The sequence below is a fragment of the Helianthus annuus genome, chromosome 12 (assembly GCF_002127325.2).
Source record: "Helianthus annuus cultivar XRQ/B chromosome 12, HanXRQr2.0-SUNRISE, whole genome shotgun sequence".
Lineage (NCBI taxonomy): Eukaryota > Viridiplantae > Streptophyta > Magnoliopsida > Asterales > Asteraceae > Helianthus > Helianthus annuus.
The window spans coordinates 80,226,033-80,298,121 of NC_035444.2; the positions used below are offsets into that span (position 1 = coordinate 80,226,033).

General features: G+C 36.1%; 5 protein-coding genes and 2 long non-coding RNA genes across 20 annotated transcripts in view; 5 read left to right on the plus strand and 2 right to left on the minus strand.

Moving 5' to 3' along the window:
- Nucleotides 1-18,613: 18,613 nt before the first annotated feature.
- LOC110909879 lies at nucleotides 18,614-19,008 on the plus strand. The gene is made up of 2 exons (XR_002575694.2): nucleotides 18,614-18,692; nucleotides 18,774-19,008. It is a non-coding gene; the product is annotated as an uncharacterized LOC110909879 (long non-coding RNA).
- A 3,881-nt stretch (nucleotides 19,009-22,889) lies between these two features.
- Nucleotides 22,890-23,669, plus strand: LOC110913938. Its single transcript, XM_022158753.1, has one exon. The coding sequence runs from the start codon at nucleotides 22,890-22,892 to the stop codon at nucleotides 23,667-23,669; it is 780 nt and encodes a 259-aa protein (XP_022014445.1).
- A 2,528-nt stretch (nucleotides 23,670-26,197) lies between these two features.
- Nucleotides 26,198-28,731, minus strand: LOC110912013 (integrator complex subunit 3 homolog). 14 transcript variants are annotated; one of them, XR_002577586.2, is made up of 8 exons: nucleotides 28,325-28,731; nucleotides 27,413-27,523; nucleotides 27,273-27,334; nucleotides 27,078-27,162; nucleotides 26,894-26,988; nucleotides 26,764-26,823; nucleotides 26,564-26,638; nucleotides 26,198-26,464 (listed from the first exon to the last, which is right to left on the minus strand). XR_002577586.2 is itself a non-coding variant. In XM_035981108.1 (4 exons), exons 1-4 carry the CDS (start codon nucleotides 28,655-28,657, stop codon nucleotides 26,429-26,431), a joined length of 483 nt encoding a protein of 160 aa, XP_035837001.1. In that variant the 5' UTR covers nucleotides 28,658-28,696; the 3' UTR covers nucleotides 26,198-26,428. The 14 variants fall into 14 exon arrangements, 2 of the variants coding, with proteins under 2 accessions (XP_035837001.1, XP_022012366.1); XR_002577585.2 differs by adding an exon at nucleotides 27,634-27,773 and having other exon boundaries at nucleotides 27,078-27,334; nucleotides 28,325-28,696; XR_004875309.1 differs by having other exon boundaries at nucleotides 27,078-27,334; nucleotides 27,413-27,451; nucleotides 28,325-28,697.
- Nucleotides 28,732-38,527: 9,796 nt separating this feature from the next.
- On the plus strand, nucleotides 38,528-40,905 carry LOC110912015. The gene is made up of 4 exons (XR_002577588.2): nucleotides 38,528-38,870; nucleotides 39,228-39,276; nucleotides 39,371-39,474; nucleotides 40,632-40,905. It is a non-coding gene; the product is annotated as an uncharacterized LOC110912015 (long non-coding RNA).
- A 13,870-nt stretch (nucleotides 40,906-54,775) lies between these two features.
- Nucleotides 54,776-55,546, plus strand: LOC110912016 (leucine-rich repeat extensin-like protein 5). Its single transcript, XM_022156675.2, has one exon. It carries the CDS (start codon nucleotides 54,881-54,883, stop codon nucleotides 55,283-55,285), a length of 405 nt encoding a protein of 134 aa, XP_022012367.1. The 5' UTR covers nucleotides 54,776-54,880; the 3' UTR covers nucleotides 55,286-55,546.
- Nucleotides 55,547-65,868: 10,322 nt separating this feature from the next.
- Nucleotides 65,869-66,273, plus strand: LOC110913939 (leucine-rich repeat extensin-like protein 5). The gene has a single exon (XM_022158754.1). It carries the CDS (start codon nucleotides 65,869-65,871, stop codon nucleotides 66,271-66,273), a length of 405 nt encoding a protein of 134 aa, XP_022014446.1.
- Nucleotides 66,274-69,615: 3,342 nt separating this feature from the next.
- LOC110912017 (protein WVD2-like 7) overlaps nucleotides 69,616-72,089 on the minus strand; it is a 3,405-nt gene continuing 931 nt past the window's right edge. The window contains exons 3-9 of the mRNA XM_022156676.2: nucleotides 71,530-72,089; nucleotides 71,009-71,362; nucleotides 70,804-70,892; nucleotides 70,616-70,712; nucleotides 70,456-70,527; nucleotides 70,265-70,372; nucleotides 69,616-70,167 (exon numbers count right to left, since the gene is read on the minus strand). The exon at nucleotides 71,530-72,089 is cut by the window's right edge and continues 85 nt beyond it. Coding sequence (XP_022012368.1) covers nucleotides 69,856-70,167; nucleotides 70,265-70,372; nucleotides 70,456-70,527; nucleotides 70,616-70,712; nucleotides 70,804-70,892; nucleotides 71,009-71,362; nucleotides 71,530-72,089 — 1,592 coding nt within the window. The 3' untranslated portion in view covers nucleotides 69,616-69,855. The remainder of the gene's footprint in view (nucleotides 70,168-70,264; nucleotides 70,373-70,455; nucleotides 70,528-70,615; nucleotides 70,713-70,803; nucleotides 70,893-71,008; nucleotides 71,363-71,529) is intronic.

Below are 72,089 nucleotides of genomic sequence, written 5' to 3' on the forward strand. Positions count from 1 at the left end.
TGATTAAATGTGTATGTGCTTCTGTGTTTATGTGTCTCTGTGCTCTACGTGCCTACGTGCTTATGTGCTTCTGTGACTACGAGAATCCGTGGTTATGTGCTTATGTGTTTATGTGTTTATGCAATACGTGTTTCGACGTGTTCTTGAGCTTTAGTAAGTAGTAGATGTGTGAGGTGAGGTGAGATTCGATTTTGATGTGTCTGTGACCTATGACGATGTCTGTTGCAGACCATGTCGTCATCCGGACACCGAACCCCACTTACCCGCCAAGAAAAGAGAGACAGACGTCATGCTGCTATCATCGCCAAACAAGTAGCTAAGGCTGTGAGCGATGTCTATGAAAACAACAGCAAATCTTCCGAGGAGTCGAGAACTGAAGCTCCCAAAGATGCTACCAAGACTGTTTTCAGCTTCAAAGAGTTCAAGGCATGCGGACCAATGGAATTCACCGGAGAAGATGGCCCAACAGCTATGTTTCAATGGTTTGATTCCATCAAAGTAACTCTGCGCCAAAGCGGCTGTCCAGAAAATCTCCGTACCCTAAACGCAACCGGCGTCTTCCAGTCCCGAGCTCTAGACTGGTGGACGGCCGAGCGAAACAAACGCGGGAATGATGCAGCTTATGAGCTGACATGGAAAGAGCTGAAAGCCATTATGATGGACGAATTATGCCCTCCCCTTGAATGCCAAAAGCTGGAGGACGAGCTTTGGAACATTAAGCAGAAGGATGGAGATAACGCGGCCCTAACTGCTCGCTTTAAACAGCTCAGCATTATTTGTCCCGATCAAGTCAAGACGTCAGACATGGCCATCAAGAAGTACATTCGATCTCTACCCGACTGTGTTGCCGATTTTGTTCACGCCGCGAAGACCTCATCAATTGAAGAGAGTTACTTGCTCGCCGCCGAGATCAACGACAAGCGAGTAAAAACTGGTTTCTGGGATAAGCCCTCCAAGTCTCTGCATCAAGCCACCACTGCACCAACCGCCGAAACCGCCACTGTCCAACCATCAAAGTCATCACACCGCAAGAAGAAGCACAACAACAACAGCAGCTCCAGCAACAATAACTGCGCTGTCACTACCACTGCTGCTCCTCTGCAAGCTGTACCAGCTCAGCAGCAGTCTCATCATCGACCAGCACCAGTTACTCAAGCGCCGCCAGCAAAGCGTGCTTACAGAGGTCCCCACCCACTCTGCCCGACATGTTCATATCATCATCTGGTGGGTCTCACCTGTCGTTTCTGCGCTCATTGCAATTTGTACGGCCATTTTACTGCCAATTGTCACTATGGTCCTCGTCAAGCCCCAGTTCAAGCCACTGTTCATCAAGCTCTACTCCCAGCCCCGCAAGGCCAACAAGCGGCTCAGGCACCCGCGATCAATGCTCGAGTCTGCTTTGCATGTGGTGACCCTAACCATTTTGCAAACATGTGCCCGAACAGGGTTGTGAAGCAAGAGCCCCAGCAGCAGCAGCAGCCCCAGCAGCAGCAACAAGCAGCACGCGCCTGAACCTTCAACATCAATGCTCGCCAAGCCCAGGCTGACAACAACGTGGTTAATGGTACGTTTCTTGTGAATGGTATTTATGCATCATGTTTGTTTAATACTGGAGCCGATAACTGCTTTGTGTCATTTGAATTCGAGAAGCTCCTTAGTCGTAAACGTTCTTATCTCCCCTCGTCATTCAAAGTTGAAGTCGCCACTAGAAGAACTGTCGCCGTTAATTTTGTTCTTCGTGATTGTACTCTCGAGCTCAACAATCACATTTTTCCAATCGACCTTATTCCGATGCAACTCGGAAGTTTTGACATCATAGTAGGCATGGACTTTCTTCGCGAAAACCATGCTGAAGTTGTGTGCTTCGACACGATGATTCGATTCTCGCTCGCGAATGGCCACTTATTGTGTGTCTATGGCGAAACTACTTCAAAAGGTCTCAAGCTCATGTCATGTATCCAAGCTAGCAAGTATCTCCGCAAGGGATACGGAGCTTTCTTGGCCAACATTGTAGTAGCGGAGAAGGAAAAGAAAAGGAAGACAGAAGTCAAAGACGTTCCCGTGGTCCGTGAATTTCCTCATGTGTTCCCTGACGATCTCCCTGGACTACCGCCAAGTCGTGATATCGACTTCCGTATCGATTTCATACCTGGAGCTAACCCCGTAGCCAAAGCCCCTTATCGACTCGCGCCATCCGAAATGCGGGAACTCTCGAACCAACTCCAGGAACTACTTGAAAAAGGTTTTATTCGCCCGAGCACCTCTCCTTGGGGCACACCAGTCTTTTTCGTCAAAAAGAAGGATGGGACGTTCAGGATGTGTATCGACTACCGGGAATTGAATAAGTTAACCATCAAGAACCGTTACCCCCTACCTCGCATCGACGATTTGTTTGATCAACTGCAAGGTGCTACGTGTTTCTCGAAGATCGATCTACGCTCAGGCTATCATCAGCTACGCATTCAGGAAGAAGATATACCTAAAACCGCTTTTCGCACTTATTACGGCCACTATGAGTTCGTTGTTATGCCTTTTGGTTTAACCAACGCACCCGCGGTTTTCATGGATTTGATGAATCGCGTGTGTAAACCTTATCTCGACCGTTTCGTCATCGTGTTCATCGACGATGTCTTGATCTATTCCAAATCGAAGGCCGAACACGCGCAACGTCTACGTTTGGTTCTCGAGTTACTTCAGGGGAACCAACTCTATGCCAAGTTCTCCAAGTGCGAATTCTGTTAGAAGAGGTTCAGTTTCTGGGTCACATCGTGAATAGTCAAGGTATCCATGTCGATCCCGCGAAGATTGAAGCCGTCAAGAGTTGGATTAAGCCTAAGAACCCGTCTGAAGTCTGTTCTTTTCTCAGATTAGCGGGCTATTATCAACGATTTATCGAAGGATTCTCTAAGATCGTTGTGCCGCTTACCGCTCTTACCCATAAAGACAAGACTTTTGTTTTGGGAACTGAACAAGAGTCTGCTTTCCAAACCCTCAAGTGCAAGCTTTGCAATGCTCCTGTTCTCGCACTGCCCGATGGGAACGACGATTTCATTGTCTACTGTGATGCTTCCAACCTTGGTCTTGGTTGTGTCCTCATGCAACGAGACAAGGTTATAGCTTACGCTTCTCGACAGCTCAAAATCCATGAGAAGCTATACAACCCATGATGTCGAGCGAGGCGCGGTTGTTTTTGCATTAAAGATTTGGCGACACTACCTGTATGGTACCAAGTGTACGATCTTCACCGATCACAGGAGTTTACAACACATCTTTAATCAGAGAGAACTTAATATGCGTCAACGCCGATGGGTAGAACTTCTTAACGACTACGACTGTGAGATTCGTTATCACCCAGGTAAAGCAAATGTCATTGCCGACGCACTCAGCAGACGGAGTTATTTGCTCAGTATTCGTAATACCCAAGCCCAACGCGATCTCGAAACCCTCATCCGCGAAGCTCAACATGCTTGCTTTAATGAACGCACCTTGAAGAAGGAGAGAATCTACCACGATGGAGCTCAGCTTGTAAGCAAATCGAATGGGATCTTCTATTTTCTGGACCGAATTTGGATCCCTAAGCGGACCGAATTGCGAAAGATTCTAATGGACGAAGCCCACAAATCTCGGTATTCTATTCATCCCGGTGCCGATAAAATGTACCAGGATCTTCGCTACAAGTACTGGTGGCCGGGTATGAAAAGGGATATCGCTCTCTATGTCGGAAGATGCCTGACTTGTGCAAGGGTCAAGGCTGAACATCAAAGACCCTCTGGCTTACTCGAACAACCACCAATCCTGATATGGAAATAGGAGAGTATAGCTATGGATTTCATAACGAAGCTTCCGCCCACTCCATCAGGTCACGACAGCATTTGGGTTGTCGTCGATCGTTTGACCAAATCAGCCACTTTTTGCCAATACGGGAAGACTACACGGTAGAACGATTAGCCCGAATCTACACCGACGAGATCATTTGTAATCATGGTACGCCTCGTGACATCATTTCTGACCGTGGTGCTCGGTTTACCTCGCGATTGTGGGAAACGTTTCAAGCAGCTCTTGGTACGTCGCTTAACTTAAGTACCGCATTCCATCCTCAAACCGACGGACAGACTGAAAGAACGATCCGTACTCTTGAAGACATGCTCCGTGCGTGTGTCATAGACTTCGGTGGTAATTGGAACAAATACCTGCCGTTAGTCAAATTCTCGTACAATAACAGTTATCATACCAGCATCCAGATGGCACCATTCGAGGCCTTATATGGAAGAAGATGTCGATCGCCTATTATATGGCACGAGATCGGTCACTCGCAATTAACCGGTCCTGAGCTATTGCAAGAAACGACTGACAAAGTCCTCCAAATCCGAGACAATTTGTTGAAAGCCCGAAGTAGACAGAAAAGTTACGCCAATAGAAGACGCAAGCCCCTGGAATTTGACGTTGGAGACCACGTACTCCTAAAGGTATCACCTTGGAAGGGTGTGGTCAGATTCGGCAAGAAAGGGAAACTAGCGCCTCGATATGTTGGACCTTTTAAGATTCTGGAAAGGATCGGAAAAGTCGCCTACAGACTCGAACTACCGGAGGAACTTAGTAATGTCCACCCAACTTTCCATGTGTCAAACCTCCGGAAGTGCCTGGCTGAGCATGATCTAATTGTACCTCTCGATGACCTTCAAATAAACGAAACGCTACACTTCGTGGAGAAGCCTGTCGAAATCATGGATCGCCAAACCAAGCAACTCAGACGCTCGTGCATTCCTATTGTGAAAGTCCGATGGGAAGGCAAACGAGGCGCAGAGTTCACTTGGGAACTCGAAAGCGACATGAAGGCGAAGTACCCGCAGTTGTTTAAGTGAAAGTCTAGAGAGAGAAAGTTCTCAAACGTGATTCACGGTGATGTACAACATTCAGCCTAATTTCGGGACGAAATTCCCTAAACAAGGGGAGGCTGTAACACCCCGTGTTACCGAAGGTCAAAGTCAAAGTCAAGATTGACTCCTTTGACCATAGTTAATCTATTTTGTGTTTATGTTACGTTAGTTGTATTATGTGGAGTAATTAATTACAATTGAATTAATCGAAGTTTATTTATCGACGCGAACCGCTTTACGACTGTGAATAGTAGGAAGTAACAATGCGATAAAGTCAATTAATCAATAATCGAGCTAATCCAATCATCATCGAACTCGAGACTCGAATTACGTGAATTTTGGTGTTAATATACGTGTGTGTGTGCCTTATGTGTTACTTGTGCGTGTTTACTTTATGTTATGTGTGGTAATCAATCGAAACTCGAATCAAAACTCGAAACTCAATCGAACTCAATCGAAATCGAATCATGATAGTTGGTGGATGAGAGATAGTGCGAGATATAGATGATTGTATGTTAGATATAGCGGTTGGGATTAAAAGTAATTTGAATAGGAAATTCTATTGTATTCTCATCAATCACAATCGAGATCGAAATATCAAAAATCGTCGCACCAAACACTCGAATCAGGCAGCTGAACGATCAGGCTCTCGGCCGATCGAACAGCCCAGCCGATCGGACTGCTGTCCGATCGGGAAGCCTGGCCGATCGGCCAGCCCTTTCCTCTTTTGGCAGCCTATAAATACCCCTGTCATTGTCATCTTTACCACTTTTGGAAAGCTCTGACCGACCAGCTCGTGCTCTCATCCTTTTCCTCAGATTTATCTAAATTCTGGTAAGATTTCATCCTAAATCTTGTACTTTCTTGATCTATACACACTCCTACACCTTTCTATCTTTCAAATCTTAACTTTTAACCATGAAATCATCAAGATTCAAGTGTTCTAGGATGATATCATCATGGTGTTCTTGAAGAACTTCATGTTTTACTTGGATCTAGCCGATTTCCACATAAACAAACGAAGATCTATGATAGATCTAAACATTTACACGGTGAAAAGGATTAAAAGATGGTTTTCCCAACTTTCTTTCAACTCTTTTACACTCAATGCCTTCAAACCGATAGGAACGGAGCTTGTGCCAATTTGCTAATCATTCCGGTGGTTGCATAACTCAAGATCCGGATTCTATCCACGAGGTTCACCGATTTCAGGTTAAACGTTAAACTCTGTTCCGAACAGTTCACCGGCCGGATTTGGGTGATTCCTGTCCGAGCAGGAGAAACAAGTAAGAACGAGGATTCTATGGTTCAACCTGTTGTCAAATCACCTAGATATAACGACAAATAATCAGAACAGCCAAGTGTTAGACGAACAGGCTGATCAGGTCAGGATGCTGACCGATCGGACTGCTGTCCGAACGGACAGCCAGCCGATCGGACAGACAGCCGATCGACTAGTCCAGCTAATCGGCTAGCAAATGGTCCTCACTTGAACAATTCATTTAAGTTTAGTATTGAATGAACTGCTGTTCGATCGGACTATCGTCCGATTTGAATTACTCCTCGGATCATGAGATACTATGCTTCAACACTTAGTCGGTTTCCAACATGTTCAACGCGTTGGAGTGCACCCGATCGAACAACCATCCGATTAGGTGACACCCTAATTAGAACTTGTTTGCTGAAGTACCTAACCGATCGGTTAGCCGGCCGATCGAACGGACCGTTCGATCGATGGACCTGAAAGGTAAGGATACTTCAATGTTTTCAAATGCTACAGCGAAAACTTCAAAAGTCAAACCATCATACGCAAACACATCCTTCTCAAAGGAAGGAACAACCCACTCGAACAGCCATCCGATCGGCCTACCGACCGACCGGACAGACTGTCCGAACGGAATGCCAATCCGAACGGTCAAGTCGTTCGATCAGACAACCGTCCGATCGACCAGCTGTCCGACCCTCCAACACTTGTTTTCCGTTTTACGCGTTGCTTATCGTTAAACTATCGAACTATTTAGGCTAACCCTACTCTCAAGTGCTCCCTTCAATCCATCAATCACTGTGAGTATACTCAATCCCTTTTTGCTTTCAGCACTTTTGGGTGTTACATACGTTACTTATTCTAAATCACAATCGACACACTACTCAATTACTTTAAACGCTAACCGTTACCGCATGTATTACGTGACTAAATGAATGCTTGTTGTTATGTTTACACGTGTCTACCTGCCTTAACGACGATAGTACTATATTTTGGACTCAGCACCCATTCACACGGGGGTTGTTAAGGACAATTACTTGCATGGATTACGGTGGTAATCATGTATTGCGAACTGCCTCGGGCAGTCAACCCGCAGTCATTGGTATCGGTAGATCCATGTCGATAATTAACATGCTTCGTTTTCCTATGTGTACGTGCTGGTTATGCGTAAACTATTTCGAACTCTATTATGGTATTATCAAACTTGTATGCTCACCTTTACATTTTATGTATTGACTTATTTTAACGCCTGAAAAAGCCGTTTACGCGCCATTTTTACGCCCCATTTTTTAACGTGCCGTTTTACCGTCATGTTTTTACGCGCCGTTTTCTACGCCCCGTTTTTTCACGCTTTTTACGTCCCGTTTTAACGCGCCGTTTTTTCTCAATCGACGTTTTTTAATGCACCGTTTTTTACACGTTTTTTAACGCGCCGTTTTTTTGACGTTTTTTAACGCGCCGTTTTTTACAAGTTTTTTACGCGCCGTTTTTCCACTTTTTTAACGCGCCGTGTTTTACAAGTTTTTTACGCGCCGTTTTTTGAACGTTTTTTAACACGTTTTTTACGCGCCGTTTTTTCAAACGTCGTTTTTTTAACGCTTTACGTTTTACATTTTATGTTTTACGTTTTATGTTAAACTTATTACGCTTTACGTTTTACGTTAAACTTTTTACGTTTTATGTTAAAAGTTTACGTTTTTCGAAGTTTTTAACGCACCGTTTTTTTACGTGTTTTTTACGTGCCGTTTTTTCGAGCGTCGTTTTTTTTAAACGCGCCGTTTTTCCCGCGTTGTTTACGTGCCGTCACGTTGTTTACACGCCGTTTTACCGCGCCGTTTTTTCACTTTTTTTAACGGCCCATTTTGTACACTTTTTTCGTTTTACGTTAAAAATTTTAAACTTTTTACGTTTTAAGTTTTACGTTAAATTTTTACGTTTTACGTTTTACGTAAAAGTTTTTACGTTTTACGTTAAAATTTTTTCGTTTTACGTAAAACTTTTTACGTTTTACGTTTTACGTAAAACTTTTTACCGTTTTACGTAAAACTTTTTACGTTTTACGTAAAACTTTTTACGTTTTACGTAAAACTTTTTACGTTTTACGTTTTTACGTTAAAAAGTTTATGTTTTACGTTAAAAAGTTTACGGTTTAACTTTTTTTTTTACAAAACTTTTTTACGCAAAAACGAACGCACGCAGAAATCGCAAACTCGGGAGGTGTCTCAGATATATTGTTATCATCATCGACTAGGGGGAATAATAAAAAACTAACAACATCAAAACAAAAGTTTATATCGAAAAAAAAAACGGGGTTTGGCTCAGATTATCCGATAATCAAAAGGCTGCAAAAGTGGGGTTGCAGGTTAAAAAACCTACCCTCCGTCGTCCTTGCCGCGCCATCGTTATCTAAATTTACGTTTTTTTTTTTCATCATTGCCGCCCAAAAAATTGACCATATCAAAACCCACATAATCAAAAGGTAACCATGCCTTGCTTTCGATATCTGTTCAAACAAAACCCAGCAAAAGGTAATCTGATCAAAACAAAATCACATTTGCGAAACCCCCAAAATCACATTTGCACCCCCCAGAATGTTTCAACCGATTCAAACAGATCAAAACCCACAAATCAAACATTCAAAACCCACATATCAAACATTCAAAACCCACAGATCAAACATTCAAAACCCACAGATCAAGAACCCATATCAAGAACACAGGCCAAGATTCAACCGATTCAAACATTCAAAACCCAGAAAAATCAAGAACACATACCAAAGATACCCCCATCGCCGGACCTGTTTCGGTCGGACAGGAGATCGAGAGAAGATGATAAGATGAAGAAGGATGATGTTTGTTGGACACCGGTAAAAATACCCAAAGCAGCTGGGTTTCCCCGGTAAAAAAGGGATCACCGATCAACCACCTCCACAACCACCTTCCCCCACCACCGACTACCGAACACACAACCTGCCCCACCACCGTCTCCCGGCACCGTCTCCCCACCAACCACCGGTCCTTTCTTTCCTCCAACGCACTCTTTCTCTCTCCTCTCTCCCTGTTTTTTTCTGGTCCCGCCGCCGCCATGGCGATGGCTCTCTTTCTTCTTTCCTGCACCGGAGAAGAAGGGGGTGTGTGGCCATGTGGGTGTGTCTTGGTTGCACCGAAAACAACAAATCAGATTAGCATAAAAGAAGAGAGAGGTTCGGGGGGGGTGATGAATATGGTGGTGGGATTAGCAGAGAGAATATGGTGATGAATATGGTGGTGGGATTAGCAAAGAGAAGATGGTCTGTTCTTTAAAGAAATGAGGAGAAGAAAGGAGGAGAGAGAAGATGAAAGAAACAAAAATGAGGAGAGAGACAAAGTGTGATGGCTTTAAATGCAGAGAGAGAAATGGGAGATTTGACATTTGGGGTAAAAGATCAAAATACCCTTTTAGTTGGCATAATCTGATTGGTTGATAGTGGTTCTCGCGGTTCTTACAACTCGAGGTGGTTTTCATTTTAGCGGTCCCCTATATATATATATATATATATATATATATATATATATATATATATATATATATATATATATATATATAGGGGACCGCTAAAATGAGAACCACCTCGAGTTGTAAGAACGGTGAGAACTACACCGTACGGGGCGAGGTGGACCAAAATTTTTTTTCATAAACGTTGATGCGTGTATTGTAAATACATTTGTAAATAAAAATTCAAAAAAAAATGTCGTGTGTGTAGTTTTGAGTACCACAAGTTTGTGTTTACGGGTACCGTAAATCTTACCGGAAAATTTACAGTACCCGTAAACACAAACTTGTGGTGCTCAAAACTACACACACGACATTTTTTTTTAATTTTTTTACAAATGTGTTTATAATACACGCATCTACATTTATGAAAAAAAATTGGTCCACCTCGCCCCGGATCAAAAAGTTCTCACGGTTCTTACAACTCGGGGTGGTTCTTATTTTAGCGCAATTATATATATATATATATATATATATATATATATATATATATATATATATATATATATATATATAAATAGGGTAGGGATAGTGTACATTAATTTAGAAGTGTGAGAAGTGTATTATAACACTATATGTAACACTATATAATACCATATAAACACCGTATAACACAATGTAACACCATATAACACTATGTAATATTATGTAATACTATATAACAATATATAACACTATACATCTATCATAGAGATGCTATCAGACAAAATATAGTGTTATATTTGTTATATAGTGTTATATAGTGTTATATGGTGTTACATAGTGTTATACGGTGTTTATATGGTGTTATATAGTGTTATATATAATGTTATGGTACACTTTTCACACTTCTGGATTAATGTACAGGATCCTCTCTCTCTCTCTCTATATATATATATATATATACACATGGTTGCAAAAGTCGTTAAGCGCTTTCTAGTCGGTCGGCTAAAGAGTTGAGAGTACTCGACCTAGGCGCCGGGGGGGGGGGTACTCGGACATGTTAATTTATAAAGAAATTAGTTTTCGAAAAATTATATATATGTCAAATATCATATACTGAAATTCATTTCTTTAAAAATTAAATTCATTCTTTAACATGATAATTATGTTTATTTTTTTAAGTCAAACCCGACACGAGTTGACCTATTAGATCTGATTTTGGCCAAGGTTAACCACGTTTGATCAATTCCAAGTAAGTAGGCGTAGTTGAAAAAAGTCGCATCAAGAGACTAACTTGTAGCAATTACTTGAGGAGTACTCGGCCTCAGAGACCTTGTTTTAGAACATTGTGTGTGTGTGTATATATATATATTAGAAAGCAACTTGGTTGCTCTTATTATTCATCGTAGCCATTCAGGGTCTGCCAGGTGGCAGCTTCCATTTGTATTTTACTTTTAAACCTTAACTTTGTTAATATGCATGTTTATTTTCTCTACTTGAATAAAGTTTTCTTCTTATTACTTTAACTTTGTTTAAATATATATTTAGTCTCTCTACTTTAACATTGGTAATATACATGTTTAGTTATTCTGTTTTTATTTAATTCAATATTTCGCCTTTCAGTGTTTTTTTCTTGCTAACGTGATAAATAATCTAATTCCCAAATCAACACACGATAAAAATTACTAGTATGTGAATAAATTATCATCAAGTAAGTGTATGTGAAGGTTGACCTTATAGTCTTCTAAAGAAACAAGAACTTTAGGTCTAATATATTTAAAAGCCTCCTTAGCTTTAAAATACTTTAAAAATTAGTTGAAAAGTTTAGGTTGGGACTTGAGAGTCTCTTTCAATATAATTTATTTGACAATACCCCTCTTTCATTTCAAAGGTGTGCTAAGGAGCATGTTTTATTGACATTTTATTTTATATTTTTTTGAAGAACAAAACGGAGCACACTTTATTCCAACACAAACAAACGCCATAGCAACAAGGTGTTACTTTGGACCGATTACAACTTAAGTTACCAAGCATTACATAATAAAATTAACATTGCAAACTAAACTTTCTCCAATCGATCTATATTATGCCCGTAATTTTGGATCTCATCGAAATCAATTCATATGATCTTTCTTATATTTCTTCTACCATATTGAATCGACACAAACAAACGCCATAGCAACAAGGTGTTACTTTGGACCGATTACAACTTAAGTTACCAAACATTACATAATAAAATTAACATTGTAAACTAAACTTTCTCCAATCCATCTATATTATGCCCGTAATTTTGGATCTCATCGAAATCAATTCATATGATCTTTCTTATATTTCTTCTACCATCTTGAATGCATTTATTTCGACACCTTTGAAAATCTTTTCGTTCCTTGCATTCCATATACTCCATAGTATTTGTGAGGAAATAACATGTATTACTTTCTTCCACGTACCCGATACCTTTAGCTCGCCGATCTCATCACACCGAAGGTTAACATGTTTCTTTGGAGGGCGAGTGATGGGAAATTCCATCGGCAACGGCACTTGCGAGCAGAGTACAGTCGGTGAGTTGTGCATCTTGTGGTTTGTACGATGAGACCACGGATCATATCTTGTTAAAGTGATTGACATTTTATTTAACGGTACTTTTGTCCCTCATCAATGTAATGTACGATGGATCATGGAATATTGGTTTTCTTTAAGTTTATACTAGGTTATAACCCCGTGTATTACACGGGTTAAATAAATGAATTTTATATATCAAATAATACAACATTATCTTTTTAAAAGCCTCCTTTATTGCACGGGTTGAAGAAATGTAATTTTATATATTAAATAATAAAATAAGTTATATCTATAAGAACCATATGTATCGGGTTGAATAAATGTAATATTATATACCACATAATAAAAAAAACATATCTTTAAAACGATTGTATTACACGGGTTGAATAAATGTAATATTGTTTACCAAATAATAAAAAAAAGTTATATTTTTAAAAACCCCCGTGTATTACATGGGTTAAATAAATATGATTTTATATATCAAATAAAAAAAATATTTAAAAAAACTAACGGATTTTTTTATATTTAAAATAGGATAAGATTGAATATTAATCTGAACTAACGGATTTTCTTTATATTTAAAGTATGATAAGATTGAATATTAATCTTTATTTATTTAGTTAATATAAGATTGAAAATCATATAATTGAATAGGTGGGAGGTTGTATGATGATAAATCGGTTAACCGTACTGTACTGAATGACAAAGATACTCACTCCGTCCCATTAAAAGTGTCATATTTTGAATTTTCAAAGTCTTTATTTATAAACTTTGACCTTAAGTAATTTTGTTTGTGTTAGATAATACTTGATGAAAGTTATATGATTTGAGTGTGTTTTACAAGTGTTTTTATCGGGTTAATTTTCATCAAGTTTTATATAACACAAAAAATATATAATTAAAGTCAAAGTTTATAAATAAAGACTTTGAAAATTCAAAATAAGACACATTTAATGGGACGGGGGGAGTAATAGTGATTGTTGAACAAATTAATTAATCGAACTTAACAGAAACATTTGTGATGTTAGGTAGATTTTTTTTTAATTATTTGAAAGTTAATATCAACTTTGGAATTCGTATGAATTCATTATTTAATATATAAAATTAAATTTACTCAACCCGTACAATACAGGGGTTCTCAAAGATATAACTTTTTTATTATTTAATATATAAAATTATATTTGTTCAACCCGTGTAATACACGGGGTTTCTAACACAGTTAAATGCTAAAGTGAAGGGGCGATCATGGGTTTTTTTTAACAAAAAACGTTATTCTTATTCTGTTTTTGTTTTAGATATCAGTTCTAAATTACTTTAGGTTTAAAGCTAGGACCTCTCTACATGCTTAGACTTGGCCTCACAGTAGCAATCATGGCTTACTAAATTCTACTTCTAATGCTAAAAAAAGAGGTTGTTTTAGACTTTACATAACGTCAATTTTTTAAGGTTTTGACCTTGGTTTTGATTTGTAGTGTCATAACATGTAATTTTATTGAATAAATAAAGATTACAATCTGAGGCTCTATATCTTATATAGTGCTTTGAAAACCAAATTATTCATACGATGTCATAATCTAGTAATAAAATAAATTTTAAAATAGTTACATCTTTTAAAAAAATGAATTAAATATTATTATTATTAGTATTATTAATAATTTTAATCAATTAAATGAGAGAATGACAAGTGTCCCAAAACAGGTTTCTTTTATTATATAATTTTTTTTGAACGGCCGACAAAATTTTATTCATTGTAGCAAGACGCTACCCACCAAATTTACAAACAATTTATAGTATAGATTTGTTTTAGTCAACAAGATACAATAACAATTTATAAACTTATTAAAAGAAACTGATTAGAAAAATAATAAAGATACGATAAGAATTTATAAACTTACTAAAAGAAACTGATTAGAAAAATAATAAGCAACTCAATGATATAAAACTAGAAAGTTATTTCAACCTATTTTTATGAAAAGGTCGAGAATAAAAATTTCACTTAAGAACCAAAATGTGTATTTACATTAAATTGTGGGTTAAGATTGGCTAAAGGTTTTCAAAGAAATTTATTCATGCTTAAATATTATTGTTTGAAAGTATATGTCTGGACTTGAATAACGAGGCAATTCAAATATTAAAACAACATGATTACGAGTTTAAATAGCATTGAATTTGAGAGTTAGTTTCCCGTAAAAAAGGCCCAAAGTGTGAGAAAGGTAAGAAAGAATATCAGCCATTAGATCTTTTGATCTAATGGTTGAGATCAATAGGGACCAAAATGTAAAATATTTATATTAATGTGGATTGAATTGAAATATCTAGGGGCAATTGTGTCTTTTTATCTTCATTTTGTAAATTAATTCAATCCAAAATCCCTGCAATTTCGTTCTCTCTCTATCATACATTCCTAATTTCTCTCTTTCTCTCTCTTTCTTCTTCCATATTCAGAACATAATCCCTGCAAACATCACGAATCTGAAGGTACACTGGTACAGATCGTTACCAGATCAAAATCGACAAGCCGATCTACGACACCGTAGACGACGATGAGTACGAGAGCCTCGTGGCCAAACGGCAAGAAGATTACCGAAGCTTTATCATTGACGATGACGTTTAGGTTACGCAGACGAAGGAGAAGAGGAGGATTGGACTAAATCCGGCGTCGTTCCGTCGTCTGAAGAGGAATCGAAAGGTGAATTGGAGAAGAAGAAACCGAAGAAGACGAAATCTGAAAAGAGAGAGGTGAATTGGAGAAGAAGAAATCTGTAAGGATTATTGAATGGTGTTTTTTTTTACTGAATGTTGTTATTTTTTACTGAATGGTGTTATCTTTTATGAATGGTGTTATTTTTTACTGAATGGTGTTATCTTTTTCTGAATGGTGTTTTTTTCTTTTTCTGAATGGTGTTATATTTATTTACTAAGTGATGTTATATTCTTGTACTGAATGGTGTTATCTTACTGAATGGTGTTATCTTTTTTGAATGGTGTTTTTTTGTTTCTGAATGGTGTTTTTTTTTTTCTGAATGGTGTTATATTTATTTACTGAATGGTGTTATATTCTTTTACTGAATGGTGTTATATTATTTACTGAATGATGTTATTTTGTTTACTGAATGATGTTATTTTTTGTTTACTAGATGGTGTTTTTTGTTTCTGAATGGTGTTATTTTATTTCTGAATGGTGTTTTTTGTTTACTGAATGGTGTTATATTATTTTTGTAAAGACACCATGAATTGAACATTTACTGAATGGTGTTAAAATGAATGATATTATGGACGGTTATAATTCCTTAAATCAAGGATTTTCTCTCTCCAAATCCTTAAATCAAGGATTACCATATTTGAATTTGTTAGTGCATTTACAATCATACCCTTTTCAATTAATTTAGATCTAATGGTTGAGATTCTTTCTTATCTTTCTCACACTTTTGGTCTTTTTTACAATAACTCCACCCTTGAATTTGAATTGTGCAAGTTTTTTTTTTTTTTTTTTTTTGAAAATTGAACTTCATTAAAACCAACCAACAACGACAACTATCCTCAAGGCGGAGAAAGAAGCCGAAAAACCAAAACTTAAATTGTGCAAGTGAAGATAGTCATTTAGTTTGAATAAAATCAATACACAAATAAGAATACTCAAACAAATTTGGGTGAATTTAGAACTTAATATTGGAAAAATATTAGTGAAAATGTTTTTTCATCAATTTTGAACGATAAATTATTGTATTTATATACGAGTCATATAGATAATTATATATGAGTTTGTGTTATATGATGTGAGAATTTCATAAAAGAACCAAACCATATTCAAATCTGAGCTAAGATGAATGAAATATCGATTCCCGAAGTTGAGTGGTTGAAGTGAATATTTCTAAACTTTGGTGACTAGTAGAAACTTTTATCTGTAATAAAAGGGGCCGGCGGTGGTCGAGTAGTCGACCTTGACCACGACGCCCGATGTCACGGTAGTTGACACATCGTTCCTTTTCGTCTTGACAAAACATGTCTTGAAACAAATATTTTTTTGACTCATGAACTATTTATTATGTTTAAATAAATTAATTAATTATAGACTTTTGAGACGAATAAACGAAACTTCATGATTCAATTTTCTATACAAGTGAGAAAAGTGAAATAGAGAAGAGAAAAGATAAATAATAGAAAAATGAAACCATCGCTAACTTCATCTTTTATTTCATCCACATAAGTCGAAAACACCATTTTACCCGATGTAATCTCGGGCTTGAGAGCCATATCAGATAGTAAATTATTGCTTCGGCTGTTGTATATTGAAAACAAACACGCAGGCCTTGAGAAGAGGCGCGAAATCAATTTTAGTGGACCGGTGTCTAACACGATCCTCAATCAAATATCCAACATGATTGAAAAACAATCAACGACACATGTTTTTTATACCGTTCGTCCTGTAAGGAGACAGTAAAACATTATTGACGGTCATTCAACCGTGCTCCTTTTGTTCAATTTTTTTAAGAAAAAAGTTTATTTTTAAAGTTTAGTGTATTATCAATATATATTCTAAAGTTTAGTTATATGTTCTATTTTAAAACCAAAATTTATGGTTGTTTTAAATGCATCATCCTATAAAAATCTTATTAATTGCATTTAATTTATATTAATTAAATAAGAGGTAAGATAAAAAATAAAATAAAATAATTATATATCAATAATCATTAAAATTATTATCATCAATAACACATTATACTAAATAATATATTATAGATAAAGGTAGATTAGTTTAAAGTTAACTTTGATCTTAATTTGTTTTAATAATTGGTTTAAAGATAATTATTCCAAACTTATGATTATTCTATAAAATGATCTTTGACAAGGTAACCATAAATTTAAATTTCAAAGTAACTAATATATTAAAAGTAGCTCAAATATAATTCGTAATAAAAACACAACAATATATTTTCAAAGAAAACATATAATAAAAAAAATAGGTAAAGGGATCCAAATGATATCAAATATTAAGAAATTATCCATGATATTAGTATCAGAATTTAATAGATTAAGATAAAATTTAAACCGAAAGATCATAAGTATCATAAAAATATCATTAAATTAAAGTTAAAAAGTAAAGAAAAGAATTATTATTATAATATTAAAATAATAAAAATATATAAAAAACTATATATATTATTAAAATATTAAAATTACTATTTGTACCGATACCAAACAAGACCGTACCGGTATTTTCGATACCAGTACCGGTTGACACCAAGCTTATCCCACCCCGTGATACTAAAAAATCATTAAATTAAAGTTAAACAGTAAAAAAAGGAATTATTATTATAATATTAAAATAATAAAAGTACTAAAATAATTATATATATATATATATATATATATATTCTAATATATTATTAACAAGATTTTGGCTAAATTAATTAGATTATTATAAATAATAATAATAATTTACAAATAAAACAACACAATTTGCAACAAAGCAATGCATGAAACACCATATTAACATATAGTACAGTACATTAATGCTAGAACCTAATCTATATCTATACTATATTATAAAGCATTTCATAAGGATACCAACCAAATTTAAGTAATTACAATCTTTTATACTTATGGTACAACAACTTAATGATGTTAGTAAGGGGTGAAATGGTCTTTCTACATTAATATTAAAAAATAAAAAAAATAATTATCTATATCTATCTATCTATACTATATTATAAAGCATTTCATAAGAATACCAACCAAATTTAAGTAATTACAATCTTTTATACTTATGGTACAACAACTTAATGATGTTAGTAAGGGGTGAAATGGTCTTTCTACATTAATATTAAAAAATAAAAAAATAATTAAATGAGAATATAATCACAATTAATTATAATAATACAATAATAAGTTCGGTTCTTAAATGCAATTAATAAACGAAACCTATTGGGATAAACCGCAAAAGCACTCCAAAGGTCCAATTTCAATCAATATGTAATAAATTTGACCGATTAAGGAATCTCCTATCATTGCTATAAATTCACCATTTCACTCAACATCAACTCCTTTGTCTACTATTGTGCGAGTTAGAGTCGAAAAGAAAGAGATAAGAAAGAGATAAGTTGATATGAAATTTATTTATCTTGGTGGAAAGGTGTGTTCTTTTATACCCATTTCAACATTTATTCGAAAAAACTTTGGTTTGTTTCTTAAAATATTCAAATGGGATAACAGTTTTCTTTTACATAATCTATGAGTTTATATTGATGTTTTATTATGTTTTTGGTGATTTAGTGGTTTTTTTTTTTCAAATTATGATTTTATATTACATATAAAGTATACACACAGGTTATTGGATACAAAAAGACAGACACTTCATACTTCATCAAGGTACCCTTGCATGACTATAGTATCTGGAACCATTTACCAATGTATTGTTTAATTGTTCATAAATTTATAGTCTTTTTCCTTTTTGCAGCTTCATGTATATGGAGGTGTAAAAGGGTGGGTACGAGAAAAGTTATTCATTTGGAGATAGACATTTATTTGGCCTATTGGTATTTCCTTTTTTAATTTCTACTTTACTATTTTTTTAAACATATGATGCTTTTTTGTGATTTAATTGATACTATATATAGGCAATATAGATGCAGAGGAAATATTTGAGGAGGTATTGTTTGACAGGATTGGGCAGCAAACTTTAAGGGCTCGGATGTTTTCAACCCGCGCAAAAGATTTAAATTGATTGCGTTTATCTATACTATCGTATAAAGCATTTCACAAGGGTTCCAACCAAATTTAAATAATTGCAACATATTATGCTTATAGTACAACAACTCAATGAAGTTAGTAAAGGGAATTAGTCTTTCTACATGAGTATAAATTGATAAATACAATTAAATTGATAACTTTATAAATTAAGTATTGTTAAATACTTGATAAAGAATTAAATCATTTAACTTAGTTGAACATCATCACCTTCCTCATATTTACATTGCTTTTCCATTTCAAGTTCTCCGTAACCGATTACTTGATTGAATTTTATAATTAAGTCATTATTATTTGGTTTAGTAATTGCTAAACATCATACAAATAAGGTTACAACCTTTTTTGCAATTTTATCAGATAGTTGATGAACATCATATGAAATAAAAATAATAATAATAATAATTAAATATAAAAAAACTTAATCAACGTTATTATGAATTTAATTATAACTATAAATGGTTTTAAAACTTAAAAGATGCTAACCAATTAGAAACGAAAATTACTAAAAGGTAATTTCATGGGGTATTATGATCTATAATACCTAATAATTGCAACAATAATGATTAAATAATTAACTTAGTTACAGATGGTTTAAAACTCAAAAGAATGCTCTTTGCATCTTACCTAAAGTCTCATGGAATAAGGTTCAAATGATAACCATTGCATAATTAGGAACCACTTTTTAGCCCTTGGATCGTATTTTGATGGTTGAGACCTTTAAGTGCAATATCTATATCTCTAAGATGAAGATAATGTATGGTAATGAAGATTTGGAGCAGCAAGAGGTAAAAACAGCCCGAATTTTTCCTTTTATAAATTCGATTCGATTCGTGAGTGTTAGTGTGTGTGTTTATATTGATTAGGGTTTCATCAAATGCAATGTGAGGGTTTCCAATCGGTGTTTATACAAATAATATAGAACCCAATTTTTATGTATGTGTATGTAGTGTGTAGTATGGGGTCTTGCTTACCTCATTCAAGGAATAACAATGAAAGACAGGGGTCATTGATTTCGAAAAACTCCGCCCCTTTGTTCGCCTTCTTCCTGATTTTAAGTTACGGTGAGTCAATTTCCTTTTTTCTGATTCTAATCGATTAAGAACTATACGTGATTAACCAACGAATTGTGGTAGATTTTATGTTTCTATTGCAGTATTTGGATTGAATTGACTGTTGCAATTTAATAATCGTCAGTTATAGTTCGTTTTTTGAATATAGAGAAACACTGACTTATTTAAGGTGCTTGATTTGGGTGAATAGTAGCAATATAAACTGCTATTGTAATTTGGTGTGATATTCAATTCAATATCAGCAACCTAATCAAATTGTTCCCTAAACATAGAGTAAATGTGTTCACCAGCAAGGTAATAATATGTACTAATTTTCAATTATAAGAGACTTCTAATAAGGAAATATAGCTATTAGGTTATGTCAAGGTAAGCATAGTTTATAAAGAATATGTTGCAGAATAAAGTTAATACAACATTTTAGTAATAAATAATAAACTGCTTTCTTATCTATAAAAGGGAACAAAACCTGCAATTTGACTTTTAGATGTCAAAATTGAATTTATATGTATATGTGTATGTAGTATAATATATATATTTAACATCTATTTTACACCATCTAAAACAATGAAAAAGAAAAAATAAAAATAAAAAAATTTGAAAACTGTGACGTCTTTTGAAGAGGGTTGAGAAACCACACGTCCATAGAATTGAAGTTTTGTGAAACCACATGTGGTGGGGCGCAAACCTCTCTCAAAGCGTCTTAAAAACGCGGGGGAACACTGTACCCTCGGGCGTTTTGGGCCTTTTTTTGACTGGTAGTGCTACCACAAAGCGCCGAACGAGGAGTGGACTTTGGTCAAAATAACCATGGTCAAACGGCTAACTTTAAAAAAAACCGGTTTTTGTTTTAAAAATCTATACTATATTCGCACTTTCGTACCGTGTCACGCACTATCTATATCAGTCGTCGTTCCAGGAAAAAACAATAACTATTATGCATGTCGTGCATCGCACGGGTGTTCCCCCTAGTTATTACTGTAATGTAATGTAATATAATATAAAATATTGTGTATTCATTTAGCTTTTAGCTAACATTATGATGTGTGTATCGAGGTGATGGTTTATTCGTTTACAATTAGAAGGGAATTTACCCAATAGTAGAAGTTGTAGTAAGCTTGTCGGTTCATTCGATTACAATTAGAAGTGAATCTACCCAATAGTAGAAGTTGTAGTAAGCTTGTCGAAGGCATCTGTTATAACGTTTTAATCAGATTAGTTTCTTTTAATCTGTAGGTAAATGAAACAACTACGGCATCCTTGCGTTGTTTTGATATTTTCAGATATATAATATTGTGAACAATACTTAACTTTTAGTTACAGAGATATTTGATTGACTTGATTAACAAACACGTTAGAATGATACTAAACGTTTATCACTTAAAATGAAAATTTTTATCTTTGTAAATTAACAGGTGTTTAGAATAAACCACCTCTGATGCGGGCCCAAGTGTGGAAGAGCGGGTCATCTTGTATTTGGAGGCTCAAGATCACGTAACAAAAGGGGCTTCACTAAAATAGCTCTAACTTGGGCTACGGGGGTCCGTTTTGGGCGTGTGACCAGGCGAATCGAACGGGAGAACGAGCTCTATCTTGCTGCAAACGCCTATGGCGGTTTGGGTCATTGTCCAGGCCGAAAAAACGCTTATTTCTTATAGTTTTTTCCATTTTTATGTTTTTTCAAGTATTTGGGCATTTTGTTTTTGGGCTTGTGTTTGGCCCGTTGTCTTTTTTAAGCCCATTTCGAATTTATGTTCCTATTTATATGTTGCCCTAGTGAAATGAAAGATCAGACTTGAATTTTGAGAAAACTGATTTTCACTTCAAATTCCGTGCCTTTTGGGTGGAATCTTGGGGGTTGGGGAAGAATACACGGGTATTCTTTGAATCAACGTGTTTGATCTTCATTTATCGTACCACGCACTACATCAACCTCCCATTTTACCTAATCAAAGTACAATCATTGAGACCATATGTGCACGCAACAAGTTTCAAAAAATATCATTAAAAAACGATAAAAAAATAAAAACTAATATTCAATTTTTGTGCACATGATTTTGGTTTAATTTATCTTAGCCGTATCATGTTCTTAAAATCCTTGTAGAGAAAGAATAAAATTAGGGTTTAAATAATCGTTAATGACATATGGTATAATTTTTAGACATTCTGATTATCATGTGTAGCCTTTTGCGAAATGCTTATAAAAAGGCTCATTCTATACACACCCCCCCTCCTTCCTGATTACACCCCCCCTTGTAAGAGGAAAACTGTCGGTCCCACGCAGGCCCCACCTGTAAGTATGTGAGAGGAGGGGGTGAAAAAAGTAAATAGAGGGGGGTGTAGAAAGTAGCACCCTATAAAAATGATAAAGTTGATTGGACGATTTTAACTACCACTAAACCAACATCATATAATGGCTCAATCACACCGACTAAACAGACAAAACCAGATAATTTGGTTTAACAATATAATCTCTTACACATTAGTTGATTCCATAATTTGAAAATCACAAAATTAGCAACTTCTCATATGTTATTACCTCTCAGAAAATTTACTTAGTTTGATATTTTTTTTTGTCTATTAATTTGGCAAAACCAATTAACCATACTCTTAGGGTATACGAAGTGGGCGGTATGGGTGCGGTAAAGTGGGTTTGCCGAGCGGTAACACCGCCACCAACCCCCTTTACCGCTCGGCGATCTTTCCACATCGGTGACATGTTACCGATTGACAAAATCAATGTTTTGACCGTTGGGGTGATGCTCAATGGCTATATAGCCGTTTAAATAAAAAAAATTATTTTTTCTTTTTAAAATTAAACTATAAGTACCAAACATAATTCATACACAAATACATTCAAATTTATACCCCAACCAAACCAAAAAATATCAAACATTTACCCAATCATTCCAAAACAAAATGGCGGATGAACTCCTGTTGTTTCTTCCACCCGATAATAGCGACGATTCATCCGATAGTAGCATTCTTTTTTTTTTTCCAAAATCTCATCAAAGAAGCCGAACTTCAAGACACGGGGCCACATCTAACCGACGGAGATATATTGAACGTCAACGTGAGGTGGGGCATGAGACACTCATGGCGGATTATTTTGTCGAAGACCCGAAATACAACGAAAATATTTTTCGGCATAGGTTCCGTATGTCGAAACGTTTGTTTCTAAAAATTGTGAGCGACGTGGAAGCGAACGACTCGTGGTTTCAAGAGGCCTTCGATGCGCAAGGTAGGAAAGGCTTTACGCCATTGCAAAAGGTTAGATCGGCTATTAAACAGCTCGCAACGGGTAGCACTCCAGATGAGATCGACGAGTACTTGCATATGGCCGAAAGAACTTCCCACGAGTGCCTAGAATATTTTTGCGACACGGTTTGCAAAATATACGCTCCGGAGTTCTTACGTAGACCGACAAGCCACGACATGGCACTTTTATACGAAGCTCGTGAGGAAAAACATCACCTTCCAGGTATGTTCGGTAGCTTTGATTGCACCCATTTCGTTTGGCGATTTTGTCCCAAAGAGTATCGAGGCCAGTATATGCGAGGAGATCACCGATACCCGACTATTATGCTCGAAGCGGTTGCGTCTCAAGATTTATGGTTTTGGCATGCTTTTTGCGGTCCACCAGGTTCACAAAACGATATCAATGTGCTACAACAATCTCCGTTATTTTTAATGAAATGAAATGGAACCGCGCCAAAATGTCCATTTTACGTTAACAACCATTTATACAAACGTGGTTATTTGCTTGTGGATGCAATCTACCTTACATGGTCCGTATTTGTGAAGTCGATCCCATACCCTCACGAAGTAGACGAAAAGAAGTTCAAGAGGCAACATGAGGCGGCAAGAAAAGACGTCGAACGGGCTTTTGGTGTTTTGAAGTCGAAATGGGGTGTATTGAGTCGGCCGATGCGAGCAAGAAGCGTTAGAAAAATTAGGAATGTTGTGTACACGTGTATTATTTTACATAACATGATTTTAAAAGACGACGGAAACGCGATAGCACCGGTACACATTCGGGATCCTCCGGTCGAGCTCGCTCTAGACGATACGGTGTTGGACGAGCTGATGGATGAAGACACACATTGGTGACTAAAACACGATCTGAATCATCTCGCAAGTCAAGATTTACCCTACCTTTTGGTCGATTCCGACAAAGACTAGTTTAATTTATTTCAATTTAATGTAATTTTAATGTTTTTAATTTAATGTAATGTTATTTTTAATTTATTCTACATTTATTATGTTAAAATACATGTTTAAATATTAAATATACTAGTTTAAAAATTAAAAAAAATAGTTTACCTATTCCAAAGTGTCTAATTACCATCAACGTTTTTGAGCAATAGGTAAACAAAATAGGTAAAATGACGTGGCACTGTTTGATTGATCGATTTGAGAGTTTACCTATTAAAAGTGTTTAATCACTCCCTATACCTTATCTTCAAAATTCTCCAATAAATTAATGTTACACTTGATTTAGTGGCCTAAGGGTGTAAGGGGTGCTCACCTAAGAGGTGAGTCCCCTCTCTTACGCCCAACCAATCCTCGTGTGCCACGTCAACTCCCCTCTTAAACTCCCCTAACACTCTAAATTGATGGCGGCACTCCCCTCTTAACTCCCCTTATTTTTTTATTCAAAAAAAAAAAGAAAAACAAGTGATTGGTTGGAAAATGTGAAAGGCCCCACCATCTCTCCTTCTTCATGCGGTGAACTCCCACCCAAACCACACCCCGATTCGGGACCCCGCAGTGATGGCGGCGGTGTTCCCGATCGGGGAAACCCTTCACCGATTCCCTTCCCCGCTTACACCCCGTACACCCTAAGTGGGGTTGTAATTTAATGTCATTAAAAAATAATTGAGATTGAGCATATTATGGGGCCCATCCATTAGGTAATGCCACATGCATATGCAACGAAAATGGGTGGGTGCCTTCTGGATTAAGCCAACCCACCAACTTAGACACACACCCATGACTTTAAGGCCGGTTCACATCATACTTAAACAAACCACCCTCTACCCAAATAACCACTAATTAGCACCTCACTTTCTCACAACCCCCACAAACCAAAAAAAATATTATCATTTTCTAGCCATACATAATTTTCAAAACCTTTCTGCTAGTGGCTGGCTGCAGCCTCTCTCAACATGACAATATCCTACCGAATTATGGTTGTTATGAATATGATCCTCCTTATCATGGCGGTTTCGGTTTCGGTTTCGCCTCAGGTCAACGCGGTCAACGTGCGAAAACTCGATGACACGACCGTCGGGTCGCCGAATGATGAAATTAAGTGTGGAGATTGTCCTTGTGGTACCACTTGCTATAGCAGCCCTCCACCACCAAAACCATCACCACCGCCGCCTTCACCGCCACCACCGCCGAAGAAGCAGACTCCAACTCCGGTTAACTGCCCTCCACCGCCCTGTCGCGGTGGCTGTGGGGGTGGAGGTGGGCATGCACCGCCGGATTATATTTACATAACTGGTCCACCTGGAGACTTGTATCCGGTTGTTCAATCGGTCAACGCAGCTCATCGGTGGTCAACGGTGACGGCGCCGGTTCTTGTGGTGGCTGGATTATTGGGTATGTTGGCTTTTTGGTGAATTTGAGGTTATTGATTACAAGGTTTGTGTAAAAAAAAGGTTGGAATTGAAAGTTACTGGTCGGTTAGAATCGGATACTATGAAGGGAAATAGCAATCTTTTTGTAATAAAAAGGACAAAAACGGTTGTAGTTTTTACTTTTTTCTATTTTAATTTCACTTAAATTGATAAATAAAAATTCTTCTTCTTAATTTCTACTCTTGTTCTTCCATGAAATTCAAAGTTATTCATGTTTGCTAGTTGTATCATGTATGATTGTTCATTAAATTATATTTTGAAAAGGGAAATAAAAAATGTTTAATTTGTGAAGAAAATATTTATATTTATTTAAATTGAAAGTTGGTATTATTTACCGTTAAATAAATACAAAAATTGAAGAAAGTTGACTGCTAGAGTTTCCCATGCCGACGTTAGTTACACGTCTCAACACCATGTCCTGTCTAGTCACTACAGGAAAAACAGAGTTTTAGCGGCGACAATTGTCGTTGCTAAAAGTACCATTTGTCGCCACTAATGGTATTAGCGGCGACTTGTCAAAATAGTAAAAAAAAAAAAATTCTATAATCATTCAACAAAAATACTAATCATTCAAAATGCATATGAGCAGCCATGAAAGCTCTCAAAAACTCATTTAACAAAAATAGTATGTTAAATCAATTGAAGTTACAGAACATATGAGCAGCCATGAAAGCTCTCAAAAACTCAATTAATAAAAATACTAATCATTCAAAATACAAGATCTTTCATCAAGGGAAAAAAGAAGGGTAAAACAACCATTTTACTGTAATAATGTATAGTATATTTTTGCACCCTTAAGACCTGACCTCTCCTTTAAGCAGCACCAATTGATGAACTCAACACCTGGAGCTACAAAAGATCAAACATCGGGCAAAATATTTAACATTTTTTTCGGTTAGTGACGTATAGTTTAATGTAAATTGTAACCTTGATGGCTAAATTAAATACCTTATTTACAAGAGTGTTTACTTGTTCTCTGTACGTCTCCTTCAGGTCCACGATATCAGCCCGAAGTTCTTCAAGCTACACAACAAATAATTTCATGATATGGGTCATGTACAGGCATATAGCTATAACTAAGACGTACAAGTGGATTCCATGGATGCCTGGTATTAAATGAGAAGATAACAATTTGATCAAAAACGTACCTCTGCAGTCATTTTAACCAACTCCTCAGCAAGAGAGTCCCGAATGGATTCCATGGATGCCTGGTATTAAATGATGAATATTTCCCCTTTTTAAAAATATTAATTACATTTATAAAAGATGTGAAATTACCAATCTGGACATGTAAGATGCAAGTTCACCCTCCTTGTGTCGAAGAGCAGCTTCAAGGGCATTCGGCAAAAAACCAAAGCTAAATCATCTAAAACCTACAAGTGCAAAAAACCAGAGCTAAATCATCTAAATAAGCTTAAAACACGTCTAAAACCTCAAAGAAGTGCATGTTTATGCTATCCACCTTTCTTACTCGGGCTCTTGCTTTTTAAGTGACTTGCGCCTAGGCCCAAGGCTCACCCGGCCTTTGCACCTTTGCCAACTATGGTCTAAACATATGACTTACTATCTAACTCTTTCTTTCAAAAGAACAATTCAAAAAATACAGAAAATAATAACAAATCCAAATCGATAACAATTAGCAAACGATCAAACATACCGAGATCCCAAACTTGAAACTTATATTGTTATATTGCACCGTCTCTACATTAAACCCGAACGCTGCACAGAAAAACTCCACGTCAGTCCACACAATCAATCAACAAATCCAATCAAACATAAACAAGAAACAGAACCAACTTGGAATAGCGGAGACAACTTCACCCATTTGAAGCCGATCTAAACACCAAATCAACAACCATTACAAACAGGTGATGGACACAAAACCGACTCCAGAGCAAAAGATACACCCTGCAACAATAGCATTGAGACCTGAAATACACAGCAACCTAATACACTTGACACCAACCGAACCCAATATACGAGCGTTTGCCCAGCCCAATGCCGGCATATATCCATACCTGTACAGCTTTATTTTCAGCCACGTCCAAACGTATTTTCCAGCCATATACGGCTAGGGATGAGTGTAGTACCGGTACCGGTACTGAAAATCATCAAAACTGGGTACCGGTAGCGAAAATGTTCGGTATGGGACTGGTACCTATCGTTTTGTTGATCAAGGGCCATAATATTGCAGTGAGTTCGGTGTAAATCTCCAACCAAATATGTTTATAAAGTTCATTTTGTACTAATATAAAGCTCATTTTGTACTGAATTATATATATGTTGTGTTAAAATTGCATATTAAGCTTTTTCCCCAAAATTGAAGATATTTTGTATGCTCAAGTGTATTTGTAGCCAGATATCTACTAATCAAACAACCCTAGTTCACAACCAGCTTTTCACACATAAATCAACAATTCACCAGATTTTCAAATGGTTGACCTTTTGTTTTCCATTTAACAGGATTTCAAGCAAATCAAACGAACAACAATTAATTTGTGCTATCAAGACCAACAATTAGTTTGACTTTTCAACTTCCTATTTAGGGTTCCTAAATTATATCCATCTTCTTCATTTAATCAATATATACCAGCTGCAAGTTAATATTCTTCTAAAATACGCGAGCCTAAATAGTGTTCCAATTACACAAATCAAACACTGCAAAGTAACTCCGAATTCTTAAAAAACAAGATGAAAATATAAACTAACCTTAAGGGGGTTCGTCGGGTGGTGAGAACAAAAGCTCCAGTGGTCGTCCGGTGGAGGTTCGTCCGGTAGGGGATTAAAGGTCGGTGATGGTGTGGGTGTGGGTGTGGTGTGGTGTTCGGTAGTGGCAGAATACGGTGGTGAGATTGGAGGTGATTGTTGATTACAACTGAGAATGCTTACAGTAGTGAGATTGGATCTGGTAGCGTGATTTTGGAGGTTGGTAGGGTTTTGCTGCAAATGTAAATTTGGGGGAGATTGAGAAAAAGTGACCCTGGGAGGGAGGGAAAAACCCCGCCTTTTCTGATAAAACCTTAGCCATTGATCATACCTCATATCAACGATCAGTATTAACCTAGAAACAAGGGCACGGATCCAAGGACAAGTCGCCGCTAATACTCCATGTTGCCACTAAAAGAATCGCCACTAATGCTCACATTTCTTGTAGTGAGTATGTATGTCATGTGGTATTATTGGACCTTAATTATGGTTGCTTTCATAAAATAGTGAATTATTTGTAGTTATCATAACATATAGTTTGGATTTATATTACTTTTTAAGTTTTTACATGTGTATTGATTAAAGTTATTATATGTGAATAGTCGTTGTGGTTTGTCATGTATCACTTTTGGGGTCTTGCTTAAATTTCGTTAGTGTGATTTCAAATATGTTATACATAAATTACACTTTTTTTTAATTAAAGTTAACGTTATAACTTAAATGTGTTACAATTGATTTTTAAATTTCGGATCAGTAGATCCTAAGCTTGAAATATTGTAAAGGTAGACCAGACCCTAAATGTTTTATACTTTAGCAAACTATCGATTATTTCTATAACTCACTATGTGTATTAAGTAGTTGACAGGATTTTCAACAGTATTAATGTAAAAATCAGGTTCTTTTGTATCAAAATATAATTTAGCCTAATACAAAATTAATTTAATAAGTAGCGTTGGATAATTAAATATATATTTATTGCAGTTTCTGATAGTAACAAACTAAGAAAGAAACTGTGAATTTTTTATTTTTGATAGAAAGTGTTAAGATTTGTTGTAAAAAAAAAAAAAGCTAAAATGGATGGATATATTAGGAGTTTTGGACGGTATGATGCATGCCGTAAATTGCGACACACGTCAAGTGAGCTGGTGAGGCACGGAAATTCCACACATGAATTTCCATCTTTGACCTTCTCATTGTCACCATGTCAACTCAAAACTTTTTAAACCATCTTTTATTTTTTTTTTAACGGCCAACATAAAATTTTATTAATTTCTAATCAGTGGCTAGCACCAAACATACAATTACAATTATCTACCAAACTAAAACAGCCATGAAACCGACAAAAATTTGACTTTTTTTTTTAAACACGTCGAAAATTTTAAACCATTTGCTCATTCATTATATTATATAATAGGTTATCTATTCGTGTATTACACGATAAAATTTTAAATATATAAAGATCTTTATATAAATGATGAATTTTTATACATAACTAACTTGAATTTACTATAAAAATCGACCTATCTTATCAAGCAAACTAAAATACAATGTAGTGCCGTCTCCGAAAATCACAAAAATTTTTTGGCCCTGTTCAAGATAAAAAATTAGGGTCCTATTCGCAAATATTCATATAATATAAACTCATCAATCATTCAATCAAATATATAAATACAAAAAACCCATAATACTACGATAATTGTTATGAAATAGATAAAAAAAATTAACAAAAATAGGTGGCAAAATCATCAAATTATCGAATCTACTTGCTAAGCGAACAGTGTGGTTCTTCTAGCAGACCCTTATTTTTGTTTATACTAGTCACTTGGCTTGTTAATTGGGTCATTTTTTAAAAAACTTTTAAATAGGTCCTTATTTAAAAAACTTTGTGTTTTTAGCAGGCCCTTATTTATATGAACATTCAAAAAAATTTAAATATATATATATATATATATATAGGGAGCCGCTAGAATGAAAACCACCTCGAGTTGTAAGAACCGCGAGAACTACACCCCACGGAGCGCCGTTCGCCGCGATTTTTTTTTACAAGTAGATGTGTGCATTATAAACACGGCCGTAAAAAATCACGGCGAACGGCGCTCCGTGGGGTGTACTTTTTTACACCTCAAGTTTGGTGAAAAAAAAAAGAAAAAAGAAAAAAATTTAAAAAACACCAAACTTGAGGTGTAAAAAAGTACACCCCACGGAGCGCCGTTCGCCGTGATTTTTTACGACCGTGTTTATAATGCACACATCTACTTGTAAAAAAAAATCGCGGCGAACGGCGCTCCGTGAGGTGTAGTTCTCGCGGTTCTTACAACTCGGGGTGGTTCTCATTCTAGCAGCCCCCTATATATATATATATATATATATATATATATATATATATATATATATATATATATATATATATATATATATATAGGGTAAGGTTCATGCGAGAACCACCTTTATTGCGAGAACCGCGAGAACCAATGTGAACACAAGCTAAAATAGCTAAAAAAACCTAAAAAAACCCTAAAAAAAACCTAACCCCCACCCCCCACCCCCCAAAAACCTAAACCCCCCACCCCCCCCCCCTAAAAAAAAGACCTAACCCCCCCCCCCAAAAAAAACCTAACCCCCCCCCCCAAGCTAAATGCTAAAAACTAAAACCCTCAAAAAACCTAAAAAAAAACCTAACCCCCACCCCCCCCACCCCCCAAAAACCTAAACCCCCCACCCCCCCCCCCAAAAAAAAAACCTAACCCCCCCCCCCCCCCCAAAAACCTAACCCCCCCCCCCCCCCAAGCTAAATGCTAAAAACTAAAACCCTCAAAAAACCTAAAAAAAACCTAACCCCCCCCACCCCCCCCCCACCCCCCCCCCAAAAACCTAAACCCCCCTCCCCCACCACCCAAAAACCTAAACCCCCCCACCCACCCCCCCCCCCCCCAAGCTAAAATGCTAAAAACTAAACCCCCAAAAAACCTAAAAAATCTAAAAAAATCAAAAAAAAATCAAAAAAAATCAAAAAAAAATCTAAATTTTTTTTTTATTTTTTTACTATTTTTTATGTTCAAATCGCTACTTTTGTAGCCAAAAAAAAAAAAATTTTTTTTTTTAAAAAAAAAAAAAAATTTTAAAAAAAAAAAATTTTTTTTTTTTTTGGATACTAAAAGTAGCGATTTTTATATAAAAAATAGTAAAAAAATAAAAAAAAATTTTTTTGGGTGTTTTTTAGATTTTTTTAGCTATTACTGTTTGTGTTCACACTGGTTCTCGCGGTTCTCGCAATAAAGGGTGGTTCCTAACGGATCTTTGTCCTATATATATATATATATATATATATATTTTGTTAATTTATCCGGACTTGATCTGACTGAACCAGTTTCTAACAATATATATATATATATATATATATATATATATATATATATATATATATATATATATATATATATATATATATATATATATATATATATAGGGAGGGGCTCATGCGAGAACCACCCTTATGAGAACCTTGAGAACCAATGTGAACACAACCTAAAATAGCTAAAAAAACCTAAAAAAAAAACCTAACCCCCACCCCCCCCCCCCAAAAAAAAAAAACCTAACCCCCCCCCCCCCAAAAAAAAAAAACCTAAACCCCCCTCCCCCACCCCCCAAAAACCTAACCCCCCCCCCAGCTAAAATGCTAAAAACTAAACCCCCAAAAAACCTAAAAAATCTAAAAAAAATCTAAAATTTTTTTTTTGAATTTTTAAATATTTTTTATGTTAAAATCGCTACTTTTAGAAGCCAAATTTTTTTTTTTTTTAAATTTTAAAATTTTTTTTTTGGCTTCGAAAAGTAGCGATTTTTTTATAAAAATATTAAAAAATTCAAAAAAAAAAAAATTTTGTGTGATTTTTAGCTATTTTTAGGCATTTTTGGTGTGTTCACATTGGTTATCGCGGTTCTCACAATAAGAGGTGGTTCTCGCATGATCTTCTCCCTATATATATATATATATATATAGAGAGTAAGGTTAACATACAAAAAGCCTTATCATACATCACGTAGGAGACAATGGTAACCGTTGGATCAGGGGTATAATCACGCATGGGACCACATAATCACGCATGGGACCACATAATCACGCATGAGACTATAATCACGCACGTTCTATGATAATAACGCACGTTATATTTTTTGTCATGTATGTTAATGTAGGTTAAGCCCTGAAGTACATTATACTTTCTCTATATATATATATATATATATATATATATAAATTTAAAAATTTTTCGGACCATATATTGATTTGGGCCCTGATCACAGGCACCACCTACACCCCTTGATAGACGGCCTTGATACAATGATAGCCCAAGTAATAAATGAGTTGAAAACTGAAAAAAAATGTAATACATAAATTACGTATGCATATTCTTCATATGACATAACTTACATGTTACATTTTATATATAAACACGTCTATAAATAATATTATTTTTATCATTATGTATCTTTTAAATATAACTTTTTACAGTATATGAATATATTTTTATTGGTGTGTTATAAATAAGATTTTTTGTTCTTATCAATAGTAATTATGCATATTTTATTAATGATTAGTTTTTATAAAATTATGATCTAAATTAACAGTTTATATATTACGAATAAACTATTTTTATAATTAATGGTGCATTTAGTATATCACAAATGGGTAAAAAGAAACTACTAATATTAAAATAGGATTAAGTTTTTCTTTTTTAATTTATAAAGTCTTTTTCATTTAGGGTCATGAAGGAGATTTAAGTGGGAAAAATTGGTAAAGTGAAATATGGTGTTATTACGTGTCAAATTTTATATTCATTTGTTAGGTTTTAGTTTAGGTTATAATCTAATGATACACATAAAAATAAAAATTATGTTATGACCTAGCGAATCGCGATACAAAGAAAATAAAACAGATGAATTTTTTAACAGCAACTAATGTTCTATGAGATTTAAATCATCACCTTATGAATAAAGGGGAGACATCTTACCACCCATTGTATCCTTTTAAGATAAAATATAAAACAAAAAATCTTAACTACAAATTTTCATACCGCACATACCGCCTCATATCTAATTACGTTTTTAACTTTCTATGCGTGTGCACATTAACAACAATATTATTTCAACAAATAATATGTCAATAAAGTTTGCGAATCATGTATTAATTAAATAACTATATTATGTAAAGATGTAATGTAAGGTTATGAGTTAGAAAAACTATGTTCAAAATTAAAGGTGTTATTCATCAATTATTTATAGTTCTTTGTCAACTTTTACCCTCGAATACTATGATTTTGGTGTCACAAAAGATTTGACGTTACCTCACAACAACTTAAGTGGTCGTCATCATAGTGGTCTACAAATCAAATCACCAACAAATGAAATTACATATTATTTTCTTTATATTTATTAGTTGAATGTAATTTTTTTAGAATGGATAATTCGCGGATTCTTTAAATTTACTTGTAAATATATACCAAAGTATACCGTAGGACTTAAATCCAACTATTTAGGGATGAACACATTTACAGATCTACCAGTCTACCACACATCATGATACCACCAAGCTACAAATCCTTTCGATTTTGATTGTTAACGTGACATGAAATTAATGCAACTCTTTTTTACATTGATCTTATAAGTTATAATTAATAAAAAAGAGACTATGAAATAGAGAGAATATGAAAAAGAGACTTATTTTAGTCTTTTTTTGTTTACAAATCTAAACGTCGCAATGTTGACAAAAACCTAATAAAATGTTGAAAATGATTACATAATATGATTCTACAAAATCCAAGTAATTTGTTTCTTTTTTTAATTATTATTTTTACTTCTATACTGTAAAGATCGTGACGAGGTACAATGAGGGATAATTACTTGGTCCAAAACTAAAAGAAATAAGATAAAGATATTCCACTACTTCCAAAGAAAGAAAAAAAAACGACTTAGATTAGCAGGGTTACATGAGGCGTGGTATATATATATCACAATACTTCAAATCTAGTCTATATACCATCACTAAACTTCACATGGTCTAATATTTCTAATAACAGAACAATGCTTCGTATATAAAACCCAATTTTATATAGTTCTACTTCTTTTTATCAAAAAAAGAAAATATAGTGTGTAAAAATTAAAGAGTTTAAAGGCTATTTTTTAAGTGCTTTCTATTAGACGTTTAACTCTTCAATAGTTATTTAAGTAATTTTTTTCGTTTTCTCAAATTAGTTGCTTCGCTTTCAATTTCCTTCTTCTTCCTCACTTTATGTCCTATTTTTTTCTTTTAAAAATTAAATTCTATTTCTTCTCCAATTTTTGCATAGCTATCATTTGAGTTGTTAAGTTACAACTATATAAACATATTTATGCATAAATACGAATTTTGTTGCAAAGTTTTGTGTGAAGCTACTTTTTCCTCCGTATTAGTTGCGTAACAGAAAACAATAGGTCATAGAGAGATAAGAGGCACGCACATAGAGAGACAGGCATATTGTGTGTGTTTTATTTTAAATTATAAAATTTTGTATAATCACTTTTCCAATTTTCTTTTTTTACTCTCTTAATATTCACAATTCTTTTATTTATTAATACAGAATAAAGTGTACATGGTTAAAAGATGTTGAGTCAGATATAAACAATTCTTCAATTTGTTGATACAGAAAGAATTAGGTATAATATTTTGAAAGTGTATGCATTGTTGGCCAGGGTCCAACCAAGCTTAATAAACCTTTTACCGACATTTCAAACACCGAATATTTTCACTTTATCGCGTTTGGATTATACCTTCGCTTTGCTTAACACAATTATGAATATGCAATACAAATTTTCAAGGGTGCGAAATGGGAGAACAATATAGTACACAAATATTAATATCAAACATGGCTCTAAATTGCATATGTATCCGTTTCAAATTAAAGCTCGATACAGTTAAACATATACGTGAGAATAAATCTATGAATATTCATCAATAGTTGCTTATCGTATGTTACTATACCATCTACCATCATCAAATATTGATAGAGACCTTCTAGTCGCGTAATGTTGAAAATTTGGTGAATGGATATATTTATAATTTAATGAAATTATAATATTAAATAAAATCTTCATGTGGTGAATAAAAGAGAAACTCTTGAGTAAAGCTTCTTGATGACATTTAATTAGTTTTATTAGAATTTTTAAATCTCTAATTAAGTGACTAATTAAGTGAAACCTTTCACTAATCCTTAACTCTTGTATAAATAGTAGGTTATATGCTTCTTTTGTTATAACAAGAATATTGCATTGCATGATACATGTAGAATACAAGAAGGAGGATAAACACTTGAAGACCAACTAGAGAGAGGAGTACTCTCTACTTGTTTTCCACCACCATCACATTCTTATTTGTTCCATAAGTTCAAACACTACAATTACCCGGTGTAACCTCAGGCGCGTGAGCCATCTTCGGCAGTACATATTGCTTTGGCTGTTGTACCCTGGGAAACAGTCGCGTCGTCTTTAGTAGAGGCGCGAAATCTGTTTTAAGAGAAGCGTGTTGAACATGTGCCTCAACCAAAATCGTCAACGTTTTAGTGTGCTCATTGTTGCAGTCAATGAATATTTTTCAAGACTCAAGATGATGAATACTCGAGTCTATGATGCTATCAAATGCGCGTAAAGGACCCACCAGAGATGCGGCTTGAATCAAGATTGGTATATAAAATTATATTTTATATTCTTTTTATTTAGTTATTGCAACCGGTATTCTACTATGATATTTCCTACGAAGAACGAGAGTCTCTTTATTATATATTTTGTAATTATATTTTATAAAAAGTGAACCTAGTTCCTACACGTAATACATGAATATATCTATTAAATTCTTATAAAACTAGCCATTTTCATGATTTTCTTTATATATATATATATGTGTGTGTATAACAGAGGATTTGGGCAGAGTCAGGTAGACATGAAGACATTTTTCTGAATTGTATGCTCTTGAAAAGAACAAATCATGCAAGACTAGTGAGTGAGCGATCAAGGAGAAATTCTACGGAAACAAAATGGAATTGGAAGAAGGCAATATCTTGTTATCTACATATAGTGAATGAAGAGTGCTAATCCAGTGTTTTAACCTTCTCAGTAATCTAATGATGGAAGACTAGAACGGTGTTCATTTGTCCTGATAAATACAATTTTATTCCTGTTTAAAATTATAGTATTTCTATCATTTTAGATTTTTTTTTCTTTTGCAAAAGTATGACAAGTTTTGTTTTAATGGATTTACTCGATGTAATTTTTTTTAGAACGTGTTATAAGTAGTAGATACAAGTAACCAAAACATAAAATATATGTTTTGAGAGAGAAATATGCGATTTGGTTCCCCACAACATGGGCGGGGCAATATGTGGTTAGAGAACAAAAGCTTATATCTGGAAAAGTGTAAACATAGAAATGATTAGTTGTCAGAGGTGGTTATTGTCAGAACGGTGGGTATAAAATCAATCTTGAATTCCACGACTCTTTGGCCCACGATCCTTGTTTTCTTAAACTAATAATTTTGACATACTAAAGTTACTTTCTTTTTTTCTTTTCGAAATGCAAGAATCAGAATATATTAGAGAACAAAAGGAGCTGAACAAAATCATTGGTAATATACTGAACTAAATTATTTAGCCCCCATGTTGCAGCGGGGATGCGAGCGAAATTTGATCGTGATATGTTTGATTCGTCACGATACCAGCATATGCCATAGCAAACAAAAAAAAAAAAACTCAAAATACAAACTCGTATGCTATAGCAAACGAAAAAAGAAAACCCAAAAAATAAACCCGTAACATAACCAAAACAAACATGTCTACGGATGTACATATCGTGTTCGGTTTACTGATTTTTTTTTTTTGCACACACTATATTCACAACTTAGTTTTGAGTAAATTTATATGAAGATGTATATAAAAATAAGCACGTCGCAACAACTTGTTCAAATAGTATTTAAACGTTATACTAACCTCATTTGTTAGTTGTTATGCTCCGCCCACGTTGCGAAGCGAAATATTTTTCAGTTTAATAACATGCACGTATGTGTTCTAGTTACTTGTACATACTACTCATAACACGATCTCAATAATAAAAATAGACATAAATAAAAATACGTGTGTCAAAGAACTTTTATTTTAATAAAGTTTAGGAATTATAAAGTAACTTTATTAAAAATCAAGAGAAGTAGCGATTGTCCACCAATAGCTAACGGTCACTATTCCCCCGGGTTGATTCATTATGATAGCAAAGGGAAAAGGCTAAATGATGAAATACTAAAAAGAATAAAAGTAGAGGGACTAAACATGTACACTACCAAAAGTTAAAGTAGAGGCACTAAACACACATACAAACAAAGCTAACCAATAAAAAGAAAACTTTTTTTTTCTAAAAACAGAGGGGTTAAACACGTATATTAGCAAAGTTAAAGGTTTAAAAGTAAAATACAAAAAAGCGACAATCAATTACTTAAAAGAATAAAAAGTAGATGGACTAAACATACACTACCAAAGTTGAAGCAGAGGGATTTAACATGCATATAAACTAAGTTAACCAATAAAAAGAATTAAAAAAATAGAGGGGCTAAACCTGTGTATTAGCCCACGAAGCTAAATATTTAAAAGTTAAATGCAAAATGAAACGGCCAATGAGAGGGTGTCAGGCAGCTGCTTGACACTATTCTCTCTCATTGTTTTTGTAGTTATAGGTAATATGATATAATTATTAAGACATGTCAATATGGGTTAGCCCATTTGCTAGAGGCATATGTCTTTTATAGTAGAGGTCCTTGTTTCAAACCTAGACAACCGAGAATAATTTAAAATTATTAATATAAAAGAGGTGAAATTAGCCGTTAAAAAAATTACATAATACATATATTAAATAGTGACCAGATTTACCATTTCATTAAACACATGATTTAAACATATCAAATATTAGTTTAGAAAGAGTAAACATAAATCATCTTTATAATTTAACTTAAAAAAACGTGTTTATCTTTAAATTTTGTTTACTTTTCAAAAAGTCCTCACATCTTATTCTCCATATCTATCTTCATATCTTCTATATATAATAAATAAAACTTAATGTGGGACACGTGTCCTATTCTAAGAGCCATTGATTTTGTGGGTTTCCCGCTCAACTTATTGGATCAATTTTTGGACCCGATCCATATCAAATACCACTTTTCTTTCTTATCTTCGCTACCTTCTCTCTCTTTTATCTTACAACAGAGACTGAAACCCTAATATATTCTTTTTCATCTGCTAAAGACTAAAACCCTTAAATAGATCCCCTTCTTGCTGTTTCTTCCCTTTCTCTGGAAACCCTTAAATGCATCGCCGTTTTATTCTTCATTCGATTCGATTTACTATCAATTCTGTTTACACCTTCATTGTTGCTCTGGTTCCCCGATTTGAGACCCTAACGGCGACGCAGTGTTGACCAATTAGGGTTTTGGTTATCATCTTCTCATTGTCGTCGCGATCAAGGTTAACATCTTCTGCTACAGGTATGTGAGTTCATATTATATGTTTTTTTTTCTTGTGGTTTGTTTTATTGACCCGTGCACAGATGTTGGTATGTTTTTAATTTCAGTTTTTGGGTTGTGTTCGTTGAATACAAAACCTGTCCATAGTAGATATTTAGAATCAAAGATTTGGAATTGTTATGTGTTATTAATATGCGATGTTGCATATATCATATTAATTGGATTTACTATATAGTATTTGTATAAAGATTAAATTGTTACTATTGGGTATGTTATGAATAAATTGTTGGTTTTTTACATTCAAGGTTTTAGAAATGTTACAAGTGTAGACATAGTTTTACATTCTAAATAGGTCTGTAATTCCCTGATGGTATTTAGGTGGTTTTTCATCTTTTTTTGATATTACAGAATTCATGGGATCCCTAAGGTCAGTTTCTTAATAACTTTAATGTTATACTTATACGAACATTTGTTCACTTTTATGACATTTTTTTCCTTTACCTCTTTAATATGCTCTACAGATTTGTGTTCGAGTTTTACCTTTCGTGACGCATAATATGCTCTGCAGAGTTGTGTTTGAGTTTTACCTTTTGCGACACATACAATAATATTTATAGAGAATAAGGTTAGTTTTCATGGCGACACAGATATTTCAATTATGTTTACACAGGTTTCTCAGCTGGTTCTGTTTTAAGTTACCATCGATATGTTAGAAATCAGGCTCTTTGGGGCTGACCTTATGTCAAATCCTATTGTATAAGTTTGTCAATGTATATGTATCTCTGTGTTCAAATCATTCTACATACATGTTGCTTACATAACTGCTTGATAACATGATATTTTTTTAAATTTACCTTTTGTGTTAAAAATGAGGTCATCAACTATTGGGAACATGTATGGTTTTGTAATTTTGCATTAAGCAATCCCCAATATCTCTTTTTCTGATTTATAGGGTTAAATATTGTTTTATTCATAAGCCATTTTTGTCAGAATATGTGGGAAATAGATGAAATTTTTTAATTGGTTATACATTCGAGTTTTGGGATTTAAGCGCCTCACACCTTTATAAATGAAAATAATGCTGAGTTATCATACACAAGTATCTAAAGAAGTAATTTTTTGAATGTTTAGTATATAAATTATATTTTGTTCAACCCGTGTATTACACGGGGTTCTAACCTAGTCTATACTATATAATAAAAGAAATCATTTTAGGAACACTTGTCATTATATTATGCCATCTCTTACATATAATTATTATTTTAGTTTAATCTCTTCTAATTAATTATAGATAACCCGCACCCTCCTACTAAATATTATTTAGTTTAAAATCATATATTATAGATAACCCTCATACTAAATATTATTAGTTTAATGGGTTAGGATATAATAGGAAATTTATTTGGCTAGGAAGGCTAGGAAGTAATCTTGACCATCAATTGATTTAATCAAGGACTAAGATTAAATGAGAGAAATTGAAGAGAAGAAAAGAAGCGCGTACGTTTGTGTAAGGGCATTCTAGTTGTTTTATAATAGTTTTTCATCATTTTTATATTATTTTTTTCTTTTTCCACCGGTCATAAACATTTTTAGAGATGCATATAAAGAATGGATAGTGAGTTTCAACATTTGGAGATTCACTATAGCGTCTATTATAAAGAATGGGATGTTGGTAGTTCTTTTTACTATGCTTTATAATTTTTCTTTAAATTTTAAGGACTAAGATAAGGATAGAGACTCCAATATGAATGCTCTAATTAATATCTTTTGTGACTCTGTCAGGTAACAATGTCCATAGATAGCACCGAGAAGGCGAGAACCTACCATAAATGGGACCCAACATCAACCAAACCAGAAGTGATTGTCCTTATTTCCTCGTTGTTGTATGTGATATCTGTAAGATGGTGAAAATACTGAATTCCTATTATTGATATGTTGGGGTTACAATATATAGAGATCATAAGGAACCCTAGAAACCCAACCAAGCCCATGGGCTTATACTAATAAACCCTAGTCTAATAATACAATCCAATAATATCCCTGTCTATGCATGGTATATCACCTATGTTAACAAATTGTGGTTGTCAACCATTTTTTTATTAACAAAATGAGGCTTTGGTGTGTCGCTCCATAAACTAAACTCTCCATGGTAATGTGTAGATCGGTCTCCAACTGCATGAGCAAGAAAACAAACACGGGAATCGGTTGGTTTTCCACATCTCATAAATCGTAATATTTGGAGCTTTAACGTATATAACATGTAAGATTTGGAAATTTATTGTAGTTAATAACTTATTTCGACATAATGAGTCTTGGTATAAGCCAAATTAACCCACTAACACATGTCAGTCTCATAAATGCCCAAAAGTGTAAAGTATTCATACATATGTATTAGTAGGCTCAAATTGACTTGCTATAACCTAATGCGTCTTTATATTCATACACATATATATATATAAAGAGCCAGCAAGAAAGAAACTGGAAGAAAACAAAACAAAACAAAACGGAAACCACAAAACGAAACAAACTACAACATATCTAGAATGACAAACGAATTCCAATTCTCCCAGCTCGGAACCTTTAGATTGGATCTGTTGTTCATCCAGAAAACAACGTCCTCTTTTATACTCTCCACCGTCTTCGATATCGGAATAAACCGATTGTTAAATACCTTCTCGTTCCTTGCGTGCCAGATCCTCCATACGGTCCCTAATGCAATCGTGTATATGACCCTTTTCCAAACATTACCACCTAGTTGCCATTTGAAAAAGGAAATAAGATCGTTCAGATTATTTATTTCCGCGGGGAAAGTCACACGAATCCAGGCCATGATATTCCACCACGTACATTTCGACCATAGGCAAGAAACGAACAGGTGCTCCGAGTCTTCCTCCGCCAGCCCGCATCTTGGACATAATCCATCCGCAAGAGGGACGCCCCTTTGGATAAGCCCCATTTTCGCCGCCACTTTGCCAAGACAAGCCCTCTAAAGTAGAACGTTAACTTTTTTTTTGGGGGGGGGGGCAAGAGTTCCAGACGAAGTGGTGCTCACTGTTTTCAGCCGCTTCACGAGCCCGTTCAAGGTCCACACAGACCGATTTAACAGAAAATGACCCATCCGGGTCGGTTCTCCACAGCCATCTTTCCCCTTCATTCACCAAATTATCCACAATATTAATGCCAGCTTTTGACATGGTCCCTTCGACCGAAACCACATCCTTCCAAACCCCCGTGATGGTCTTTCTCAGCGGAATGAATGGAGGAGTATTAATTGATTCTCTACCCTTATGAATAGCTGCCACCACCTCAGCCCATAGCTGATTCGGATTGCTTTTGAACCTCCACCACCACTTCGAAAGCATGGCAGTGTTAAAGTCTTGAATGCTCCCGACACATGTCAAGATCATTAAGGCCTAAAAGTGTAAAATAAGCATACTTATTTATAATAGGCTCAAAATGAGTTATTATGATCTAATGCAACTTGATGCAATGTAAACTAACCCAATCCATTAAGGCTAAAAAACGTTGTTATCAGATACATGTATCATTGAGTTGAAAAAAACTCGTTATAACCCAATATTGCTTTGTGAAACATAAAGTAACCCATAAGTCCAATTAAGGCCCAGAAACTAAAAAAAACTATGGTCGTCGTTGTAACACCCTAATCGCGTGGAACGCGACAGAAACATCGGAGAGTCACGTTACAAGATTGTTTATAACACATGGCACTAATTTAAAGTTTCATTAACTAAATTACATTGTTTTTCAAACACAAAAATCACAAGTAATTGTTTTTAAATTAAAGCAAATTGAGGCATACTTGAATAGCATCATGTATTAGTACCTGAAACATATGTGAAAAGCATTTGGGTTAATTACAAAGAGCTGGTGAGTAACATAGGTTTTGTAGCGAAGTACATGGCAAAAATAGTTTTGTATAAATCGGTTGGAAATAAATTATTTAAACACAAATATGTATGGCTTAATATGGAAAACTTTTGTGTTTTTGTATAAACAAGCGTGAACGTTTTTTTGGTATACATTTAAACCTAAGTTAACTAATAGAATAAACCCAAAAGGGGTTTACCTAGAACATATATTTAGGTTTCTGTCATTCCCAAAGGATACTTATTCAATATTAACAAAAACCAATCCAGAAGTTGGAATGGGGCGTCACACCTATAGCGTTATAAGATACGATAGTTCGGCTTGGCCGAAGTTAATGAATATATTTGGTATTTGATATTTACTAACCATTAAGTTTCACACAAAAGGAACATATATACTACATAAGCCATATAGTAAATTTGTAAATTTGAAAAATATTATAGCACATATGAATCACCACAAAGGTTTAAGAAAAAAGGGGAACTATGTACTCACCTTGACGCTTTGGCGATGAGTGTGTGCGTTCTTGAGGTTTACAAGTAATTCCTAATAATAAGGATTGTTCGTTATGTTTTTGTTGCGATGATGCTTGTAGATGGTATGGGTTAAAAGAACCCTTTGCAAATTGTAATTTGTTTAGTTTTTAGAAAATATAATTTTTGACAACTTTCTGTGTTGTTTTCGTTTTACGTTTTAAAAATAGTATACGATGTTGAAAAATTATAAAAAAATTCCAGTCAACTAAATTAGAATGTGATCTACAACTTTCATTTAGAAAATATTTCTGTTTGGAACCCAAAAAATGGTCAAAACCATAGACCTTTACATATCATTCACTTTTGCGCTTTAGTTTGGTTTTAAACGGTTGAGGGTCTAAACAGAAGTGTTTTAAGTGTATTAAACATTGTTTAAACCGTATTTCGGAGTACTTAATCATGAAATAAGAGTTTACTTCATTTAGTCAAGTTTTGACCAAGTTATGGTTGTTCAAAGTGACAACACAGAATCTGTTCAAAACAGGAAAAATACCTATTTGTTCCCGTTGGTAGTTTTATTATGTGTAAAAATACGGGTTCGGACGAAAATAAGCTACGAAACTATTTGTTAATTGAAAGAGCTAAAGGAAGGGAACTTACTACTACTTATGATAACTTCAAAGGACTCATTCAAAGACCAAGAGAAGCTTGCTAATTAGGAACTAGAGAACTCACACAAGGCTTTGTTTGTGTTTTAAGTTGGTGTTAGGAAAATGGTGATAAAAGGATGTTATTTATATTGAAGGGAGATTAAGACAAGTGTCCATAGAGGCTTAAGAATGTGATTAGTGTCCATTGAGGTGTCAACACTAGAAGAAGTATGGCAAATGAGAAGATAGGTGGAAAAACATGAGCAAGACAAGTGTTCATGGGTGTCTTAGGAGATGATTGGTGTCCTATGATGTGTTTTGAGCTTGAAGATGGTTAGAGCATCCACAATAAGGATGTTTTTAGATGTTTTTGCTTACCAGGATGAGAGAGAGTGTTGAGGTGGAGGAGAGAGGTAGCTATTTTGTTCTTCCACAAAAACATGAAAAAACATACATGTGAGTATGATTAGGAGAGAGAATAGATGAAAAATTGTTGGGATTGAACCCTACCAGAGGAACAGATAATGTAAAGCCAAAACCAGATCACATCAGTGGACTAACAATAAGCAGCAGCCTATACTTTGCTTTCCCCTTGACAGTGGTATTCTAACAGCTGATGGATCTTAAGTACTGCTCACTACAACAACTGATGAACCAAACACTAATGAAACTCTAAAGAACTGGTGAAGACAAACACTGTTGCTCTATCTACTGCTGTTTTCTAAGTACTGCTGAAAGACACAAGCACTGCCCACTCAAAGACCGATCACCTTTGAAGAAAGCACTGAAGTTCAACATCTGTGCTCAGGCTACAATAGTGGAACGTGAAGCAGTTGTTATCTCTTGTTTTGTATTGTACTAATAATCAGATGTTGCATATCAGTAGTTTGTTTAGAACAGTGTATATAGGTTATTAGTTTGTTAGATGTCACTATCATGGTGACGTCAGCTGAGATGCTTCAGTGGTTTGGTTTGCCTATAAATGGAGCAGTACCCTGTACTGTTACATTTGATTGACTGAGTAGATTCTTCTTCTTCAGTCCAATCCTTTCATCTTGTGCAACCAACCTTGGGGTATCAGGCTGAGGGGGAGCTTAGTTCTGTAAACATGCTGTAATCATTTGCTTTGTATTTCAATCATTCAACTTAATGAAAAGCATTTGTTTATCAAACTATTTTCCTCTTTGATTGTGTTTACAAAGTTTGTATCCATTTCCGCTGCACTTTATATCATTTCATATATTCTGACTGTTCAATTTATACAAACAAACACAATCATGAGAGCCTCCGATCCTAACAATTGGTATCAGAGCTTGGACAGTCAAATTCGATCTAACAATCAATTTGACATAACAGTTCAGCTCAAAATTCATTGATACTAAGGTTGATTGTATTCAGTTGAAAAACAGAGTAAGAAGAAATCATGTTCAAAATGATGACTCAAAAGCTCTGTAAAACAACCAAGATGTCATAAGATTCACAAATCTCATACAACTGGTGATGTCATGCACAAATCACTCATAGTTTCCAGATCTGGAAACTTATCTGGTAACTATGGTGTGCTCATCTTCATTCAAAATTGATTTAAACTGTTGTTATGAAATTTGTGATGTTTTCATATTTTACACTAAAGTATGCACCTCAGATCAGCAAAACCTATGTTCATCTAAACACTAGTGTTCTGCTGATATAGAAAGAGGGAAATAAAGCTTTAGTCAAAATTTCTTATGTGCTCAAAGGCAGGTTGAGAATCCTCAAAAGGACCAAATCAACTTTGTCAAAACACATTAAGAAAATAAGGTGTCAAAATAGTCCTAATCATACATAATGTGAGATCTGGTAATAAAACATGTACAAATGTGGCTAGATCTCTCAAAACATTACTTCAAAATGATTCTGGACTAAGCTTGTTCAAAATAAAATCTCCCAGTGAGTATTTCTGACCATGTGAATGGAAAGGGTAAAAAGGGAAAAGGGAAATGAACAAATCTCAAAGTGTGGTTATCTCAAAACTTTTGAATCCAAAAGGAAAAGAGAATAAGCATAAAACACTTATGAGGTCAAAGTTTTGGGTAAACAGTGGTCATCATGCAACTGAGTGCTTTCATCAGATACAGGAATCGTTCAGGTAACTATGGCATCTCCAGTGACTGTCCTTAAAAGAAGAATTTACAATCAATTGTCAAGAAAATGACCCTAAACAATGGTCAAAATAATTTGAGAATGATATGATCATGAACTTATTTGAAAAGCTGTCAGATCCTTTTGATAATTTTCAAAACATCCTTTAATTTTTTAAGGTGTTTTTCTCTAAATAAAACCAGATATATATTACTTTTTATAAAATATATCTTGTACTTTTACTCATTTTTGATAGTAAAAGTTCATCTCTGGTCAGGATGCAATTTCCTTATTTTTGTGTGAAATTACTATCCTTACATCTGATCAAAAGGAAATGGCACACATATCAAGGTCATGTTAAGCTCAAGTTTGGTTGTCACAGATCAAAAAATTGATTGCAAGTTGATTTTGAACTACTGAGATACTCATGTTCTACTTCAAGTAATTAGACACAAAATGAGTAGCTTTAGTAGAAATGTCTTCATCATTTGGGATGCTAAACCACTGTCTGGAATAATGGACATCTGGCAAAACCTTGAACAAAAATTTCTGTAGATAACTGCTGGCAATTTAATCTTGACAATATATATCTAAAATGTATTTTGTTAAGAATAGCATTTCTGGTGCTCAACAGATGTTAGATAAGATATTGTGCTTTCACAAGACAAAATCAATTCCTACATCTAAACAAGCAGATGCTAAAATTATTTGTCAAAAGTCAAAACACTGCTGCACAAACAGTTGTTACACTAATGATCCTCATTATTGTCTTTAACTACTGTTGTACCTTAAATGCTGTTGTGCTTCAACATCTGCTCTCTAAAATTTGTCCACTGCTGATAGTCAACTTCTGCTCTTTCAAAAACACTGATGTTTAAAATCATTGTTCTATCCACTGATACACCCACTGCTTCATTTCATTACCATTGTAACTACTGATGCTTGATCCATCAGTGGTTGTCAAAACAACTGTCCTCCATTATTTACCATTCCATCAGGGGTTGGCACGTGGTCAGTTTTTAGCCGTCAGATCATTATAACCGCTGCCACATCAGCATTCACTTTTTCCCTAAAATAAAACCCTGATTAAACCCAAACAGAGGCTCACACTGTCGAATTGAATTCCAAACATTCTCTTCACAAAGCAGTTTCCCTCTCATAACTCCAAAAACCTTCTTCGATCTTCTTCATCAAAAATGACGAAACCAAAATCGAAGTCAAAATAAAAACCATCGTCTTCCTCCACCACAACAGATGCCACTCAAATGGCCGCTGAAACCACAGAGATTCGCTACAAATCTCCACACAACTATGTGGGTATACTCACAAAACCCACAACTGACAACACCTTCGACTCCATCATTGACATCTTATCTGCATCAAAGTACAAAACTTTGATAACAGCAGACGCTCCTATTTATCTTCAAACCCAGAGAGAGTTCTGGAAGAATGCCACCCTTGAAAAACAAGGAGACATCATCACAGCCATCAACTCCTCGATACAGGGTAAGAAGGTTCAAATCTCTCCACAATCTATTTCTGAAATCTTTAAACTCGATGATTTGAAAGAAAAAACCTCATTTTCTAAAGACGAGTTGAAAAAGGATTTCATAAACAGGGGCTATGCAGAGCAACCAAAAAGGGATACCTTACAAAAAGGTTATTTTCCTTCTGCACCCAGATTTTTATTTCACACATTGTTAATGTGTGTTTCTAATAAAACAACGTCTTTTAATGAAATACCAACAAAAATTCAATGCCTGGGGTATGCAATTTTAAACAACAAAAACTTTAATTACTCCCAGGAAATATTTGATGATTTGGTAAAAAACGTTGATAATAAAGCAATTCTGCTCTTTCCACGATTTCTAAGCTACCATTTTGAACAAAAATTTGTAAAGGAAGATGCAGAATTGCCCAAACAAGGTGTCTTTTTTAAAATAAACTGTTTAACACCTGAAACATTCTCTAGAATGTTGGCACCAATAAAAACAAAAGCAGAGGTGCCTGAGCAGAATTTAGCAGATGAAACTGCTCCTCAGGTATCTGCTGCTGAGCCCACTGCTCCAGGTGATCAAAGCAGCACACCCACTGTTTTGAAGCCCACACCTGCCACCACAAAAAGGACCAAAAAGAAAATATCCAGAAAGCCCACCAGAACCAAAACAAAGGCATATCTGGAAGATGAGATCCCAGAGTCAATGCCAGTGACAGCACAAAAGTCACCAATAACCACTGCTGCTACTTCCTCACAGCAGGTGGAAGAAAGATCTCAACCCTTACCTCAAACTCCTCCTGCATCCTCACAAAAGGATCAGGTTGTAAACACAGGGACCCCACAATATGAAGCTCTGGACCCACTCGGATCCATCTTCCACAGTCCTGATCCCAAGGACATGTCTCTTTCAACCCCTTTACCCTCACCTCAAATAATACCACCATCCACCATAACCTTGTTGCATGCAGCTGATGTTACTCAGACACAAACCAGTTCCTCTCAACCACCTAACACTGAGAGTCTACTTCAACAGGTGACTGGGTCTGATGTTGACATTTCTGCTATCCCAGCAACAATTGAGGAGGTTACAATGCAGGAATTACAAGTAATTCCTGTCAGTAGTTCAAGTGGAGCAGCCACTACAAGTGTTGAATCTATAGGTTTACACTTGGACAGTGGTTTCATTAGTAAGACTCCCTTAAAGGCAATTTCTTCTATAGCACCACTGAGAACCACCAGTGAGTTTTTTTTTACTACTGGCAACATCAAAAGGTTATCAAGTGCTGGAGAAAGAAGTCCCCAGTACCGAGAACAAGGGGCATCAATGGATGACTTTTGGGACTCTGTTCCTAAGTCACACATTGGTAAAACCACTGCTGGTGGGGATTCAGATGATCCTGTTAACTCAGGTGATGATTCAAGATATCAGGAATTGACGGGCAGGGTTGAAAACCTGGAAACCTCAGTTGCTGAAATAAAATATATGGTGCAGCAGCTGTTAAAAGCTCAAAAAGCCCAATCTACTGCTCCTCCTGCTCAAGCATCTGCTCAACAGGCACCTGCTGCAAATGAGTTATGGACCATGTTCCAACCATTGTTGGAAAGACAAAAGCAGATGGCAGATCAGCAGCATGCCATACATGTTCAAAAGCTGACCAATATGGTGGAATCAAGATTCAAGGATACTCAGGCGGATATAAAAGCTATAAAGGCTCACATTCAAAGTGCCTCTGGAAAGGTTCCCTCCACTGTTCTCTTCATGAACGAACCCTTCTCAGATAATGCCAAAAAGGGGGAGAAGATTAAGTGGAAGAAAAAGGGAATTGATGATGGTATATATGTTGAGCCAGAAAGTAGCCAAACCAAAACTGCAGTATCAACACACACCACATCACCACACACCACTACCACTGCTTTACCACCACCATCTGTGTCTACAGCACAAAAACCACCATCACCATAAAAAACAACCAAACCCTCATCACCCTCTGCCAAAAAGCAGAAGACAACAGATGTTACAACATCTGTTGTAATGGAAACAGTGGTTGAAACACCAGTTGTTTCAACTGCTGTTAGTCAGCCACTTATCACCACTCAAACAACTGCCATCATAACCCCTGCTCAAAAGCAGAAGACATCTGCTGATACATCAGTAGTTGTAATGACAACAGCGGTTGAAGCACCAGTTGTTTCAACAGCTGTTAGTCAACCATCCACCACTGCTCTCACCTTTCCTACATCATAACCAAAGCTCTTCAGTAGAAAAAGAAAGCCAATCTCTGCCAATGAGGGTATACACGATCCTAATGCTGCACAATATCCACTGGAACTTGAAGCTATCAAAAATGAGATGAGGCAATTCTATACAGAAGAAGATCCTTCAAAAAGAAGATTCTCCTCACTCATAGGCTACATGGCACCAGAAGACATGGATGATTACCTCAAGATCAAGGCAAGGCAAGCTAAAGTAAAAGGTAAGGTTGATAGGGAAAGTGAAGGTCTAAGCGACGAAGGCATTGCTAAAAGACTGGAGTTCTACTTCACAAAAGTAAACCAGATAGAAGAATGTGCACAAGAGCTAAACAAAGAAAAGGCTGATCAAAAGAAAAGGTTAAGAAAACAATATCTAGCCTACATCATGAAAGAGAAATTCTATCCTGCTGAAGAACAACAGCTCAAAGAATGGCCATTAGTTGCTCTAAAGCATGAGGCAGAAAGGATTGAGAAAATCAAGAATGATCCTACAAAGAAGAAGAATGCTCCGAACTGGAGTAAGTACAAAAAGCTCATTGCTGACCTAACTGCAGAGTATAAAGGAAAGAAAAAGGAGCTGGTGGATGCAAAAATGGATACTGCTGAAGCCATATCAAAATGGTCCAGGCAGCAGGCAGCAGACTGATGAAGCCTATGAAAGGCTAAAGAAAAGAAAGATAACTGTTTCAAGTGCTTCAAAGAAACGTGAACAAATGATGAAGCTTGAACAGCAGATTGAAAACCTCAGAACATTGTTCAAATCAGCAGACAAACCTATTTTTGTGTCAAACCAAGAAGAAGGTAAACAGCTGACTGAAGAAGAGGTCAAAGAAAAGGAAGCAGAGTACTTCAAGGACACCATCATGAAAATGGGTCTAAAAGAAGACAGCTCAACAAAGCTTCAAAACCTTGTTAAGAATGTATTAAACAAACCTGCATCACCAAACACTGCAACAGACATGTTAGAAATTGAAAGGCAAGAGCAAATTGAGAAAGAAACTGCAGAAGACATAGCTGCAGCAAACAAAGTCATTGAAGAAGCCTTCAAAAGAATGTCTGAAAGTCTGCAAGTGTTCACAAGGCCATTATCTCCTAACTCATCAAAGAATAAATCTCTCCCAAGAAACCCATTTGGTTTAAAAATACTAAAGTGGATATCTGATCAAAAGACCCACGTATTGACTCTGGTCAAAACCAATGGTGAAGTGAAGTACATATCAAGGAAAGAAGCACTAGGCCTTAGTGTTGAAGATTTGCAGGATCTCCTTGAACTTACACTGTGTAGGGATGAAGATGATCTAAGTTCCAAAGAATTTGAAGCTGAATTTAAAAGACAAGCTAAGGAACTTTTGGTGAGAAATAAAGGTCCTGAATAATGAAGGGTTTTGGCATTATCTGTTCCAGGGGGAGATTGTTGGGATTGAACCCTACCAGAGGAACAGATAATGTAAAGCCAAAACCAGATCACATCAGTGGACTAACAATAAGCAGTAGCCTACACTTTGCTTTCCCCTTGACAGTGGTATTCTAACAGCTGATGGATCTTAAGTACTGCTCACTACAACAACTGGTGAACCAAACACTGATGAAACTCTAAAGAACTAGTGAAGACAAACACTGTTGCTCTATCTACTGCTATTTTCTAAGTACTGCTGAAAGACACAAGCACTGCCCACTCAAAGACTGATCACCTTTGAAGAAAGCACTGAAGTTCAACATCTGTGCTCAGGCTACAACAGTGGAGCGTGAAGCAGTTGTTATCTCTTGTTTTGTATTGTACTAATAATCAGATGTTGCATATCAGTAGTTTGTTTAGAATAGTGTATATAGGTTGTTAGTTTGTTAGATGTCACTATCATGGTGACGTCAGCTGAGATGCTTCAGTGGTTTGGTTTGCCTATAAATGGAGCAGTACCCTGTACTGTTACATTTGATTGACTGAGTAGATTCTTCTTCTTCAGTCCAATCCTTTCATCTTATGCAACCAACCTTGGGGTATCAGGCTGAGGGGGAGCTTAGTTCTGTAAACATGCTGTATTCATTTGCTTTGTATTTCAATCATTCAACTTAATGAAAAGCATTTGTTTATCAAACTATTTTCCTCTTTGATTGTGTTTACAAAGTTTGTATCCATTTCCGCTGCACTTTATATCATTATATTCTGACTGTTCAATTTATACAAACAAACACAATCATGAGAGCCTCCGATCCTAACAAAAAGAAATTAATATTTTTATGTATTGTGTGTAGGGCAAGAGAGAGAAACAATTTTATTGGTGGGACAAGTGACATGTGGCAAATAAAAACATCCACAAAAAACATCCTTATTGTGGATGCTCTTAGGACAAGTTTCCGTGAGTGTTTTAGAAAGTGATTAAGGTTTTTGGTATTTTTAATCCCTAGACTTTGAGTTTCAGTGTTTTGATGATTCTAATCACTCAATTAAATTTAGAAAGGTTTGAAGGTATGTGATACTTAGATTTTTTCCGATAATGACGCTAAGTTAAAATTATAATGTTCGTATTAATGAATATTTAGTATGAAAATTAAAGGCTCAAAATTTTTACGGGGGTTACAGTTTCCCCTACTTTAGAAAATTTCGTCCCGAAATTTAATTGTAGGAGGTGCTTAGGAAAGGTTTATTTGTGAAGGTTATGGATTTATAGGGCTTTAGAGAAGGACAAAGGATCCAGGTAACGAAATAAATTGTTTTAAAAGAGTTTTTAGATTACCAGAGATGACTACTTCGTATATGAAACTGATGTGTGTGCCTAAAAGAGTTTTTAGTAAAACCTTTTTAATTGAATCACTTAGATAAAGAAAATATGTAGATAATTAGATGTATAAGAACATATTTTTTGAAATTATCGTCAAAACAACAAAATTTCAAGGCCTGAGGGGGGAGGAGTAAACATAGGGGGTGTTTCCAGGAACACAATAGGGACTTTACGAAGAAATAAAGAAACCACTGTGATGGTTACTCCTGCCTCTAATTTTTCCCTTGCTCCCGCGATTCTGACCAACACCACACCTCCCGGTTGATGATTGATTATGCTGTAGAAATTCATTATAGTATGATAACGTATATTTGACTGATTATGTCGGGATTTACAAAAAGAGAATGAATATACATGAAGATTGACTCACACGTATGTTTTTTAACAGTATATTTTATTCACATGGCAACCTTAAACAGGCCGCCAAACACAACACCATATAATTAATTACATCAGCACAAATTTGCGCCACATATCCCAGGAAACCACATTATTTTTCACTCTATTCCTATATCACAAGAAGCCTAGTGATCTTATATGTTGAATGATACTATCGATCTTCACCTCCGTGTTCCATAAGACCAACACACTACCATGATAATGCCTTTTAACGCTAAACTTTCCTTTCTTCCTAGCCCCAAGTGATTATACACCTCCACTAAGTCTTTGATCGAGAATAAAATTAGGGGACTAACCTTGCACCATACGCTCACATGGTTCCAAATGGCAGCAGCAATGTGACACCAGAGAAAAAGATGCTCCACTGTCTCTTCACCAGCATCACACAAAACGCAACTAGTGTCCCCATTGTAGCAGTTTATAACACGAAGAGCTACAAGCGTTGAGATTCCATCCATAACCACGCACCACATAAATATATTACTTTTCTTTGGCACCCATTTGCTCCATTCGAATATACAAACCTACTGCTGTAATCTGCTCTGCTGCCCAGAAAGTCCCGACCGAGAACTCTACATATTTGTCTCTCACCCAGGCCCAACTATCTTTTTTATCCGATAACATAACATTAGACAACAGACCATTGCAGCAAGTTAACTCATCCTTTTCCATAGCCGAACCCAGCTCTCGGCTCCACTCCCAATAGCCCGAAAGATACCTCCACTATGTTGAACCTGCCTGCCACCTTGCAATTTTTCTCCTGCTCCAGCCTCAATAAATGAGGGAATCAGTCCTTTAGCGAGACATTACACACCCACGGTCCTTTAACGGGACTCAAACGTATGTATTTTTTTTTTTTTGAAAGGAAAACTTCATTAACACGCGGCCACCCGAAAACCGGGCACCAAACAAAACAAACTATATTTACAAACTTACACCAATCATCCCATGAAACCTCTCTATACTTAGACCTATTCTTGTACCAAAGATACCCTAACGATCTGATTTCGCTGAAAACGTCATCGACTGAGGGAACCTTACCCAAAAAAATAAACTCGTTTCTCGCCTTCCAAACCCTCCAGCAGACAATAAGAACCACCCCCTGATAAGCCACCTTTCCCTTGCCACTGAGGCTGCAAAACTGGTGAGCTTCCACGATATCCCGAAAAGAGAAGGCCACCAGAAAAGGGGTCCGACTCCAGCTGCTAACTTTCAACCAAAGTCTAGAGACAAAACTACAAGCAGTGAAGAGGTAGTTCGCCGTATTAGGTACTAGTTTATTGATGGAGGGAAATGTTTCATGGAACTTGCCTATTCCATTCCATATATGTTCAAACGAAAAGAAAACTGCCTAGGGAACCAAATTTCTAAAATTTAACACTTCAATTCAATTCTATCTCCCAACAACACAAATCAATTATGTCTAACTTTGAGGTTGGCAATTGTTGAACCCAAGTTTCCAAGAACGATTTCCGTAGGCACCAATGTCATCAACTTCGTTTCACATCATTCCAACATGTAGACTAAAGGTTTTTAACAACTTGAAATCGGTGTTTGCAATCATGGAGTGAATTGCAAGAGGTCTTTTGCTTAATAACATTAGTGAATTCCACTTAATCAAGTGGTAAGAGTTGAAACCTCACTCTCAGTATTTATGTAGAAGGCATGTGTTGCATAAGTGCATAACTAAAGAAAAAAAATGCATTAGTTGTAACCTATAAATTTAAAAGTATCAAAATTAAAGAGAGAGCTTGCCGAGTTTGACTGAGTCTTGAACTCAGCCCCTGGGTTTGTTGCTAATACTAGAACAACTCACTCATCCATAATTGATAAATATGCGTGGCCTCTTCACCACCAAAAAGACAAACAAAATTGTAATCATCGACCGTAAAGAAAATGACCTCTCAACCATTTTTCTCCATTTTATTCAAACTCATTTAACTTTAACATTTTCAACAAAAAAAAAAATATGGCTTCAATACTACTTCTCTCAACCACCCTCCTCTACTTAACTCTAGCTTCTGCGCAGTGCCCCTACCCTTGCAACCCACCACCAACCGCGGGTGGCGGCAACACCAACACGCCACCATCAACAACCATGCCACCACCCGCTACACCAACGGGGAATAATTACCCCCCGCCGGCGGGTATTTACACACCACCATCAAATGTTTTTCCTTATAACCCTCCAACCCCTGACTTTTATGGAGGTGTACCACCTGCCCCGGACCCTATAGTCCCATGGTTCCCCTTTTACTACAAGGATCCGCCACGTAACCCTCGTAAATCTTCGTCGGCTGATGCGAAAAGCGGATCAACGGCTGTGATTTTCTTAGTCCATGTTGTTATGTTCGTCCAGTTGATGCTATATTAGGTAGGAGTAGCATGCAATGAAGTTATTTTTTTGTTTTAATCTCATATGGTGTATGGTGGTGGTTTTGTTAAGGGGCAGATTTGGTAATAAAAAAACATGGGAGCAGTTATATGATTATTTTTGTTGAAAATGCAGATGATTCTGTTCTGTATTTTACTCAGATTTTTTTTTGTTCTTCATAGGTACAATGTGTGTACAAAGTGGCTTTTGAGTGTTTAGTTTATCTTTCCTTTTACATCATTTTATTTGTTTCTTTTACTGTAAATGGTAGTACTTTTTCGTGAGAAAATACAATAAAACACTACAATTTTTATAATATGATAATGATAATAATAATAATAATAATAATAATAATAATAATAATAATAATAATAATAATAATAATAATAAATATTTTAAGTATATTGTTAATATGTAAGTGCAAAAACAAAATCATATACCTGTGCAAAGTTTTTTTTTTATTTAAAAAAAAAATACTGTTGTTGTTTGTACATTTTTACAATAACTATATTATATAATTTGTTTATGATAATAAGTCATGTTAATAGTTCAAAACGCTAATCACTACTATTTAAAGCACAAAAATTTTGTTGAACGGAGAAAATTTTTATAATTATAAAAAAAGGAGGGGCTGGTCGGATAGAATTGGTGTCTTCAACATTCTTGTCCGCGGGCACTTGTTTGTGGTTGAATATTTTGTCATTTCGAGCTCTCCAGATACCACCACCCCGTAGTTGAGACAATAGCCAATAACACCTTTTTGCGAGTCTTCGAATACTGTAATTGCTTCGGGAGTTCCATAACATGTTGGAAAGATATGTGGTGCGGAATGTTCGTGTTGCACTAAGAACCTACCTTTTCTATTTTTATGATGTTGTTCCAAGGTCCCCTTTGAGTGGGATGAAATTCCAAACCTTTTTGTTGTGATGAATGGACGATACGACTTTGGTCAATAAATATTAAAGAGTCAGTTTTGAACCTCCACCACCACTTCAATATTAAAGCGGTTGGATAGATCTATATGTACTTTCACACTAGAGTTTTAATAATTCTAATAAAAACATGGTACTTTTAAAAAGTATCCAATTTAGACCCATCATTCATATCATGATGGTCAGGTTTTGACGATAAGCCATTTAGAGTTTTTAGCGTGTATTTTAAAAGTCTTGTTTAAATGGAGATTAGATGCGTACTAGTCTTAAACAAAATGTTAAAAAAAAGTTCAAGAAGTTTCTATTCTTTTTTATCTTTTCAGCTACACTTTAATACAAATAAAAACTCCAGCAAGTTTACCAAGCATAATATGATCAAATGATTATACTCCATTGGGTCTGTTGTGCTCTTAATTTTTCATATGTGGATCAATCCAAAACTCCCATACATTGAGAAATTGAAGAGCCCATAATAAATATTATTACTTTTTCATTTTTTAGACCATGAATTTATTTTACACAATCTACTCCTAATATCCTCGGCCTCTAGGGGAGTGGGACACCATTTAACACACCAAGATACCATTTGGCTAAATGCGCTTTTGGTAATTCATAAATTATTTGAGCCAATGAGGTAGTGGTGGAGTGGTTGGGGAAAGACTTTGTGTTCCTTGTGACCCAGGTTAGATTCCCACTCTCCCCATTATTTTCTGCGGCATCCAGGTGAAGGGCGAATACGGGTGGCGCCGGTTCGTCTTGGATGGAAGGCGAGGCTTTACCGATTATTCCACTGTCGTGCTTTCGGGCGGGTGGGGTTGGGTTTCCGCGCATATAGGAGAGCCAAGGGGCTGGCGGTGGTCGAGTAGTCGACCTTGGCCACAGCGCACGGTGTCACAGTGGTTGGCATGTCGTTTCTTGTCGTTAAAAAATAGATTATTTGATTGATGGCTAAAATTTTGGTCTCTCATACATCTCCTGTGTTATCTTGGGTAATTGGTGTCCCAACTTTGAAATTCATACAAATCAAAATGGTGGTTGTGAATTGTTTAATGAGCTAGTTGTTGGAACGCTAGTGAACAAAATAATAATTGGAGGGTGGTTTATATGTTTGTTGCTAGTTATAACTTTGAGACTAGTTTTGATGTGGAGCTTGAATAACAAGCTCTTATATGGACCAGCTTGATAAGAGAAAAATGGTAGAAATGACTCAAATTTTAAATGTGCATAACTTGGGCTACAATTGAAGTTATATGGTCCACGAGCTGGTGAAAGAAAGGTCTCAACGGGCCAGATCAAGTGGCAAGCCACCTAAGGCAGGTCGGCCCAAGTGCCAAACCCAAATTCCTTGATCCAAGGCTCCGATTTCATCAATCAAGATTTGCCCTTAAATTTTACGAACTTTTGAATTTTCATTTTATAGCTTAAAACGTGTAAATCTTCTCTAATCAGCAATTCAGCATAATATACATCTTTATTAATGGTATTAATAATTTCAAAAATTGTCAATCAATTTGTAATTTCAAAATTTTAGCAAACCTTACAAATTTAGAAAACTCTCTACAATAGGCACCTATTGTATTTCTAATTTCCTCAATCAAAAAAATTTCAAATTCCTTTGAAAACTAGTCTCTTTATTTATTTGCTTCCGCTCTCTGTTATTAAAGCGATATCGCCCCCTATTCTTACATGCATTAGGCTATTGGTGGATTACTTCCCATGGTATAATGAACCAACGTATGTGTAATGTTACTCGAACTCTTGCACTCTGGGCAATTACCATGTTGAATTAGCGAGTGCTCAGAGATTTCTGGATACAAATCATTTGATAAAGTACTCAATCGGTTTAAGTTGTGACATTAAACATACTTTAACAAAAGAAAAGGAGAAAAAAAAGATAAGCCAGCTGACCCACCAAGTCAACCGGAACACAACCCTTTAGCCATCGTATCAAAAATGACGAAACCAAAATCGAAGTCAAAATAAAAACCATCGTCTTCCTCCACCACAACAGATGCCACTCAAATGGCCGCTGAAACCACAGAGATTCGCTACAAATCTCCACACAACTATGTGGGTATACTCACAAAACCCACAACTGACAACACCTTCGACTCCATCATTGACATCTTATCTGCATCAAAGTACAAAACTTTGATAACAGCAGACGCTCCTATTTATCTTCAAACCCAGAGAGAGTTCTGGAAGAATGCCACCCTTGAAAAACAAGGAGACATCATCACAGCCATCAACTCCTCGATACAGGGTAAGAAGGTTCAAATCTCTCCACAATCTATTTCTGAAATCTTTAAACTCGATGATTTGAAAGAAAAAACCTCATTTTCTAAAGACGAGTTGAAAAAGGATTTCATAAACAGGGGCTATGCAGAGCAACCAAAAAGGGATACCTTACAAAAAGGTTATTTTCCTTCTGCACCCAGATTTTTATTTCACACATTGTTAATGTGTGTTTCTAATAAAACAACGTCTTTTAATGAAATACCAACAAAAATTCAATGCCTGGGGTATGCAATTTTAAACAACAAAAACTTTAATTACTCCCAGGAAATATTTGATGATTTGGTAAAAAACGTTGATAATAAAGCAATTCTGCTCTTTCCACGATTTCTAAGCTACCATTTTGAACAAAAATTTGTAAAGGAAGATGCAGAATTGCCCAAACAAGGTGTCTTTTTTAAAATAAACTGTTTAACACCTGAAACATTCTCTAGAATGTTGGCACCAATAAAAACAAAAGCAGAGGTGCCTGAGCAGAATTTAGCAGATGAAACTGCTCCTCAGGTATCTGCTGCTGAGCCCACTGCTCCAGGTGATCAAAGCAGCACACCCACTGTTTTGAAGCCCACACCTGCCACCACAAAAAGGACCAAAAAGAAAATATCCAGAAAGCCCACCAGAACCAAAACAAAGGCATATCTGGAAGATGAGATCCCAGAGTCAATGCCAGTGACAGCACAAAAGTCACCAATAACCACTGCTGCTACTTCCTCACAGCAGGTGGAAGAAAGATCTCAACCCTTACCTCAAACTCCTCCTGCATCCTCACAAAAGGATCAGGTTGTAAACACAGGGACCCCACAATATGAAGCTCTGGACCCACTCGGATCCATCTTCCACAGTCCTGATCCCAAGGACATGTCTCTTTCAACCCCTTTACCCTCACCTCAAATAATACCACCATCCACCATAACCTTGTTGCATGCAGCTGATGTTACTCAGACACAAACCAGTTCCTCTCAACCACCTAACACTGAGAGTCTACTTCAACAGGTGACTGGGTCTGATGTTGACATTTCTGCTATCCCAGCAACAATTGAGGAGGTTACAATGCAGGAATTACAAGTAATTCCTGTCAGTAGTTCAAGTGGAGCAGCCACTACAAGTGTTGAATCTATAGGTTTACACTTGGACAGTGGTTTCATTAGTAAGACTCCCTTAAAGGCAATTTCTTCTATAGCACCACTGAGAACCACCAGTGAGTTTTTTTTTACTACTGGCAACATCAAAAGGTTATCAAGTGCTGGAGAAAGAAGTCCCCAGTACCGAGAACAAGGGGCATCAATGGATGACTTTTGGGACTCTGTTCCTAAGTCACACATTGGTAAAACCACTGCTGGTGGGGATTCAGATGATCCTGTTAACTCAGGTGATGATTCAAGATATCAGGAATTGACGGGCAGGGTTGAAAACCTGGAAACCTCAGTTGCTGAAATAAAATATATGGTGCAGCAGCTGTTAAAAGCTCAAAAAGCCCAATCTACTGCTCCTCCTGCTCAAGCATCTGCTCAACAGGCACCTGCTGCAAATGAGTTATGGACCATGTTCCAACCATTGTTGGAAAGACAAAAGCAGATGGCAGATCAGCAGCATGCCATACATGTTCAAAAGCTGACCAATATGGTGGAATCAAGATTCAAGGATACTCAGGCGGATATAAAAGCTATAAAGGCTCACATTCAAAGTGCCTCTGGAAAGGTTCCCTCCACTGTTCTCTTCATGAACGAACCCTTCTCAGATAATGCCAAAAAGGGGGAGAAGATTAAGTGGAAGAAAAAGGGAATTGATGATGGTATATATGTTGAGCCAGAAAGTAGCCAAACCAAAACTGCAGTATCAACACACACCACATCACCACACACCACTACCACTGCTTTACCACCACCATCTGTGTCTACAGCACAAAAACCACCATCACCATAAAAAACAACCAAACCCTCATCACCCTCTGCCAAAAAGCAGAAGACAACAGATGTTACAACATCTGTTGTAATGGAAACAGTGGTTGAAACACCAGTTGTTTCAACTGCTGTTAGTCAGCCACTTATCACCACTCAAACAACTGCCATCATAACCCCTGCTCAAAAGCAGAAGACATCTGCTGATACATCAGTAGTTGTAATGACAACAGCGGTTGAAGCACCAGTTGTTTCAACAGCTGTTAGTCAACCATCCACCACTGCTCTCACCTTTCCTACATCATAACCAAAGCTCTTCAGTAGAAAAAGAAAGCCAATCTCTGCCAATGAGGGTATACACGATCCTAATGCTGCACAATATCCACTGGAACTTGAAGCTATCAAAAATGAGATGAGGCAATTCTATACAGAAGAAGATCCTTCAAAAAGAAGATTCTCCTCACTCATAGGCTACATGGCACCAGAAGACATGGATGATTACCTCAAGATCAAGGCAAGGCAAGCTAAAGTAAAAGGTAAGGTTGATAGGGAAAGTGAAGGTCTAAGCGACGAAGGCATTGCTAAAAGACTGGAGTTCTACTTCACAAAAGTAAACCAGATAGAAGAATGTGCACAAGAGCTAAACAAAGAAAAGGCTGATCAAAAGAAAAGGTTAAGAAAACAATATCTAGCCTACATCATGAAAGAGAAATTCTATCCTGCTGAAGAACAACAGCTCAAAGAATGGCCATTAGTTGCTCTAAAGCATGAGGCAGAAAGGATTGAGAAAATCAAGAATGATCCTACAAAGAAGAAGAATGCTCCGAACTGGAGTAAGTACAAAAAGCTCATTGCTGACCTAACTGCAGAGTATAAAGGAAAGAAAAAGGAGCTGGTGGATGCAAAAATGGATACTGCTGAAGCCATATCAAAATGGTCCAGGCAGCAGGCAGCAGACTGATGAAGCCTATGAAAGGCTAAAGAAAAGAAAGATAACTGTTTCAAGTGCTTCAAAGAAACGTGAACAAATGATGAAGCTTGAACAGCAGATTGAAAACCTCAGAACATTGTTCAAATCAGCAGACAAACCTATTTTTGTGTCAAACCAAGAAGAAGGTAAACAGCTGACTGAAGAAGAGGTCAAAGAAAAGGAAGCAGAGTACTTCAAGGACACCATCATGAAAATGGGTCTAAAAGAAGACAGCTCAACAAAGCTTCAAAACCTTGTTAAGAATGTATTAAACAAACCTGCATCACCAAACACTGCAACAGACATGTTAGAAATTGAAAGGCAAGAGCAAATTGAGAAAGAAACTGCAGAAGACATAGCTGCAGCAAACAAAGTCATTGAAGAAGCCTTCAAAAGAATGTCTGAAAGTCTGCAAGTGTTCACAAGGCCATTATCTCCTAACTCATCAAAGAATAAATCTCTCCCAAGAAACCCATTTGGTTTAAAAATACTAAAGTGGATATCTGATCAAAAGACCCACGTATTGACTCTGGTCAAAACCAATGGTGAAGTGAAGTACATATCAAGGAAAGAAGCACTAGGCCTTAGTGTTGAAGATTTGCAGGATCTCCTTGAACTTACACTGTGTAGGGATGAAGATGATCTAAGTTCCAAAGAATTTGAAGCTGAATTTAAAAGACAAGCTAAGGAACTTTTGGTGAGAAATAAAGGTCCTGAATAATGAAGGGTTTTGGCATTATCTGTTCCAGGGGGAGATTGTTGGGATTGAACCCTACCAGAGGAACAGATAATGTAAAGCCAAAACCAGATCACATCAGTGGACTAACAATAAGCAGTAGCCTACACTTTGCTTTCCCCTTGACAGTGGTATTCTAACAGCTGATGGATCTTAAGTACTGCTCACTACAACAACTGGTGAACCAAACACTGATGAAACTCTAAAGAACTAGTGAAGACAAACACTGTTGCTCTATCTACTGCTATTTTCTAAGTACTGCTGAAAGACACAAGCACTGCCCACTCAAAGACTGATCACCTTTGAAGAAAGCACTGAAGTTCAACATCTGTGCTCAGGCTACAACAGTGGAGCGTGAAGCAGTTGTTATCTCTTGTTTTGTATTGTACTAATAATCAGATGTTGCATATCAGTAGTTTGTTTAGAATAGTGTATATAGGTTGTTAGTTTGTTAGATGTCACTATCATGGTGACGTCAGCTGAGATGCTTCAGTGGTTTGGTTTGCCTATAAATGGAGCAGTACCCTGTACTGTTACATTTGATTGACTGAGTAGATTCTTCTTCTTCAGTCCAATCCTTTCATCTTATGCAACCAACCTTGGGGTATCAGGCTGAGGGGGAGCTTAGTTCTGTAAACATGCTGTATTCATTTGCTTTGTATTTCAATCATTCAACTTAATGAAAAGCATTTGTTTATCAAACTATTTTCCTCTTTGATTGTGTTTACAAAGTTTGTATCCATTTCCGCTGCACTTTATATCATTATATTCTGACTGTTCAATTTATACAAACAAACACAATCATGAGAGCCTCCGATCCTAACAAAAAGAAATTAATATTTTTATGTATTGTGTGTAGGGCAAGAGAGAGAAACAATTTTATTGGTGGGACAAGTGACATGTGGCAAATAAAAACATCCACAAAAAACATCCTTATTGTGGATGCTCTTAGGACAAGTTTCCGTGAGTGTTTTAGAAAGTGATTAAGGTTTTTGGTATTTTTAATCCCTAGACTTTGAGTTTCAGTGTTTTGATGATTCTAATCACTCAATTAAATTTAGAAAGGTTTGAAGGTATGTGATACTTAGATTTTTTCCGATAATGACGCTAAGTTAAAATTATAATGTTCGTATTAATGAATATTTAGTATGAAAATTAAAGGCTCAAAATTTTTACGGGGGTTACAGTTTCCCCTACTTTAGAAAATTTCGTCCCGAAATTTAATTGTAGGAGGTGCTTAGGAAAGGTTTATTTGTGAAGGTTATGGATTTATAGGGCTTTAGAGAAGGACAAAGGATCCAGGTAACGAAATAAATTGTTTTAAAAGAGTTTTTAGATTACCAGAGATGACTACTTCGTATATGAAACTGATGTGTGTGCCTAAAAGAGTTTTTAGTAAAACCTTTTTAATTGAATCACTTAGATAAAGAAAATATGTAGATAATTAGATGTATAAGAACATATTTTTTGAAATTATCGTCAAAACAACAAAATTTCAAGGCCTGAGGGGGGAGGAGTAAACATAGGGGGTGTTTCCAGGAACACAATAGGGACTTTACGAAGAAATAAAGAAACCACTGTGATGGTTACTCCTGCCTCTAATTTTTCCCTTGCTCCCGCGATTCTGACCAACACCACACCTCCCGGTTGATGATTGATTATGCTGTAGAAATTCATTATAGTATGATAACGTATATTTGACTGATTATGTCGGGATTTACAAAAAGAGAATGAATATACATGAAGATTGACTCACACGTATGTTTTTTAACAGTATATTTTATTCACATGGCAACCTTAAACAGGCCGCCAAACACAACACCATATAATTAATTACATCAGCACAAATTTGCGCCACATATCCCAGGAAACCACATTATTTTTCACTCTATTCCTATATCACAAGAAGCCTAGTGATCTTATATGTTGAATGATACTATCGATCTTCACCTCCGTGTTCCATAAGACCAACACACTACCATGATAATGCCTTTTAACGCTAAACTTTCCTTTCTTCCTAGCCCCAAGTGATTATACACCTCCACTAAGTCTTTGATCGAGAATAAAATTAGGGGACTAACCTTGCACCATACGCTCACATGGTTCCAAATGGCAGCAGCAATGTGACACCAGAGAAAAAGATGCTCCACTGTCTCTTCACCAGCATCACACAAAACGCAACTAGTGTCCCCATTGTAGCAGTTTATAACACGAAGAGCTACAAGCGTTGAGATTCCATCCATAACCACGCACCACATAAATATATTACTTTTCTTTGGCACCCATTTGCTCCATTCGAATATACAAACCTACTGCTGTAATCTGCTCTGCTGCCCAGAAAGTCCCGACCGAGAACTCTACATATTTGTCTCTCACCCAGGCCCAACTATCTTTTTTATCCGATAACATAACATTAGACAACAGACCATTGCAGCAAGTTAACTCATCCTTTTCCATAGCCGAACCCAGCTCTCGGCTCCACTCCCAATAGCCCGAAAGATACCTCCACTATGTTGAACCTGCCTGCCACCTTGCAATTTTTCTCCTGCTCCAGCCTCAATAAATGAGGGAATCAGTCCTTTAGCGAGACATTACACACCCACGGTCCTTTAACGGGACTCAAACGTATGTATTTTTTTTTTTTTGAAAGGAAAACTTCATTAACACGCGGCCACCCGAAAACCGGGCACCAAACAAAACAAACTATATTTACAAACTTACACCAATCATCCCATGAAACCTCTCTATACTTAGACCTATTCTTGTACCAAAGATACCCTAACGATCTGATTTCGCTGAAAACGTCATCGACTGAGGGAACCTTACCCAAAAAAATAAACTCGTTTCTCGCCTTCCAAACCCTCCAGCAGACAATAAGAACCACCCCCTGATAAGCCACCTTTCCCTTGCCACTGAGGCTGCAAAACTGGTGAGCTTCCACGATATCCCGAAAAGAGAAGGCCACCAGAAAAGGGGTCCGACTCCAGCTGCTAACTTTCAACCAAAGTCTAGAGACAAAACTACAAGCAGTGAAGAGGTAGTTCGCCGTATTAGGTACTAGTTTATTGATGGAGGGAAATGTTTCATGGAACTTGCCTATTCCATTCCATATATGTTCAAACGAAAAGAAAACTGCCTAGGGAACCAAATTTCTAAAATTTAACACTTCAATTCAATTCTATCTCCCAACAACACAAATCAATTATGTCTAACTTTGAGGTTGGCAATTGTTGAACCCAAGTTTCCAAGAACGATTTCCGTAGGCACCAATGTCATCAACTTCGTTTCACATCATTCCAACATGTAGACTAAAGGTTTTTAACAACTTGAAATCGGTGTTTGCAATCATGGAGTGAATTGCAAGAGGTCTTTTGCTTAATAACATTAGTGAATTCCACTTAATCAAGTGGTAAGAGTTGAAACCTCACTCTCAGTATTTATGTAGAAGGCATGTGTTGCATAAGTGCATAACTAAAGAAAAAAATGCATTAGTTGTAACCTATAAATTTAAAAGTATCAAAATTAAAGAGAGAGCTTGCCGAGTTTGACTGAGTCTTGAACTCAGCCCCTGGGTTTGTTGCTAATACTAGAACAACTCACTCATCCATAATTGATAAATATGCGTGGCCTCTTCACCACCAAAAAGACAAACAAAATTGTAATCATCGACCGTAAAGAAAATGACCTCTCAACCATTTTTCTCCATTTTATTCAAACTCATTTAACTTTAACATTTTCAACAAAAAAAAAATATGGCTTCAATACTACTTCTCTCAACCACCCTCCTCTACTTAACTCTAGCTTCTGCGCAGTGCCCCTACCCTTGCAACCCACCACCAACCGCGGGTGGCGGCAACACCAACACGCCACCATCAACAACCATGCCACCACCCGCTACACCAACGGGGAATAATTACCCCCCGCCGGCGGGTATTTACACACCACCATCAAATGTTTTTCCTTATAACCCTCCAACCCCTGACTTTTATGGAGGTGTACCACCTGCCCCGGACCCTATAGTCCCATGGTTCCCCTTTTACTACAAGGATCCGCCACGTAACCCTCGTAAATCTTCGTCGGCTGATGCGAAAAGCGGATCAACGGCTGTGATTTTCTTAGTCCATGTTGTTATGTTCGTCCAGTTGATGCTATATTAGGTAGGAGTAGCATGCAATGAAGTTATTTTTTTGTTTTAATCTCATATGGTGTATGGTGGTGGTTTTGTTAAGGGGCAGATTTGGTAATAAAAAAACATGGGAGCAGTTATATGATTATTTTTGTTGAAAATGCAGATGATTCTGTTCTGTATTTTACTCAGATTTTTTTTTGTTCTTCATAGGTACAATGTGTGTACAAAGTGGCTTTTGAGTGTTTAGTTTATCTTTCCTTTTACATCATTTTATTTGTTTCTTTTACTGTAAATGGTAGTACTTTTTCGTGAGAAAATACAATAAAACACTACAATTTTTATAATATGATAATGATAATAATAATAATAATAATAATAATAATAATAATAATAATAATAATAATAATAATAATAATAAATATTTTAAGTATATTGTTAATATGTAAGTGCAAAAACAAAATCATATACCTGTGCAAAGTTTTTTTTTTATTTAAAAAAAAAATACTGTTGTTGTTTGTACATTTTTACAATAACTATATTATATAATTTGTTTATGATAATAAGTCATGTTAATAGTTCAAAACGCTAATCACTACTATTTAAAGCACAAAAATTTTGTTGAACGGAGAAAATTTTTATAATTATAAAAAAAGGAGGGGCTGGTCGGATAGAATTGGTGTCTTCAACATTCTTGTCCGCGGGCACTTGTTTGTGGTTGAATATTTTGTCATTTCGAGCTCTCCAGATACCACCACCCCGTAGTTGAGACAATAGCCAATAACACCTTTTTGCGAGTCTTCGAATACTGTAATTGCTTCGGGAGTTCCATAACATGTTGGAAAGATATGTGGTGCGGAATGTTCGTGTTGCACTAAGAACCTACCTTTTCTATTTTTATGATGTTGTTCCAAGGTCCCCTTTGAGTGGGATGAAATTCCAAACCTTTTTGTTGTGATGAATGGACGATACGACTTTGGTCAATAAATATTAAAGAGTCAGTTTTGAACCTCCACCACCACTTCAATATTAAAGCGGTTGGATAGATCTATATGTACTTTCACACTAGAGTTTTAATAATTCTAATAAAAACATGGTACTTTTAAAAAGTATCCAATTTAGACCCATCATTCATATCATGATGGTCAGGTTTTGACGATAAGCCATTTAGAGTTTTTAGCGTGTATTTTAAAAGTCTTGTTTAAATGGAGATTAGATGCGTACTAGTCTTAAACAAAATGTTAAAAAAAAGTTCAAGAAGTTTCTATTCTTTTTTATCTTTTCAGCTACACTTTAATACAAATAAAAACTCCAGCAAGTTTACCAAGCATAATATGATCAAATGATTATACTCCATTGGGTCTGTTGTGCTCTTAATTTTTCATATGTGGATCAATCCAAAACTCCCATACATTGAGAAATTGAAGAGCCCATAATAAATATTATTACTTTTTCATTTTTTAGACCATGAATTTATTTTACACAATCTACTCCTAATATCCTCGGCCTCTAGGGGAGTGGGACACCATTTAACACACCAAGATACCATTTGGCTAAATGCGCTTTTGGTAATTCATAAATTATTTGAGCCAATGAGGTAGTGGTGGAGTGGTTGGGGAAAGACTTTGTGTTCCTTGTGACCCAGGTTAGATTCCCACTCTCCCCATTATTTTCTGCGGCATCCAGGTGAAGGGCGAATACGGGTGGCGCCGGTTCGTCTTGGATGGAAGGCGAGGCTTTACCGATTATTCCACTGTCGTGCTTTCGGGCGGGTGGGGTTGGGTTTCCGCGCATATAGGAGAGCCAAGGGGCTGGCGGTGGTCGAGTAGTCGACCTTGGCCACAGCGCACGGTGTCACAGTGGTTGGCATGTCGTTTCTTGTCGTTAAAAAATAGATTATTTGATTGATGGCTAAAATTTTGGTCTCTCATACATCTCCTGTGTTATCTTGGGTAATTGGTGTCCCAACTTTGAAATTCATACAAATCAAAATGGTGGTTGTGAATTGTTTAATGAGCTAGTTGTTGGAACGCTAGTGAACAAAATAATAATTGGAGGGTGGTTTATATGTTTGTTGCTAGTTATAACTTTGAGACTAGTTTTGATGTGGAGCTTGAATAACAAGCTCTTATATGGACCAGCTTGATAAGAGAAAAATGGTAGAAATGACTCAAATTTTAAATGTGCATAACTTGGGCTACAATTGAAGTTATATGGTCCACGAGCTGGTGAAAGAAAGGTCTCAACGGGCCAGATCAAGTGGCAAGCCACCTAAGGCAGGTCGGCCCAAGTGCCAAACCCAAATTCCTTGATCCAAGGCTCCGATTTCATCAATCAAGATTTGCCCTTAAATTTTACGAACTTTTGAATTTTCATTTTATAGCTTAAAACGTGTAAATCTTCTCTAATCAGCAATTCAGCATAATATACATCTTTATTAATGGTATTAATAATTTCAAAAATTGTCAATCAATTTGTAATTTCAAAATTTTAGCAAACCTTACAAATTTAGAAAACTCTCTACAATAGGCACCTATTGTATTTCTAATTTCCTCAATCAAAAAAATTTCAAATTCCTTTGAAAACTAGTCTCTTTATTTATTTGCTTCCGCTCTCTGTTATTAAAGCGATATCGCCCCCTATTCTTACATGCATTAGGCTATTGGTGGATTACTTCCCATGGTATAATGAACCAACGTATGTGTAATGTTACTCGAACTCTTGCACTCTGGGCAATTACCATGTTGAATTAGCGAGTGCTCAGAGATTTCTGGATACAAATCATTTGATAAAGTACTCAATCGGTTTAAGTTGTGACATTAAACATACTTTAACAAAAGAAAAGGAGAAAAAAAAGATAAGCCAGCTGACCCACCAAGTCAACCGGAACACAACCCTTTAGCCATCGTATCTGTGGGTTCAACCCAACCCCGTATAAACTAAAAGTCTAAACCCAAAACCACGAATTCCGTATTCGGTTCATTGTTCATGTCATGTCATAAATTCACTCCCCTATTTATAAACTTTATCACAAGTATCAGAGCTTTCATACGAGTGAGTACAAGGCGAAGGCAATAGAGATGGAATTAATGGTGTGATAATTTGCTGAAAATTTGATTGTTAGAAAACTTTAGCGGATGAGTCACGGCACGAGCAACTATTACTGTATCATGCAGAATTTGTAAGCATCAATGCTGGCCGTGATCCAAACACAAACTGCTACATTAGGTGTTGGCTTTCTTGTCACAAAAATCTCGATCAAAACCAGATTGATACCTTTTTAAGGTGGCCTGTTTCTACACGAACCCACTTGACCCGCTCATTTTACCAGGATTGTATTGTAATATAGAACGCTAGTTGATTCAGTTACAGGAAAAAAAAAACAAAAGTAATAGATTTGTTATTTTGTTTGTACTTACCCACGACCATGTGTTCGCCTGAACTAAAACGGGCAAACCCAAAGCAATCTAGAACGTTACAGACACGAGTTACCGGACCGGAGATTCATTATCATACGATTGCTTTGAATTTGACCACTCTAGCTCAATTCCGATATTTCTTGTTACAGAACCACATATTTAATCTACCTTACTACAACACATCTAAAGTTGCTTCAAGACGCAACACCAACTTTAGGACCGTTCCACGTGTGACTGCCTTTCACATATCTTCTCACCATGTCTCTACCTCTTGGTTCTGGATCTTTCGGCTTATTTAGTTTGGTACCCTTCCCCTCTTCATCTTTCTTTTCAGGTACGTAATTTCTCACAACAGTTTCTGAAACACGGATCCTGTTGGTTGCCGAAGTTGAAGAGCCCGGTCTATTGTTTAACGGAACGGAAGACTTGAATAAATTCTTGTCATGTCGAGTAGCCATTGATGAACTGGGTCGTCGTTGATTTGGTGTCTTGCTGATGGGTGTAGCCTGTAAATTGATTTGTATATATGTCAAGTTATTGTTTCTTACTTACAAACTAATATGATGCAACTATATAAAGTTTTTGAAATGTTATTAAAGTAACCTTGTGTTGATCTGAAGCTCTAGCAGATTCGTTGTAGAAAGAAGGCAGTGGTTTTGCTTTAAAGTTGAGACTTTTTCGGAATTGTTTCATCTCGGCTACTTGTTTTTCCTGCAAATGCACGAATAAATGTTGTTGTTGATCTTTTGTGGGTATGAAATATTGTTATCACTTGCATCAATTCATTTTCGTACCAGTGTTTTTGCTTTAACTTGGCTAATTTCCACCTCTTTAACATGTATTTTCTCCGCGATTTTTGTATAGAACTGTGATATGTGTGACAAAACTCAGATTTAGAATAAGAACAAGTGATTTATATAAACTAAATAAATAACAAGAAAGAATGATTCTTGCCTCTTTCCTATTTTCCGCTCGCTGATCAGTTTTGAAACAAAAACCAGTAGCACTCTGAACAATGTGTGCTTTGCTTGGATTAACGGACTGCTTTGACCTGATGAAGGGGGTGAAAATACGTTGAGAATACACTAAAGAATTTTTTAATAAATCATTATAAACATGTGAACTGTAAGTCTGTAACCAACCTGTTAACGATCGGGCGTATCCCGGGAAGAGATTTCTCTGACAATGGACGCTGAGCTTTGACTTTGACTGCCTTTTCAGATCTTAAATCCTTCACAATTGTATGCAACGACATAAGATACAGCGTACAAATAGTATTGTGCGAACAATAAATAATTAACAAAAATGTTACTGTAATGAATATATTTGAAGACAGCTGGCATTTACCTCTGCTTTTGATGTTTTCAATCGTGAGCCAATCGAGGGACTAGCAGGTCGGGGCAACTTCTTTTCTGTTTTCGTTACAATCGACGGACTAGCAGGTCGGGGCAACTTCTTTTCTGTTTTCGTTACAATCGACGGACTAGCAGGTCGGGGCAACTTCTTTTCTGTTTTCGTTACAATCGAGGGACTAGCAGGTTGGGGCAGCTTCTTTTCTTTCGTTACAATCGAGGGACTAGCAGGTCGGGGCTTCATTGAGCCTTTGGATGCTCCATTAGGAACCTTTTTTTGGGAACGATCAACATTGACTTGAGTCTTTAATGTTGACCTTGTAAGTTTCTTTTCTGCTGCAGGCTTTACCTATTACCAGTAGAAGTCAAGCATCGTAAGCACATTATACAGTATAAATATAACATATATAATCATCCCTTTTTCACCAAAAGTAAATACAACTAATTTTCATACTTCACTTTTTTAAGGCAATAGTTGCATTCAATATAAGCGATCCCGATGACATAAGAATTCACCTTGGGAGAAATTGTTGTCGTGGCAATAGGTGCGGAGCTGATGCTATCATGGTCCTTCTCAGGTATTTGACAAGCAACCGATGAATCGCCACGGGCTTCTGATGACACATCCACCGGCACTACATGGTCAATGAGGGTCAACCCAATACTTTGTTCAGTATTTCCAGCTACATTCTCATTTTCACTCTGATGCGTTTCACCAAACTCGTCCTGAGTTGTAACACAATGAAATTCATAACTTTGACTTTCCGAACGCTGACTTATAGTAGTATCTTCATCAAAACATGCAACATCTCCGTTTTCATGATGTTGAACTTCGGTTTCTGTATTGCATTTAGAAGGATTAGAACTGCTGCAAGGACTCTCATCACAATTACCATACTCTTCAAACTCACGCAAGTCACCATTCCCATCTGTACACAACTCTCCCCCGTCTTGGCATTCAGACAAACGTTGCTTCAAAAGCGCTTTCCGTCGAAACTCAGCCTCAAAATACGCCTTTTTTTCTGTAACCGATCCTGGTTTAGAGTACTTTTCAACCTCCTCAAGATATCTATTAT

What these genes read in the sequence shown, in the direction of transcription:
- LOC110913938 (XM_022158753.1), top strand. Translation starts at nt 22,890, where the DNA reads ATGGCGGATGAACTCCTGTTGTTTCTTCCACCCGATAATAGCGACGAT.
- LOC110912016 (XM_022156675.2), top strand. Translation starts at nt 54,881, where the DNA reads ATGGCTTCAATACTACTTCTCTCAACCACCCTCCTCTACTTAACTCTA.
- LOC110913939 (XM_022158754.1), top strand. Translation starts at nt 65,869, where the DNA reads ATGGCTTCAATACTACTTCTCTCAACCACCCTCCTCTACTTAACTCTA.
- LOC110912013 (XM_035981108.1), bottom strand. Translation starts at nt 28,657, where the DNA reads ATGAGGTATGATCAATGGCTAAGGTTTTATCAGAAAAGGCGGGGTTTT. An exon ending in AGTTGTCTCCGCTATTCCAA is followed by an intron (nt 26,639 to 27,412) that starts GTTGGTTCTGTT and finishes TTTGTTGTGTAG; the next exon opens with CTTGAAGAACTTCGGGCTGA. An exon ending in TAAACACTCTTGTAAATAAG is followed by an intron (nt 26,465 to 26,563) that starts GTATTTAATTTA and finishes GATCTTTTGTAG; the next exon opens with CTCCAGGTGTTGAGTTCATC.